At 31.5% G+C, this 72089-nt stretch overlaps 2 protein-coding genes and 1 long non-coding RNA gene across 3 annotated transcripts; 1 reads left to right on the forward strand and 2 right to left on the reverse strand.

The window, feature by feature from the left end:
• Positions 1-5718: 5718 nt before the first annotated feature.
• On the reverse strand, positions 5719-12114 carry LOC127732341 (uncharacterized). Its single transcript, XM_052241385.1, has 2 exons — positions 11489-12114; positions 5719-9047 (listed from the first exon to the last, which is right to left on the reverse strand). The coding sequence occupies exon 2, from the start codon at positions 9038-9040 to the stop codon at positions 7727-7729; it is 1314 nt and encodes a 437-aa protein (XP_052097345.1). The 5' UTR covers positions 9041-9047; positions 11489-12114; the 3' UTR covers positions 5719-7726.
• Positions 11552-24039, forward strand: LOC127732278 (uncharacterized). The gene is made up of 5 exons (XM_052241353.1): positions 11552-11606; positions 15449-16006; positions 16689-16807; positions 17408-18601; positions 23860-24039. The coding sequence occupies exons 1-5, from the start codon at positions 11552-11554 to the stop codon at positions 23962-23964; spliced, it is 2031 nt and encodes a 676-aa protein (XP_052097313.1). The 3' UTR covers positions 23965-24039.
• A 42823-nt stretch (positions 24040-66862) lies between these two features.
• LOC127732292 (uncharacterized) lies at positions 66863-69739 on the reverse strand. The gene is made up of 4 exons (XR_007996161.1): positions 69712-69739; positions 69195-69287; positions 67782-67886; positions 66863-67049 (listed from the first exon to the last, which is right to left on the reverse strand). It is a non-coding gene; the product is annotated as an uncharacterized LOC127732292 (long non-coding RNA).
• Positions 69740-72089: the final 2350 nt, after the last annotated feature.

The following is a 72089-nucleotide window of genomic DNA, read 5'->3' on the forward strand; positions in this document are numbered from 1 at the left end:
ATAATAGTTCGATACATAATAATATAGTGCATTACCTTACATAACATTAACATTACTATGCAGTACATTTCAATACATTATTACATAACATTGCTTTTACAATACATTAACATTTACGTAACATTACAGTACCATACGTTACACTACATTAATATATTTCATTAAATAATATTACATTAAAAAAAAAACATTGCATTGCATTACAAATTAAATGAATTAAACGTTTTCGTAAAAATAACGTTATACACAGTAGTTTACTTTTCAACAAAAGTCTGTTCTATTCAAAGACAAAAAAAAAGCTCGACAAATTTTGTTATTTCCCACAGTAGAATCATTATTAAAACTTGAAATTAACTTAAAATATTTCTCTGGCAACGTTTGAATCCTTTACAAAAATGTAGGATTATTTAAAGTAAACAAGACTAAGATATATATTATTTTCCTGCAATATGCGATTTAATTTTTGTTTATAGACATGACTTCGATACCTTATAGAACATTTTTTATATGTTTGCAAAACTTATGTTCCGCTTTAATTTTGAAATGTTTACCAACATTTGATATTGATCCAAAATTATTTTCCTGCCATAAATGTTTATTAAATATTCGACGGAAAAATATGTTTTTCTACACTTTAAATTTTTTTCACAGATTAATGTAACTTGTCAAAAGTTAAGATTGGTTTTCATAATTATTTGCTATTTAAGGTATTTTTCAAGAGCAATAGCAGATAACCAGTAAGTAGTATTATTTTTTTTCTTAAGTAAATGACTTGTTTCTTGGCGTAAATACAATAGTTAAATTTTGATTATTTAATATAACGCAAAATAAATGATTTACAATATAGTCTTGATTTGCTCGCGATTTGAGTTTTTACACTGAATTTTATTTCGAAAAATTACAGGAATGTTTTACCAACTATATTCCATTAACATTATTTCAAAGTACAGTACATTACATGACATTATTAATTTATATTGCTTTAAAATGACATTGCATTACATAGCATTTAATTTACATTACATTAGAGTGCAATACAGTACGGAACATTACACTACATTATAATACCTAAAACAACATTACATTACATTTACATACATTGCATTAATTTGCATTTAAATACATTTATAATAACATTACAAAAGATGACATAAAATTTACATTTTCATTACATTACATTACGCCACATGAACAACATGTATTCATATACACAAACAAGCGTAAATGCTTTCTTACAGACATACAATATGCTTTCTTACGGACATACAATTCATGCATACAAAGAACGGTGTTTGCAAATTAACATAAATGCATACTTGCATGCAAAATAACATTACATTACATTTATATTACCTTACATTTACATAACACTTACATTTCTATTACATATACATTTACATAACATTTACAATACATATATATTACATTACATTATAATTACATATACATTACATGACATTACATTCATATACGTTACATTACATGACAAATACATTACATTTCATAACATATACATGACATAACATAACACATACGTTACTTTACATTACGTATACATTGACATACATTACACAACATAACATTACATATATATGCATTTGATTACATTTACCTTTCATCACACTAAATTTACATCGTATTACATTAAATTACATAAACATTACATTTACATTAAATAACATTACATTTTCATTATGTAACATTACATTTCCATTATGTTACATGACATTTACAATACATTAAATTACATTTACATTACATAACATTATATTTCAATTACATGACATTAAATTACATGCATTACATTACATTACACAAACTGGCATTTATTTACATTTACATTAACATTCAAACGACATTACATTACATTGCATTTTATATCATTACATTTGGATAATATCACATTTCATAACATAATATGCCATTACATAACATTACAATCAATTGCATTACATTACATAACAGTACCATACATAATAAAACTGCAATACATAATATCATGATATATTTACATTATATAAAATTAACATAACAGTACAGTACACTGCATTATATTTCATTAACAAGATGGATGCATATATATATATACAAGCTTCAATGCTTTCTAAAGACTTATACCAATGCATGCAATACATACAATCGATGTGCAAACTAACATAAATTTATACATGCATGCAAAAATACATAACATAACATAACATTACATAAGATTTACATTACATAAAATTTGCAGAGCATTTACATTACAAACAGATATATAACCATACAGACATATATATTACATAACATATACATTACATATACATTGCTTTTCATTACATATACATGGCATTACATTACATACACTTTACTTAGACTTTACATTACATTACATGTATATTACATTACATTAAATTATATTATATTACTTATACATTACATAACACGACATAACATATAAATTGCATAACATAACGTTACATATACATAACATAACATAACATATTCATTACATTACATAGTTTATATATTACATTACATAACGTCACATATGTGCTTCCTTACAGACATACACAAATTCATGCATATATAAAACGGTGTACATAAATGCAAACTTACATGCAAAATAACATTGCATTACATTTATATTATATTACATATACATAACATTAACATTTTTATGACGTATACATTTACATTCAATTTACATTACATAACATCATATTACATGCATTAATTAAATTACAGTAAATGATGTTTATATACATTTATAAGACAGTTTTTTACATTAAAATTTATAACAACATTACATTACATTTACATAATATGACATTTCATTACATTACATAACATTACAATTCATTGCATTGCATTATATTAAATAACATTACAATTAATAATGAAAATGTGCATTACATTACATACATTATATTTCCAAAATATAACGTAAATATTACTTTACAATACATTTCAATACATTATTATTAAATATTTCTTTTATTCTTGATCAACAATGCATTAACGTAACATTTAAGTACATTATATTACAGTACAGTTCATAACTTTACATTATATTTCATTAACAACATGCGTACATATACATATACAAGCTAAAATGCTTCCTTACAGACACACTACAATTCATGCTTATAATTTTTATTAACTATGTATTTGCATTCAGGTATCACAGATCAAATTCATTCGTTCATTGTGTGTTAATTTGCGTTTTTTGATTGAGTTAAGCCTTCCAATTGATATTTTTTAGTATGTCTTTCTATGTTGTGAGTTTATACTATTGTTTCAGAAAAGGGAGAAGGTTTGGAACCATTAAAACGTTTAATCCCGCTGCAATTTTTTGCATCTGTCCTAAGTCAGAAATCTGATGTACAGTAGTTGTCGTCTGTTTATGTAGTTTATACGTGTTTCTCGTTTCTCGATTTTATATAGATTAGACCGCTGGTTTTCCCGTTTAAATGGTTTTACACTTGTAATTTTTGGGGCCCTTTATAGCTTGCTGTTCGGTGAGCCAAGGCTTCGTGTTGAAGGCCGTACCTTGACCTATAATGGTTTACTTTTATAAATTGTTACTTGGATGGAGAGTTGTCTCATTGGCACTCATACCACATCTTCCTATATCTATATACATAGAAAGGGATATGCAAACTGAATAAATGTATACTTGCATGCAAAAACACTTTACATATCATTACATAAAATTTGCATAGCATTTACCTTACTAACATGTACATTACATTACATATACATTACATAAACATTGCATTACATTACATATACATTGCATTACATTACATATACATTGCATTACATTACATATATATTGCATTACATTAAAATAAAATTGAGAATGGAAATGGGGAATGTGTCAAAGAGACAACAACCCGACCATAGAACAGACAACAGCAGAAGGTCACCAACAGGTCTTCAATGCAGCGAGAAATTCCCGCACCCGGAGGCGTCCTTCAGCTGGCCCCTAAACAAATATATATATACTAGTTCAGTGATAATGAACGCCATACTAAACTCCAAATTGTACACAAGAAACTAAAATTAAAAATAATACAAGACTGACAAAGGCTAGAGGCTCCTGACTTGGGACAGGCGCAAAAATGCGGCGGGGTTAAACATGTTTATGAGATCTCAACCCTCCCCCTATACCTCTAGCCAATGTAGAAAAGTAAACGCATAACAATACGCACATTAAAATTCAGTTCAAGAGAAGTCCGAGTCTGATGTCAGAAGATGTAACCAAAGAAAATAAACAAAATGACAATAATACATAAATAACAACAGACTACTAGCAGTTAACTGACATGCCAGCTCCAGACTTCAATTAAACTGATTGAAAGATTATGTCTTCATCATATGAATATCAGGCACAATCCTTCCCGTTAGGGGTTTAGTATCATACCATCATAACATATATGAGAAGAACATAACCCGTGTCATGCCAACAACTGGTTTTTAAATAAATGTGTTTAGTGCCGATGCAAAGACCCTATAAGTGAATCAATATTAACGCCAAAATATGCAATCTTTAATGACCTGACAACAGTATCGTAACTATATCCCTTCTTAATAAGTCTATTTAAAGGTTTTGTTAGCTTCAGAGGTGAATACTGACATTTTTGTGCTTTATAAAGAATATTTCCATAAAAAATTGGATGTGAAATACCTGAACGTATAAGAAGTCTGCATGTTGAGCTATATTTACGAATGATGTCCTTATACCGATGATAAAATTTAGTAAATGTTTTGACTAGTTTGTGATATCGAAAACCCTGGTGTAATAATTTTTCAGTAATACATAAATTTCTCTCATTAAAATCTAAAACATTGTTACATACACGAGCGAATCGTACAAGTTGAGATATATAAACACCGTAAGATGGTGACAAGGGAACGTCACCATCTAAAAATGGATAATTTACGATAGGAAATGAAAAATCATCTCTTTTATCATATATTTTAGTATTAAGCTTTCCGTTAATGATATAGATATCAAGATCGAGGAAAGGGCAGTGGTCATTGTTAGTATTAGCTTTATTTAAAGTAAGTTCAACAGGATAAATTTCTTTAGTATACACACTGAAGTCGTCATTATTGAGAGCCAAAATATCATCCAAATATCTAAAAGTATTATTAAAGGAGAAGGTATGATAAGGGGCGTTTTTGGCCCCCTCTCAAAAGAAGCCTTAATTCATACCATTGTTAGCCTTAGTATAGAAACTTAAAAAAAAAAGATTTTTTTATGTTCCGGTTAAAAGAAGTGAGTAATCCTTATCTTTTTTTACTAGGTTTATATTATATAATAGAATAAGCACATAAGAATTGCTGTATCTGTACAAATAACCATATTTCCAGATAAGATGGTTGGTTTGAGAATAACTTGAAGTTACAAATGAATAGTCACTTTAATTTGAGTTTACAAGATCCTTTGTAACAACCTAACAACAGAAATATTCCCTAGCAACGGTTATTTAAAGGTGATTTTTGTCCTCTTGAGTATAAATCTAGCAATGTTTGTGTTCATATAATGGTGTTACATTATAATACAATTTGTGAGTAATCCTTATCTTTTTTTACTAGGTTTATATTGAGCATAGCAACACAATTGTTGCTTAGCAACAGCATAAAATATCAAATTAAAGCTTACTGCAAATGAAGTAGTCATTTTATTGTACTAATAAAAATAAATGCAAAAACAGAATGCATGTTCGAGAATAACAATTGGTAAGAATTGAAAATATCAGTATAATTTTAGCTCTATTATATAAATGCTTGACAACAACGAAGCAACAGAAATAGCGCATATAGCAACGGTTAACATTTTATAAGATACTAGTATGTTACAGGTGTTTTTAGTCACTTTCTTTACATAACTGCATAATAGTTCATTATAAATCTTTTCATAGAGCATTTTTTTCTCACATGAACAGTTGGTTGCCTAGTAACGGATTTTACTAATTAAAATACCATAACATATCATTTTTTTGTGCAATTTCTCTTTGAAATGGCTTTGAAATATTTAAAATGCAGTAAGTGGTGTCAAATGCTTAAAATTATCAAGATGAATATTTAGTATGCATTGCGTTACAGTAATAGCTTCAATCTAGTAATGACCATGGTCCCTAGAAACCACTGAGGACTTTATTAGGCAATATGAAAATCTTAAGTAACGGCTTGAGTTTGCTTTTTGTAGTTCTAGTTATCAACATCATGTTTATATTTACCAGTATTTCCTTAGCAACAACAGCAAGTCAGATAGGGAAGTGTTTGAACAAACATATTAAGATACTTTTCATGAGTATTATTATTTTAATTTGTACCATCTTATATTCTAAACTTAACTTTTCAAAATCAACAGAAATAATTTTCTATTGGTCCAAAAAGGTAATGTTTTCGACTTATACTAGACTTATGAATTCAGTGGGTATCATGGAAACACAAAATAGATTTAATACTTGACTATTATATAATAGCGTTCGACTTTTTTTTGTGTTATTACATTTAAAAAGCAGTCTTTTCTTATACAAAATACAACAATCTCATGTAAGTTAAATGTATACGAACAGCATTTTGTTTCATAGCCTGTTTACTCCTTATCGTCTGAGAATTCGATATACCAATTTTAAGTACACCGAAAATTATATAAAAATCTTGTTTAATAACATTTGCATTGACAATAGAATTCAATAACATGAATAAGTTATGACCATTTCATTTTAGAAAAGTTATTTAACTACAATATAATGACCAAATCAGCATGATTCGGTAAATAATGAGAACAAGGCATTAGCTGTTTGTAAATGCTCATAAAAATATGTGAATTAATGAATTATTTGGACATTTTCTTAGCAAACAGAATTTTAATTAAGTTTATGCTCTAAAATATAAGTGAAGAGTAGCTGTCAAATACACACAGTTTGTATTATATTTATTTTACTCCTCTGGCAAAGAATCACAGTCACTTTCATCAGAACTAGGTATGTGAGATGCATCTAAGACGGATGTTTTAAAGTCTCCCCTTGAAACAGACTGCTGTTCAAGTCTTTGATACCCTAGATTCCACAGCACACTTGCAACGTGTGCACAACAACCAACTATTCGTGCTCCCGCTTTGCATGTACAATACCATCCTTCTATACCTCCTTCGTCACTGTAACTTATAAAGACAGTATGGGAAAGTTTGTTACTGTGTCTTGATTGTATTTTAATTTTGAGCAGGTTTTCTTTAATTTTGCACACATACATTTCAAATTTTCCATCTTCACCCTCATGTTCTCTGACATAATTAGGGGCCTGTTTAAGCTGATATACCCCCATGGTTATTTCTCGTAATTTCTCCATACTGAGAACGGGAAAATCAGTTATTTCATCTAGAACATTTGATGCATCAACTAATTTGTAAATGGTACGTTTTGTTAATAAACCTTCTTCCGTCACCATCTTTTGGATTTCATTTCCACTTTTACATTTTTCAAGCATGGCTTCAGCAATACTTTTATCATCAGGGTGTGTAGTAGCAAGTGGTGGGCGAAACTTATTACAAACAGCACATACAATGCGTAATAGATCACCAATGATTGGAATAAAATGGTTTGATACTACTTTGTCAAAAAATCTCCATTGCTTGACACGAGCATTTACACTTTCAACCACCCATCTAACTTTGGTGACTAGTCTACTAGCGTTAGCTTCTTCTACCGGGTGCTGTTTGGACCCTTTTTTAAGGTAAACGGGCATTTCTAAATTCTAGCCTTGCTCCCTTAAAAAAGTCTACCACGTCTCGGAATCCCCGGTCTACAACACAAACATCACTAGTCTGTAGCCATTCATTCATTCCTTCTGCATTGACAGAAATCATATGCTTCGTGATTGCTGCATCATTATTTTTTCCGTTTGCAAAATATGGACCCAGAACTGACAGGATATATCCATCAGTTCCAACAACAACCATTGGTTTGACTAGAGGTCTGTTTTTATGAAGGCTGTATGACAACCTCTGGAATTCATAATCAGAGCTTTTTTGAAGGTAGATATAAGTACCGTCCATGACAATAATTGCAGCATCTTCGGAATCATTGGCAAACAGAGTTTTAGCTATTGGAGTGGTGTGATTCCGAACAAAATCTTCGTGGCTTATATGTTGAAACCCAATAAAATGTGGTACAAAATCCTGCATAAGAGAAACTCTGGCACTATGAATGCATCTTTGCACCTGGCTTTTGGTTAACGAAAATATTGTTCCAAGTATATGGTTTGGAAGTCCTGTCCTTAGTTTTGTTAACAAGACAGCTATACATGTGCGTACAGACCTAACATTGGTTTGACGTGCTGAAACAATATATGAGGAGAGTTCATTGAATTGCTGCTTTGATAATCCAGTTAGATTGTAATAGTCACCATCAGATAATGATAATGGGTTGTCAAAATTCAGGATATGAGAGTTTGCCAAAGTTTGTCTTACATTTTCTAATAATGAAGTTATATCAGAACGATTCATATATGTTGTAGTGTATTTTGCAGTTAATGCTTGAAGTGACGTGTTGTCGAAAAGTTGTTCAGATAAATGGTGTTTGCAACAGCGTGTATTCCCATCTATAAAAACGGCATTTTTTATAAAGGCTTGGGTTCTTGCCTGTAAAGGAACTTTGCATAACTTGTTTCTACTGCTACCTTCCTTCTTGCATACAATGCAGAATCTATGTGATGTGTGAGTGGAAGAAATGTTCAATTCAATTTGTTTCGGACTTAATATTTTCGTAGATACGGCTTCTTCTATATTTATAACAAACTCAGAGTCACTGTCATCTGAAATACACTCGAAAAGACAGTTTGAAACTTTCTGTTCATTGTTTACACTTTTTAGTGTTTTCCTGTATATTGCTCTACACTTCTCACATACATGTATCACATCATTTTCTTGAATGTTTCGCTCAATTCTTTTCTTTACAAACTGTTTCAGTGCTTTAGTGGTGATTTTACGCCTGGATTTTAGATGACATCTCCCACAAACAACACACTTGTAGTCTTTAGCCATCAGTCACCTGGAAAAATGTAAAAAAATATTATTGATTAATTTAAAACGTAAAAATATATCAGCATATAAGATAAGATAAATTTTATTTCCCATAGAGGACCTTTTAAGGGCATAATCAGTATAATGAGTTTTATATTAAAAAATTACAATATAGATAGTACACACAATAAACCTCATAACATGAAATATAAATGAGTTAATAATATATGTAGCCATATAACCAATAATGTTTAGTGTTTCTTGACCATGCACCAGAAGCAGCATTACATCCATTACAAAAATAGCTTTTATTAATGTTCTAACACTTTTTATCACAACATACATAAATAAAAATCAGAAAGGGTTATTATATAGTCCTCCTCGAAGATATATATAGTGCTCATGAACAAGGTTTTTATGCAGAAGTCACCTAGGGTAGGTCCTTAAAGGATATACATTGTAGTTACATGTTTTGTAAAGTTTTTGTGCAATGAGAATATTTGGATTTAGATGCAGCCTCTAGCGCAACTTGTCGCAATGCTCACTCTGATAAAAAAAAATACAAAAAATTAAATAGAAAACACAAACAATTGTTTAATCAGAAATAACAATGTTAAAATGAAAAATAGACAATATAAGCTTAGTTTTTAAAGGAGTTTACTTCATTAAAAAAAAAATATATAGCATTCAGAAAATTAGTTTTTACAGAATAACAAACAAACTTGCCACAAAATTCTACAAACAATTTACCAAAGAAAAGAAGAAAAAAATCCAAAATTTTATTTATCATTAATACAATGTCATTTCAAAATCTATAAAACTTATCAGTAACAAGAAATAATTGTAACAGAATGCTGTTACGAAGTCTCCAAAACAAAGCTCCAATAATTCGTCATTCCCATTGTCGATTGACATTGGGCAATGTCCAGTACAAATTGGTTTATGATATGCATAAGTGACGCCTATGGATATACCCTGTATGTCATTCAAATCTTCTTGAAATTACGAACAGGAATTTATATGGTTAAAGGGGGGGGGGGGGGGGATCCCCAGGGGACTCTCCCTTTATTTCATATGATTTGTTTTTTTGTCCCTAGCAAGAATATATATGGTTTAGGGGTGGGGATCTCGACCGTTTACAAGTTTTTAAAGAGGAGGGGGTGGGGGTGACCCCAGGGGACTCATCTATATTTCTTTTGATTTGTTTTATGGTCCCATACAAGAATATATATGGTTCCGGCGTGGGTATCTTGACAGTTTACAAGTTTTCAAAAAGAAGGGGGGTGGGGGTTACCCCAGGGGATTTCCCCTTAATTTCATTTGATTTGTTTTATAGTTCCATTCAAGAATATATATGGTTTAGGGGTGGGGATCTAGACCATTTACAAGTTTTCAAAAAGAAGGGGGGTCGGGGTGACCCCAATGGACTTCCCCTATATTTCATTTGATTTGTTTTATTATCCCATACAAGAATATATATGGTTTAGGGGTTGGGATCTCGACCGTTTTCAAGTTCTCAAACAGGAGGCGATGGGGGTGACCACAGGGGACTCGCCTTTTATTTCATTTGATTTGTTTTGTTGTTACATACAAGAATATATATGGTTTCAGGGTTGGGATCTTGCCCGTTTACAAGTTTTCAAAAAGTAGGGGGTGGGGTGAACCCGGGGACTCCCCAAATATTTCATTTGATTTGTTTTATTGTCCCATACAAGAATATATATGGTTTAGGGGTGGGGATCCAAACTGTTTACAAGATAAAAGCACATTCTCAAATTGAAACCATATATATTAAAAATGGCGATAACTCACAAAGGAGATATACTAATATCTTGAAAATTGAACTAGACCTTCATTAAGTCCGAGGAAAGAACATATTTAAATTTGAAAAAAAATTGTTAAAGCGTTTTCATGTTATTCTGCTGACAAGCTATTTGGCAGCCGCCCGTAGATCCGCCCAGCCGCCAGCCGTATGTCACCATTTTAATAACCGATATTTCCTTTGAAAATCCGGTTAAAAATAATGCTTGTTTTAGGTCACTTTTTGGCCCCTACTTCCTGAACGTTTGGGGCTATTACCCCCAAACTCAATCCCAACCTTCCTTTTGTGGTATTGAACCCTCTGGTAAAATTTTATAGCGATTCATTCACTTAAACTTAAGTAATTGTCTGGAAACCAAATGTGTCTTCGGACAACGACATGATAGCAATATACGAACTCAAATAAAAATTTGCGGTCGTATAAAAAGTCTTAAACAAACAGTTTGCAATGCATGGACTCGATAATATGTATCTGTGTTTCGTGTGTATTTTATATAAATTTTGCGGTCGTATAAAAAGTCTTAAACAGTTTACAATGCATGGACTCGATAATATGTATCTGTATTTCGTGTGTATTTTATTTTATTACATATATCGTACCTAATGCCCCTTTCAAGTATTATCAATTATAATAATTTTGCAACTTACATTTAAGTTTAATACATATATTCTCTACCATCTCCTTCTTTTAATATTAAGGACAATCCATGCATGAAGAAACCAAGCCATGGCCCTGGGCATGGGGATTGCTGTGATGTACAGCAACGTATCTTAAATCTAAAAAAGAAAAAAAAATTATGTTGATTACAAATGTATCTGAGATTTTCGCTGTGGTTTAAACTCTTTGTATTGCAACAGCACCGACAAGGACACAAGAACAGCAATGTTAACTAATTTTTCTATTCTTATAGTTTAAAGATAATCATATATTTGGTTATAATACTTTAAGGTTGACACCTCATGGAGATTATCCTTACGTACTATAGTAATCAAAAATTTTCCAGCCGCCTTCCTGTAACAGTGCAAGGCCGTTCTATTTCATATTAAAAGTTTAGGTAATTCGAACCGGGCATATTGAAAACTAAGTCGGATTAGTCCTATAAAAATAAAAATATGTGGTATAATTGCCAATTAGAGAACTCTCCATAAGACACCAAATGATACAGAAATTACCAACAGGGGCGGATCCAGCCATTTTTAAAAGGGAGTTTCTAATCCAGGATAAAAAGGGGGGTCCAATTATATGTCCCCCTTTAAATGCATCAGTGATCGTAAAGAAGGGGGTTCCAACCTCAATACCCCCCCCTCTGGATCCGCCACTGACCAACTACAAAATGATGAACGAAATACAAATATGATATACAGCGACAAACGGCAACCACTGACATACATGCTCCTGACAGACACATACAGAATGTGGAGGGGTTTTTGTTAGCAACAACCTGCCCCTGAGCTGGGACAGTTGTTGTGTAACAGTAAAACATAAGAATGAACTATAAAAATCAGTTGAAAAAGGATTTACTCAGCAGATGAATACAAAGCTGAAATATTTCTTAAAAAATCCACAGAGTTGGCGTGACAGGGAAACATAGCCTTTTTGTTTGCTTGTTGATATTTTAATCATGTTAATGATTCCTTTGGAATGTAAACATTATCTTTTAATCATAATTTTGTCAAGATCTTCAACATAACTGGATTCAAGTTCCAGTAAAGAAACGGGTATGAATTTTACAGCTGAGAAGTAACTTTCCATCATTGAAAATCATGAAAAGAAATAACAGTAATAATCATTATCATTCTACAATTCCATATAGTGAACATCTTTATGCCTTATAAGTGTTTGTTATTTCGTCCAAGAACAAATTATTAATAATATTCAGATAATACTATTTACGTAATTTTATATATAAAAAAAAAAAAAAAAAACAGAATCTGAGGTTCGAACTTTACCCGTCTAGGATGGGAAGCAGCGATGTGTACCATTGCGCCACGGCGGCAGATCACTTGTATATCGTAATTTTGATGTACTTAAATTTTCTGTCAAAATCAAGTGACGAGTATATTTTTCTTAATTCAGTTGATAAACCAAATAAATTTATCGGGGTTGGTTACTTTTTACAAATATCGAAGTTGAAACAAAAAATACGTGTATTTTACCGCATAGTATTTTCTACAGAAATATTTTTTACCATTGTTCTGATCATGATCGTCTGCCGCTTCCCTATCATCACAATGAAACTCTCAAGTTTATCGGCGATTTGTTGCTCTGTTTACAAAATGTTTTTTAACAGATTTCTGATAAAATTATCTTTCAATTTATATAAAAAATATTGTGAAGTACATACCTTTGTTTTTCGGCTCTCCAGGTTGCTAATGTAATCTATCGTGTCAGTTCCTTCCGATAGAAACAGAGTCACAAAATAAGTCTTACAACCCGGCAGTTCGAAATGAACTATTGATTGGTCATTAAATAAAATTCGTAGTTGATATCCATGTATTTCTATCACTGGAAAAGTCCACATAAGTCTTTTAACTTAATCTACGTGTATGAAAATGAGCTTGGAAAAATGTACGTAAATTCGGGAAAAAAAACCGAGTTCATTCCGTCAACCGGTAAAAAGTAAGTTATGGGGCAAAATTCCGGCAGTTTTTTTTAAATTTCAGTATGAGCGGACGATCGCCCCAAAAAGTCCTTTTGCAAGATGATACAAACTTACATTTTTGACAATATCTGAAAATATCTTCTTGGGGCGAGCGTCCGCTCCTATTTAATTCATTCGATATTACAGTTAAGTACTTACGATTTTGTTGTTTTTGCGTTACTAGGCAAAGAAAAACGTGTCGTTTTGATTGTTAACAGTTTGAAATATTCGGACTTCAATGGTGTTTATGTTAGTTCGATATTTATGGAAGTTAAAAAACATATATTTCATAAAAACAATTGTCTTTAATTTTTCACTAAAATAGGGGGCCGATCACGTAGCTTATCATACCTTCTCCTTTGTGTATCAGATGTTGTTTCGATGGGTCTTTGCTGATTTTTGTCATAAATTGTAACTCATAGCAATACAAAAAAAGGTCCGCAATAAGTGGTGCACATATTTATTGCATTGCATTACATATACATTGCATAACATTACATATACATTGCATTACATAACATAACATAACATAACATAACATAACATAACATAACATAACATAACATAACATTACATTACATTACATTACATTACATTACATATACATAACATATACATATCATAGCATATACATTACATATACATTGCTTTACATTACATATACATGGTATTACATTACATATACTTTACAATACATAACATATATTACACTACATTACATTATATTATATTACTTATAAATTGCATTACATTACGTTAAATATACATAACATATAACATATTCATTACATTACATAACTTATATATTACTTTACATAACGTCACATATGTGCTTCCTTACAGACATACACACATTCATGAATACATAAAACAGTGTACATAAATGCAAACTTGCATGCAAAATATCATTGCATTACATTTATATTACATTACATTTACATAACATTAACATTTTAATGACGTTTAATCACCTTTTGTGAGCTTCAACTATATTGTAAACACAAATATAGTTTTGTCCAATCAAGTCTGTCGTGGCATCATAACTAATTTTAAACATTTCATGTTACATATAAACATTGACTATGTTTGGTACATTATATTTGATTGTATTTTACATTGAAGATACATTGTTCTTATTTATCTTTCAAACCCAAACTCCTGAATTGTAGCATACACTGTTGAACATTATCTGCCAATTGCGAATAGTTTATTCAACAGACATTCGGCTTAAGGTTGCGGACACCTTGATCAAATTTGTAATAAACTAAATTAACATTAACAATTAACAATTAGGATGTTTTAAAGTTAATTGTAAGATCAAACAAGCATTTGGCTTAAGATTGCAGACACCTTGATCAGATGTATAATAAGATAACATAATCATTTACAATTTTTCTAAAGTTCTTAACTTACAAATGACAACGATCTTGGAAGCATGGTTTGAGGACCGCGATTATTTCATGTTATATGCTGAAATTTCATTTATCTTCCTGAGGAAACTGCGTGTTTACCTACACAAAAATACAATAATTTCTTTGATTTTTATAATTAAAATAACAATCATTTTGCTCGATTATTATACCTCTTGTTTTGCGAAAATAAGACGAAAATAAATGAAAGTAAAAGTATGCATTCTTAACAGAAAACCAGTCTCATTGAAGTATTAAGCCCCCGTTAAGGGTTGGAGTTAATTCTAAGGTATCCAAAAGAGGGACGAACGATACCAGAGGGACAGTCAAACTCATAGATCGAAAACAAACTGACAACGCCATGGCCAAAAATAAAAAGACAAACAGACAAATAATAGTACAGATGACACAACATAGAAAACCAAAGACTAAGACTAAGACTAAGTTGTACTTGAAAGTTGAAACACTTACACATGTAAGTTATTACATTAACTATGTGTGGCTTGTCAAATAGTAATAAAATAATAAAGATAACATCATTCATGTTTGTCTTCTAGATATTGATGATGATAAAGAAGACCGAATAAAGAGAGCACTTACTCCAAATGATAATTCAAAAATTACAACAGAGGATTATAGAGAGAAGGATTTGGCTGAATTAGAAAAAATACAAAAAACTGGTAGCAATGCACTAGATAAAATGTCAAAAATCGAAAATAAATTATCCCCGGTAGACATTACACATGATGTATCTGGTCATAAGAAAGACATTACGGAAATGTGCGTAGATGCGACAAAGGGAGACACTATAACGCATCATGAGGAACTATCTGACAAAGAAAATATTGACGAAAATATAGATGATAATGGGCCTTCGTTATTGGTTATGCCTGAGGATTTGATGTCTCATGTGCTAACTTACTCAGCTACAAATACTTCATCGAACCTTTATGCATTATGTGAATTATGGGACTTTGCAGGACAAAAGGAATTTTATGCTACACATCAAGCATTTTTGACAAGTAATGCGGTATACCTTGTTGTTGCAGATATGAATAGCGATATCAGCAAACAAAGCACTAGTCAGTGTTTTGCTAATTTTCAGGATGTTGGAGGTAGTGTGCTTAGAATTATCAAAGGGCGGGTATGCAGAACACTTTAATACAACGGATGTTTACGATATCATTTATCAAGGGGGGATACCTGATTGATAACGGATGCAGATGTCATCCTTTTTCGGATTTTCAGTTTTTTTTTTGTATTAATCAGTGTATACATTAATATCACCATACGACCATCCATGTTATTGTTACTTCAGATAACATTGACTTCTGACAAAAATGCGAAATCTAATTAATGTGATTGCAAGCTTTAATGAAGGAGTTAAACTCATCATCTACGCAAGACGCCGATTGGGCTACAAAAGACTCATAAGTGACGCTCGAATCATAAAAAATGAAAAAGTAACATAAAATAGCTGACGAGCAGTGAGGATTCAAAATTCTAAAAGATTTGCCATATACAGCTAAGATAATATAATTATGGGGTAGAAAATCCGAAGTGTTTCGAAAAGTTCAAGGTGAATTATTTTTTAAATTATGAAGTTGAGTTGGCAAATTTGCTACCATAGCTACCATAGTTGCAAATGTTTGAAAGAAATTATGTTCTAGACCGGTGGTTTTAGACATTTTTTAGTGTACGTTTAAATGAAAAAAAATATATCATAATTACTATTCTTATAAGTTAAATTCTTTACACTTCCTTTTCAACAACATGAACAATGTTGATCTGTTTCAGGGTATGTTGATTTTTGGTTTGATTCTATCCATTGTCATCGAACGGTCGACAATCCAGTGACTGAGCACTTTGAACCTCCTATTCTATTAGTTTTTACTGGAAAGGATAAATGTGACAAGGTAATGAAATTTTAAAAATGTGTTTCTCAGTTTTACGTGATATATATATAAAAGACTTGAATTATTAATATCTGTGCATGATCAGAGCGCCATTACAAAATTAAGATGTGGTATGTTTACCAGTTATATAGCTCCGTATAAAAACGAAATGACAATGATGTAAGGATATTTAGTTAACAAACGCATACAATAACATAAGTTGTAAAAGGCTCTCGGATATTAATATTCGAAATACGTGTACTTTAAAAGAGTTAATCAAAGGCTTGAACATCGATTAACTACTGTCGCTATAATCAATTTTCTTTCATTATGAAAATAAGAAAATGTGGTATGATTGCAAATGAGACTTCTTTCGTAGAGACCAGCTGACATTAATGTGTAGAATAACAGATCACCGTACGGCCTTCAACAATGTGCAGAACGTGTACCGTTTAAGATGCTATAAATATGGTTTGTTTTATAGTTTTCTGGAGATCAATTGATATATTGGAATAAGAATAAATGTCGTACACTGTTAAGAGTTATAAAGTTGAAAACTCTTCATTTTCTGTTAAAGTATTAACCAAGATCATCTTAGATTCCTTTGTTTTTTGCATGTAGGCACAGTTTACAAAAAGAAAAGAGGAGCTTGATAAACAAATAGATGAAGTTTTGGGACACAGAAGCAAATATCATCACTTGCACGAAAAGTTTTATTTGTCAAATACAGAAGATTCTGAGGAAGAATTCTTAACGTTACAAAACGCAATCTTCAAGACTGCCAGAAAAATGGATATTTGGGGTAAAGCTTTTCCGTTAAAATGGATTCTTTTAGAGCAATTGATTGAATTAAATAAAGACAATGGGAAAAATTTTATCACTTTTACTGACATGGTCAATATGGGTAAACATCCTGATATCAATATACTAAAAAAAAAAGATTTGTTGATGTTTCTTAGATTTCAACATAATGTAGGGAATGTTATTTTCTTTGAAAATATTCCGGATTTAATCATACTGAAACCTCAATGGTTGGCTGATGCTTTCCGATGTTTTGTCTCAGATAGAGTTGATAACAGTAGATTGCACCACCTTGACGACTGGATATTGTTCAAGCAATATGGCAAAATAAGTGAATCTTTAATAACAAAACTCTTCAAATCAAAACAAGGAAGTCAGTTTTCAGGACAAAAGGTGAATTTGCATAAAATTATGGAAAAGCTTGACATATTGGTCAGAATTGAAAACTCTCGCTTTTATATGATGCCAAGCAAGATGCCTGCTTCTGCTTTTGAAGATGTATGCAAAAGTGTTAACATTCGAACAGAAGGATGTAAAAGGACTTCGTGGCTGTGTTTAAAATTTGATTTTCTTCCACCTTCTTTCTTCAACCATCTTTCTGCCTGGTTTATCAGACACTACTATCCTAGCAAAGTGGACAGTGCTAGTGGATCATTTGCTTTATACCGCGGAATTTGTATGTTTGACATTGATAGATCTGGTTGTGAAAAGATTCTGGTTACAATGTCGACTGATATAATTGCTCTGCAGGTTGTTTCTTTTTCCAAACAACAAAGAGAAGTCGGAGATACGTGTAGTAATATCTACAATAAAGTGAAAGGGGTAGTTGAAGAAATAAAAGAGAGTTATAGGGTAAAATTATCATTTGGACTCAATTTCAAATGCAGTGATGGCGATTTTTATAAAGATACTTTTGACTATGACACTTTGACAAATAACCAGGAGTGTTTCTGTCCACAGCATAAAACAGTACATTTATCTGAAAAGTTATACGCGCCTTGGATGAAGACTGAGGTATGTTTTTAAAACGGGATATTTGAGAAATGGTTGGATAACCATTTGTATACATCAATCTTCCTATAGAAAAAACAAAAATTAAGATTGATTGGCTTAAAAGGTATTAACCCTATTTGAATAAATTAAAAACAGGTTTGAAAAAAATAAATGCAGTTTAATATATTGTAAAATATTTTAAATCAAATAAATTATACTAATTCAAGACCTGCTTAATCCCCGTTTAACTAAATAACCACGCCCCTGTTAATCACTTTCATCCTTTTGGTATGACTTGTTTAACTGTCCACGTCGTTGTGTTCATATTCAGATCTCTGAACAGATTTGAAAATATTATCGATTTTCAGTTCAGTAATATTCGTTTAACAAAAATAATGATTAAGTACAAACAACATTACTTGTAGACAAAATCAATTGTATACAAATAACATAGACATAATGCTAAAAGTTAATTTATAATATTCACAATGTTGTCAGCTTTTAATCAAAGGTTTAAATAAGCAATGCCTTGGACAAGTTCGAAAATCAGTGCTGATTAAATATTTAATTATATCCCTTTGGAAATATTAACTATATTGCTCTTAACCCTTCACTTCTATAAGATATTTATAAAATGTTTTAAAGAACAAAGTTTTTTTTTCAGTTATTGCTCTTGGGTACATAAAAAATGTGCAACACGGGGACATTGGAGCTATGTTCTTTTATAAAATTTAATTTAACAAATTTATTTACTCTAAAATATCCTCAAAATTTCCACTACTAGTATAGAAGAAAGATATCAATGAAAATGACCGAAATCGGGTGGACAAATACACGACTTAAGAAAAAAAAATGTAAATGTTAACTCTTAAAGTTGTTCGATATACAAAAGATATTTGTCCCTCTGGTATCTTTCGTCCCTCTTTTTGCAATTGGACATAATTTAGCAAACAACTATCATTCAATTTTAAGGAAGCGCGATACTTATAGACAAAACCGGACTATCAAGTTAAATAAGATGAACATTTATACGACAATTCTTACTCAAACACTTAGGTTTATATACACTGTAAACATTACTATTTGGTGATCAATCTATATGAGTATTGAAGACAATATTCAGATAGATAAGGCTGTTCGTGAGTACATTAAAAATCAAGAAAAATTTGTATAGTGAAATATATTGTATTGTCCGAAACTAAATAAAATTGTTACTTTGTATATATGTATTTTATTTTATATTCATGTTCTTAGACCCCAACCGGCTGAAAAATAGATCAACTTGCAACATAAATAGCTATCAAAGGTACCAGACTTATAATTGAATACGCCAGACGCGCGTTTCGTCTACATAAGACTCATCAGTGACGCTCAGAATAAAATAAAAGAGAAAATAAATGACAATAATTGACATTTAAAAGCAAACAAAACTAATAAATGCACCTCTATTTTCTATATCATTCAAACCTCTTTTTTTTTTAATTTTGTGTTTACATTCTAAATTCTTTCTTGTATTATTTATGTTTTTTAAAGTAATAATATGGTTATTTACTCACTGTCGTTATTCTTCAGGTGCAATAAATTAGTTAAAATAAGTACATGACATCAAACATGTTGTTTTGGAAAAATGAGTTATTATAATAATAATATTGAGCAGCTGACTGGAGACATTTTAATTTAATGTAAGGCCTCTTAATCGATATTAGAATTTATTAATATTATTAGAATATTACTTATTTTTTTCTGAGTTGAATTACTTGAAACACACTTCCAGTCAGCTATGAGGTAGTTTGGAAAAATAATTAATGAGTTGTCATTATGTTTGTGTATATGTTGTTTTTTGTGAATGTAATATATTGTACCTTGTTTTATGGCTTACATATACTTTGCCTGTTGCCAAATCCAATTCAGTTTATTTGAATAAAATACCTTTAAAGCCTTAAAGACTTATCGAAAACGGCTCTATGATTTTGGCTATACTTTTTTGTCATTTTTGCTTTATAAGCTCGTCATTTTTTTCAATAACCTTTGGATTGTAAAATATTTTGGCCAAGACCATCACTTATTGTCGAAATGCGCATCTGGTGAAGAAATATTGGTACTGTTACACTTAATACACATAAAAAATGAGTACAATACACAGCTTGTTATTTCTAAAAACAAATTACAATGCTCATAGAAAACTGAACTGATATATATAAAAAAAAAAATTATAATCCTCTGTATGTGTTTCACTCCAAGAGTCCAAGACATTCCTTAATTCAAGATAGTACAATTCAACTAAATCTTTAAAACCATAACACAACTTATTGTCATTGAATGTTAGGAAAGTTATTGCTTTATTAAATCCAACCCCTTACCTTCAAATACGCTGTTTATGTGTTAATGCCACATGTATAGCTCTCTTCTCTCACTCCGTTCTAGCCAATATTTAAATGAAGTTTGCGAAATATATACCGATCTCAAGATAAACCAAATACAAAAAATTAAAACGTGTTTGGTTAAGCACCAATCAAAATCAGTTCACAACATCATGTACAAAAACGTATCTTTATAGTCCTATGTAATACAAGTGAATTAATTGTGTGACATTGCTTCCGTAACGCAACTCGCTGTCTTTTAATGTTAGAAATCTGTTATTCCAACATTCAATCCTATTCATTATTCCTTGTGAAACTTGCCCACCCTCTTAGTCCCATATACCATTGTTTGTCTTTTCTGCCATTGCAGTTTGTTTTCGACTTATGAGTTTGAATATCCCTTGGGTATCTTTCACATATCTTTTATCGGTTTAAACAAAATGCTCTCTTCTTTTACCTTTTTCTAGCCGTACTTATGTAAAGTTTGTAAAATATATGCCCATCTTAATGATAATCGCAAGGCATAAAATATGTATGAAATTGTAAGTTAAGCACCAAGTCAAGAACATTTCACATTATACACCAATATATATATATATATACAATATAGTCACAAAAAATATTTTTTTCAAAAATGTAACTAGTTTACTTATACTGGTCCACTAGTTAAGGTCCCACAGCCTTGCATACAAAACACTACAACAGCATCAGACAAATGTTTCCTTTTTCTTGTTTGATTCGATTTATTAAGATAAGGAAATGTCAAAGTTTTTGTTACCTCACCAGGAGAAAGTGGTTTTCATCTTTAATGGTTTTACAAGTTAGACGTGTTAGTTGATGTTGAGGCAAACTAAGGTATCTGGTCTTTTCTATACATAAATTATGGTTACTGATTCTTACTTTTGTTTGATTTATATCTTAGATAAAATCCTTGGTCGATTTTAATGATAGAAAGTGTGTTTTCATTTCATTTAATCTGATTTTATATTTAAGTAATTCTGATTTAAAGTTGCTTGAGATTGTCTTGGTCTCTATTTTTTTTTTTAAACTTTTTTCATATTTTTAACAGCAAACTTTTTTCATAAAAGTGGACCATGTATAAATTCCTTGTGAGGTTCTTACTTATTGTATAACTTTTTTTTTAGCAATAAGTTTGTTTTTAGTTAATCTAATCAAATAAGATGTAATTAGTTTTGTATTGAAAACAACGTAAACAATTTTGCAATCAATCATTGAAGTGTTTCTACATGATATGTTTCTTCATAAAATTTGAATAATATAAAAATCTAGATCCGTAAACTCTTGTTTGTATTCTTTAGGAAAATAATCAACTACTGGTATTTGCAATCAGTCATTTCAGTGCCTCTGCATCAATTGGTTTTCATGAAATGAAATGTGAATAATAGAAGAGTACATATACTGCAACTTTTGTTTGCTTTGAACAAACGTCCAAATTTTTTTCTTATTAATAATTTTATCGTTAATCATTAACCGTGATTGGATATTTGTATTTTTTGTACTTTATGACGTTTTCTTTTCGTAATATATGATGCATATATGTGGAAATATACTAATTATTTTGTTCGCATTATTTCAAACTACCAATATTTTATTTTTTTATTCAAAATCATGGATCGTTCTTTGAAATCAGTCATTTCAAGGCCTCTTTTTTATAAAATGTAAAAAAAAGATACTTACACTCTTGTTTGTGTTGAATAAGACTTCCAAGTATTCATTTATATGAATTGAAATCGTTTGTAATGTGTAGATATGAGTAAATTGTGTCATATACTGTGAAGAAATTTAAGATTATAAATACTTCATTTTCTGTTTTTGTTGATTAAGAGTCTAATAGTTTATTCTTAACTTTAATATAGAAATGTCTGTACCAAGGAATATAAGAGCTGTTTCCCATCCGTTTGATGTGTTTGGGCGTTTGATTTTGACATTTGTTGAGGGACTTTCCGTTTTGAATTTGAAAGCATTAGATATAAGAATTTTTGGAACCTGATAATGAGTTGTTTTTCATTAAGTGCCGGTTCTGTAATTTTTGTCTACATTGATGAAGAGCGGCATTTTTGGGTTTTTTTTTTTACTTTTTGTTAGAACTAAGTAATGTTTGTTACTCAGTAATGATGAACCAAAATGGAAGATAGCTTAGTAATAGTAAGTTTAACCTTTGACCAATTCATTTTTTTACATTGTTTGATTTTATTTTTCTTATACTTTGGTACCTTTTTTCATGAGATTTTCGCGATCGCGATATCGTTTTATATCAAAAGAATTCCTTTTTTATTTAAGATATTTCAAATCATTTAACAAGAGGAAAAATTTAGTAATATTTGCAAATTTCACCAACTTTTTTTCGGCATGTGACTGAATGTTTTCACGCGGGCAGCCATCTTAAATGAAAGAAAAGAAAAGAGGATTCTGTAATATCAAAGCCATTTACAGTTCCCATGGTTTGCAACTAATCGTTACCGCTGTCAACACCCCATTTCTAGCATTGCCAAACAAAATCAATGAAGACTGTATGGGAAGCTGACCTTCACAATCACTCGGAACATCTAGACCATTTTGCTACTATTTGTCGAGGGGCAAAAATATTCTGAATAGATAGATTAAACATCATTATATATATTTTCTGGTTATTATTTTTGACAACTACCGATTCGTCCTACCAGTCAATGATCCTCATCAAGTTTGACGGATTGATGACTGCTGACTTATTGCTTAAACATTAATTCATAAGGTTGTAAGTTGTAATTATGAAAAAAGTGTATATGTTGATATTTGAAACACTATCTTACAAGTTATATTTTGTTTACCCTCCTTATTGGCTTCGTACTTCATACGTGTTATATGTTCAGTAGAACATAATTTAGTTCAGCTACATTATAATTGTGTTTTTGTTTATAGGTTAAAAGAATTCCTGACAGAGCGAAACCAATCACAAAGCAGGATGACCTTAATCCAAGTAATATCATTTTTTGCATATTTTCCTATCATATCTTTATCCTTTAACCGAGTTCATTTTTCTAGAACATATAGTTTTTTTTCGATATAACTCGTAAGTTCGAAATTAATAATAATAGGTCACCGTAAGGCCTTCAGTAATGAGTAAAACCCATACCACATAGTCAGCTATGAAATGTCCCGAAATGACAAATGTAAAACAATTCAAACAAGAAAACTAACGGCCTGATTTATGTACAAAATGATGAACGAAAACAAAATATGATATACAGCAACAAACGACAACCACTGATTTGGGATAGGCACATACAGAGTGTGCCTGGATAAAACTCGTTTTGATGCGCGCCACCCCACCCCTTAAACCTGGGACAGTGGTGTAACAGTACAACATAAACAGCATAAGCCTTAATTTAACAGATGACTTTAACAGTTAACAAATTAATGTTTTATTCATAAATATAGCTTTCTTTTAACATGCATGTTACTTCTCAGTTTAAAGGTTGATCATGACGTTAAGTAAGTAGAAAATTCACGAAGGAGTAATCAATGCATAAAGGAGTTTCAATTACATTTTGTACATAGTTTTTCGTCAATATATATTTATATTGATGAACAACAGCTTTACTAAAACGTAAAATCACAAACATACCGAACTCCAAGGAAAATTCAAAACGGAAAGTCCCTAATCAAATGGCAAAATCAAAAGCTAAAACACATCAAACGAATGGATAACAACTGTCATATTCGTGTCTTGGTACAGGCATTTTCATATGTAGAAAATGGTGGATTAAACCTGGTTGTATAGCTAGCTAAACCTCTCACGTGTACGACAGTCGCATACAATTCCATTATATTGACAACGATGTATGAACAAAACAAACAGACATAAAAGGTAAAAATGTCAAAATAGGGGTACAACAGTCAACATTGTGTTCTAATCTTAATCACTATAAAAACATACAATTATGCAACAAAGAAACACAAAAAGTCATATTGACAAAGCACATAAACAAAAAGAAAAGAAAAGAATACAAAATTTTGCATAACACAATGACGGGATATTCAAGTACCGAGCCACGTCAAATGGATATCACCAACACTAGAATAAACAGTAAAAGTAATATTCAAAAAGACAAATAAAAGAATACTATAAAACGTTATTAAGATGATAAACAACATCAGTGTCCAGAATCTATACTCCAAGACCAACGTGTATTATTTGTGAAGTTGATGAGGAATATTTATCAACAAGGTCTTGGTACCTTCCGATGAACGTTTTTTTAGAAAAAGGACGAGACGTTCTTTGACGTACCCCTGGTTCATCAACTTTCTGCTCAGACAGTGGTGACGTTTTACAAAGTCTGAGTAGCAGCTACAAGCTCTTGAATACCGATTAAGTTGGGAAATGTATATCCCAAATGCAGGTGAAGTTGGTATATTGCTACTAAGGTGGGGGAAAATTGATAATTTCAAAATTAAAATCGTCTCGTTTGTCATAGATTCTGGCACTGAGATGACCGTGTATGTCAAATTCGAGGTACGAGTCTAAAAATGAGGCGGAGAAAGCCGAGTCTGTTTTATACAAACATAACATCTTTGAAAAATAATATAAGAAGAAACATGTCGTTCAGATGTTTATCACATCAATATATTAACGACAAGATCAAGAATAAGGTACTTTTTTAAAGTTTTTCACCACTTGGAAAAAACTTTTAGACACATAATGCCAATATAGAAGACACCTTTTCCAAAACAAGTACTGATGTCCAATGAACAACTAAAGATTGTTATAAGTAGAAATTGAAGGTGGAAAAGTGGCCTTATCATACAATATCATCCCCAAGTTGACAGGGGAATAGAAATATGGCCACTGCAGGTCTCCTCCCGACTGGCAGTAAAACCCTTGCCAAAATAGGGCGTCCGTTTAACTGTGCGGGATGTAAAAGTACGCAGCCACGTCACCTTAAATCTGATGCCTCGTGTAAAGAGAGTGCCACGATCTGTACACGCTACGAACCCTTGTTACGACTCTGAGGAGTCTGTAGGTGGACTTTTACAAGGCAAAATTTCTATCCAAAGCCAATTACCCTCATTTTCCAGTGGCAGTCTACATTTCCCCGACCTTCATTCCGGACGGCCTCTATTACAGGACCTACCTATTGCACTAATGGTTATTTTTTTCTCTCGTCCTGAACATTTATGAAATATTTGCCACTGGACGTTAAGCAACCACCAATCGATCAATCGTAACATTCTCCGTTATGTTAAAGAACAGTGATCCGGTTGAAATAATACAGATGTGAATTTAGGGATATATATGTATAAACGTTTCTAATTTCATGACTTATGATAAATTACGAAATTACTTACAAAATAAAGGTTCCCACAATCTCAAGCAAAGATGAATTTGGCTATTCTTTGTATGGTCTTTTGGTGATAAATCAAACGTTTTAACATATCTTTACATCCCAGGATAACTGTAACATTTATACAAAACGTTGAAGGGTTGATAAAACGAAGAGGAATCAAAGTTAAAGCCAAAATTAAACTCAATGATGAATAAAAATCAAGAAAAACATAAGAAATTTGTGAAGTGTTATTTTCATTTACTTGCACTGGATTGATACCAGTGCTGCAGTGTGATCTGTTTAATCCCTGAGCACAGAGCAATGATTGATACCAGTGCTGCAGGGTGATCTGTTTAATCCCTGAGCTCAAAGCAATGATTGATACCAGTGCTGCAGGGTGATATGTTTAATCTCCGATCTCTGTCGGCAATGCTTCAATTCCACCTTGATCAATTACGCAATTTCTAAGAAAAAAAGGTTCCAACTCACTTGAGCAAAGCCTAATTCGATTGATTGTTTATTAGCTGTTTAACGTTCAGTGGCAAATATTTTGTATCGTCAGGACGAGAACAATTTATCAATGAATACAATAGCAAGGTCCTGTAATAAAAGACGTCCGGGATGAAGGTCGGGGAGAAATTTAGACTGCCATTGTGCAATGAGGGTTTATTACACAGGGACACAAAATTTGCCTTGCAACAGGACCCCTTAAAGAGTTATTGCAAGGGTTCTACACGTGAAGAGAGCTAGGCAGTCTCTACACAGGAAACGTTCCTATTCTGACTGGATGTGGCTGTGTACTTGTACATCCTGTACAGCTAAACTGACGCTTTAATTAAACTGATCTTTCATACATGTTTCTTTGATGTCGTATGGCTTTTATCCCCTGTTGAAGGCAGAACGGTGACAGGTAGCTGTTTATTTCTACATCATTTGGTTTCTAAAAGAGAGTTGTCTCATTTGCAATCAAACGAAATTTTTATTATTTTTCTCTAAATTCAGAATAGAGATAAACACGTGTATAGTTTTCGCAAAATGACGATTTACTTACATAACCCTTGGAATGTCTTGGTGGGTCAAATATATGATCCATTGGTCGCTGATTACCGGAATCAAAAAATAAAAAAAAACCAAAACGGCATGTATGGTAGGTAAAGGTATTTTAATATTGATTGATTGCTCGAGTTTAAATTGCTTAACGTTCAGAGGCAAATATTTCATACATATTCAGTAAGATACACTATCAACAATTAATGCAATATGTAGGTTCTGTCAGTAAGGCCTCCCGAGTCGAAGAAATTTGGACTGTCAATGGAAATGAGGGTATGTTGGATAGAGGGTCGACATTTAACCTTGCAACATGCCAACTCTCGATCCCCCAATGAGGTGTTCCAATGGTTCTTTAACGAGCAGAGAACATGACATTGGACGGGATTGCGTAGTTAAACATCCCTAACAACCAAACAGACGCCCCACTTTGATAAAGATGTTACTGCCGTTCGGGATACCAGGGACAATATTTATATGAATCCATTCATCCCTGTGGTTTAGGTATATCAGTGATATTACATTTAAGTCTTCGACTGGTATGAAAATTAGAGTATTCTGGATCTTGACAGCCTCATATAGGGTCAACAATTTTGCTTCGAAAAGGCAACTCTAAAAATGTTGTAATTGGAAGCTGCAGAAAGCGTGTCATTACCATACATAATATTCAACGTCTCAATTCTGATCTGACGTGAATGCGTATGTTTACATCCCACAGAAATACGCGAAGCCTCTTGAGGCGAAACCTTGCTCCTTAAACGAAGAGATTTGTGCGGTTAGTAGGTGGCTTCCTTGCAAAACTTGCTACATACCAGATATTTGTCTAACCGAAATACATCATGTACTAAGATGTACATAAATATAATATTCATTTTCCTCCTATTATAAAACTAGAGGCTCACCTGTATTTACTGATGCTTTGGAAGTCATGTAATTATGGTTAAAATCAAAATTAATAGTATTAGATATTAGATATTATAATGATATCTAAGATAATAACAAAAAACTACAAAATTTTTGTAAAATTACTCAGGGGCAGAAACCCAACAACGGGTTGTCGGATGCGTCTGAAAATTTCAGGGCAGATAAATGTAAATCTGATGAACATTTTTGCCTCCTGTCAGATTTGCTCTAAATGCTTTAGTTTCAGAGATACAAACCAAAAACTGCATTTTACCCCTATGTTCTATTTTTAACCAAGTCGGCCATGATGGTTGGAAGGCGGGGTCATCGGACAAATTTTTTAAACTAGACACCCTAATAATGATTATGGCCAAGTATGGTTAAATTTGTCTCAGTAGTTTCAGAGAAGAAGATTTTTGTAAAAGATTACAAAAATTTACGAAAACTTGTTAAAAATTGACTATTAAGGGCAATAACTCCTAAAGGGGTCGACTGACAATTTTGGTCATGACAACATAATTGTAGATCTTACTTTGCTGAACATTATTGCTGTTTACAGTTTATTTCTATCTATAATAATATTCAAGATAATAACCAAAAACTGCAAAATTTCCTTAAGATTACTAATTCAGGTGCAGCAACCCAACAACAGGTTGTCAGATTTGTCTGAAAATTTTAGGGCAGATAGATCTTGACCTGATAATCAGTTTTACCTTGTTAGATTTACTCTAAATGCTTTGGTTTCAAAGATATAAGCCAAAATCTATATTTTACCCATGGCGGCCATCTTGGTTGGTTGGCGGGGTCATCGGACACATTTTTGAAACTAGATATCCTAATGATGATTGTGGCTAAGTTTGGTTAAATTTGGACCAGTGGTTTCAGAGGAGAAGATTTTTGTAAAAAGCTAACGACGACGGACGACAAGTGATGAGAAAAGCTCACTTGGCCCTTCAGGCCAGGTGAGCTAAAAAAAAAAAAAAAAACAAAAACATAGTTTTATTCATGAAGAATATTTTTTTAAATATTTTTCAATGAAACTAAACATCGGCCACCACAATCCGCAGAGACACATGTTTTCTGAATTGTAAGCTCATTAAAGATCGATTAACTGTTGTTTGCTTTACCTTCATTGGCAAATATTTCGTTCATGTTCAAGACGAGAACAAATTAAGAAAACCTTTAAAATGCAAGTACTGTAAAGTGAGACAATTAAAACCCGCTCTATTAGCCAACATCTCCGATGTTTTTCTACTTTATTCATTTTGACCGATTAAATTCGGATGTTTGTTTTCTTTACAACTCACAACCCCCTTCCCCAAAAAGGGTGATTGGGGAATATAAATATGGTCACCATTGGTCTTCCTCCGACCAGAAGTTTGCAGTCACGTCCGGTCAGAATGGGGACGTTAAATGTCTCGTGTAAAGAGATTGCCACGCTCTTTAAACGTTGAGAACCTTTGCAACACCGATTTGCGGGGTCAGTATATGACCTGTTGCAAGGCAAAATGTCTGTCCCTATCCAAGATATCCTCATTTTCCTGTGGCAGTCCAAATCAACCAGGATGACCGCTGTTACAGGACCTACATTTTGTATGTATTGTTAATTCTCGTCAATAACATGCATGAATATTCGCCACTGGACGTTAAGTAACCAAAAATCATTCATATAGCGTGTCCATATGTCATTTTGGTTTTCTTTGTTTCATTAATTTGTACGTCATCACGACCCTTGAACATATTTCATGACAAACTTATAACCCGTTCATATATTTTATATAATTATTAGTACATTCATCTGAATTTGATTTAAAAACAGAAAAAAAAAATGCATACAGATATTCAATCGAAAGATAAAAATAACCGACTCATTTACATTTTACCTTGGTAGAATTGCAACCCACTGATATATTCGACATATCAAAAAGACACCTATTCCAGCGAAACGTCTGTGTAAAACTTTCATATAGAAAGACCACCACCTTTTTTTTTTCTCCTCGTGATTAGGACAAAGGAAGCATATACATATATTTGTGTTAAAATACACACAGATTTAAAATTCTTGGGTCAAACAAATATCTTCTCTCACTGCATTGGTATATCCAGTACATGCCTATGCTCTACACATATCTGTTTTTCTATCTCTGTCATTTTTACATTTTTTTCCGATTTTCTTTGGATTATATGCTGTTCTCGATTATGCTGAGCTCGAATAAGAGCTTTAACGAGCTTTCAAACTTGAAAGTAAATATAACACTTATAGAAATAAATAACATCCGAGAGTGAAAAATTCAATACCGCATATAGAGTGTGCAAGACAAAAGAATCTCTAAATCCTTTTAGCGGTAAACTGCATTTAAGATTAAGCAATAAATTGTTGAAATAACCAACTCGATACTTGATTATTTATTTCAGAAAATGAACCAAAGAAAGAAATCGCTCATGATCAATCATCTGTCAAAACCAACCTTCCTGTTTTTGTCACTTTACGTCAACAGTTTAATGTCAAAAAGTCTGAGAATGAAAATCTGATCATTCATAGCTGTATCAAAACAGGCAATACATTAGTGTTCATGGACTATTGGAATAGACGACTTATTATTTGTAATTCAGACGGTACTGATATCCATCACATTCCACTGTCCTATCGACCATATTATATGACAGTGGTAAATATTAATACTGTGGCAGTATCATGTGGTTATTACAGAATCATACTGATAATAAATATATCTACAGGTTCTGTCACCAGTACAATCAACACCAGTGGTAACTGCCACGGAATATCATATAATGATAATAACCTGTACGTTGTTATTGATAGGAGCATAATAGATGTGATGGACCTGACAGGTAAAGTAATACGTACTATACCTTTACCTTCAGACCTTATCCACAACATTACAGTAGACAGAGACAGGTTGTTCTGTATAGACAGAACATCAATATACTGCTGCTCGTTAGATGGAAAATTAATGTGGGAGTTTAAAAAGGATAAATTTCAAGATTTACGTCGTATGACAACAGATGATGAGGGGAATGTTTATGTGACTGATGGGAGGACACACACTGTAGTAGTTGTATCATATGATGTTCAACATCACAGAAAAATTCTTACTGCATCAGATGGATTGAATAGGCCGACTGGAATTGATTTTGACAAAAAAGCAAATATTCTGCTTGTTTGTAATGTTCGTGACGGAAAGGCTTTTCTTTTCGACGTAAAAAAGAAACTCGCATAAATGAACAAGAATTCGGATTTGTTTTTGCATTCAGTCATTCAAAATGGATTTTATTTGTTTGTCTGTGATCAACTGAATACAAATTTAACTCAACATATTGGGATTTATTTTACAGAATTACTACAATGCTTTTTTATTCGAGTTCAATAAACGATATTCCGTATTCCGATTTGAACTAAATGCATTTTGTATGTGTATGTATTTTATGATCGCCGTTTTAAAAAAATGTACTATATTGAAACAACTGTAAATGAAATTTTCGTGAAATTTTGCTAAGGTCATAGTGGTTTACTTCCACTGGATGGTTGGTGAAAAAAAAAACTCAAAATATATTTCAAAACATCTCTTTAAAACCCACAAAAAATGTGTATGTATATATTATTAAATTGGCTCCTTTAGAACTTTTTTCATGTGATTTATGTTTCTTACGTACATGTTTCCATTTTAACCCGTCAGTTGAAATAAGGATTATAATTTAAATTTTACTCCTATGCATATTCTTAATAATAATGTTTCCCGAAATAAATAGAATCTATACGGATGTTTAATACAATAGAACAAAATTTAAAATTTAATGTGTCACTTCTTTTGTTCGTCAGTTCATACCGCCCAAACCTCCTCTAGACTTAAATGTAAGTATAACATCAATTATTTATTCGTCTCGTCCTTAATATGAAGGAGATATTTGCCACTGCACAATTTTTTTTTCACTGAACGGTAAGCAGCCAACAACCAATCAATCTTCATAAATCTCTCAAACAACAAATGAAAGGTCAGTACAATGATAAAAAAGTTATGTCCTTTAGAATTTCACGTCCTAACCAAAACAAAGGCTAACGAAAAAAAAAGCCGAAGACGTCAATGACACCATTCTCCAACGACACAAATAATTTAAAAAAATGTGGCAAATAACATAAAGCCACAGAACCCTAACGGCACAAATAATTAAAAAAATGTGGCATATACGTAAATGAGACAGAAACTTGCGGCACAAATAATTTTTAAAATGTGGCATATACGTCAATAAGACAGAATCCTAACGGCACAAATATGAAAACAAAACATGTGACATATGTGCAATGAGACAGAACCCTAACGGCACAAATATGAAAAAAAAATGTGACATATACGTCAATGAGACAGAACTCTAACGGCACAAATATGGAAAAAAAATGTGACATATACGTCAATGAAGCAGTGTTCAAAGGACACAAAACATGAAAAAAGATGTGTTATATACTTCATTGACATAGTACTCCAACATGTCCAACGACACATATTTAAAAAACGATGTGGAATTTACGTCAAAAACACAGTACCATAACGACTCGAATAATATTAATAAAAAAAGATATGTCAGTGAGAATAATAATAAAAGAACATCATCTGTATAAAGTCAGCCTCATATGAATAAAGGAACAAGTCGGCAAGAAGAAGGGCACTGTAAGTTCCCATGGGAATGCCGATTGGTTGTTGAAAAACACGTCCTTCAAAGGTAACAAATATGTTGTCAATCAAGCATCTTGATAATGTCAGTTTTTTTTTTTTGAATTTTTTGTTTGAATTAGAAAGTATTTCAAAATTTGATTTGCAAATAAGTAAATAGCCTAAATCATCCATTGCCCCTTATAGGAGTTGGTGCCCTTGAAAGATGGTTTATTTAACAATAGTTGCATATTTTTGCAGAAACATTAATACATGAAGAAATAGAGGAAAATTTAATAGCAAAAATATTCAGCACAGTATTAATAAGATGTACAAATAAGTTTACCTCTTTTTCAAATTGTCAACGGATTCCTCAGACGAGTTATTTCTTTCGGGTGATGTTTTTGACCCATGTTTTGCTTTTTTTTGTCCAAAAATATAGTAAAAAGAGAGATACTTGAAAAGAGCAAAAAAAAAAAAAATGATCTGCAAAGTAAGTCAACGTGGCCAAATTGTCAAAAAGGGGACGGCTTTGAGCGTTCCTGATAAAGTGGTTTTCATCTTTTACTTGTAGGACGAAATATCTTTACTGTGAGCGATTCAGGTTCTTGGCAAGCTCTTTTTTGTCAAATGATGTACGGAACATCTGACGGAGATTAGATAAATTCAGACACACAATAAGTAGAATCAAGCTAGCGATAAGTAAGAAAAACGCACCAAATTGATGAGGACTGAAAACCAAAGACTTGATAAAATATGACACGTCATTCAAAAAGTCATGACAATTCAAAGATTTTCGTCAAAACTATGAATTTACTGATTTATTTAAATTGTTGTTTATTCATTTAAGCAAGCGCAAATATTTTTGACAGCCGAGCAGTTTTAATTTTCACCGGCTTTCATATTTCTTGGTTAGAAACTGTTGTCCATTTTTATATTGCCCTTAGGGTGACCGGAAAATAGATATATGGTGATTCTTGGCCATCTTCCGACCGGCAGTAAAACCATTGCAATAGAAAGCGTCCATTTGGTCGTGAAGGAGGTACAAGTACCTATCCACGTTCGGTCCGAATGAGGACGTTTAGTGAGAGTGCCACGATCTATGCAGGTTAAGAATAAAATTGAGAATGAAAATGGGAAATGTGTCAAAGAGACAACAACCCGACCAAAGAGCATAAAACAGCCCAAAGCCTCAATGGGTCTTCAACACAGCGAGAAAATCCCGCACCCGGAGGCGGGATTCAGCTGGCCCCTAAACTAAAATGCGTACTAGTTCAGTGAAAATCGAAGTCACACTAAACTCAGAAACATATAAATGATAAATGAACTAAAATTTAAAAAAAAAATACAAGACTAACAAAGGCCAGAGGCTCCTGGCTTGGAACAGGCGCCAACATGCGGCTGGGTCAAACATTTTTTGTGAGATCTCAACCCTCCTCAATACCTCTAGCAAATATGGAATAAACAAACACACAGCAAAACGCACAGTAAAACTCAGTTTAAAAGAAGTACGAGTCCGATGTCAGAATAGGTAACAGAAGAAACTTAGCAAAATGACAATGCTACATATATTAACAAAGGACTAGCTACTAGCAGTTATTGACATGCCAGCTCCAGACCTCAATTAAACTGATCGAAATATTTTGTCTTCATCATATGAAAATGAAGCACACTCCCTCCCATTAGGAGTTTAGTATCATACCATCATAAATTATATGAGAAAAATATAACCCGTATCATGCCAACAACTGGTTTTAGAATAAATGTGATTATTTTCGATGCAAAGACCTTATGAGTGAATCAATTTTAATTCCAAAATATGCCATCTTCAATGACAAGACAACAGTATCATAACTATATCACTTCTGAATAATTCTGTTAAAAGGTTTGATTAGCTTTTGAAGTGAATGACGACATTTTGTATTTGTATAGAATATTACCGTAAAATATTGGATGAGAAATACCTGAACGTAAAAGATGTCTGCATGTAAGAAACCTTGTAAACTTTTATAGGGGTTCGTTGCAAATTGACTCATCAGTGACGCTGAATAAAAAAGGTTAAAAATGGCAAAGAAAGTGTAAAGTTGAAGAGCATTGAGAAAGGCAATCTTTCTGTCCCTATTCAATTAGCCCCCATTGTCCAAATTTCCCCGACCATCATCCCGGTGGCCTCTATTACAGGAACTAATTATTGTACTGTTTTTTAATTTGTTCTCTTCCTGAACATGCATGTTATATTTGCCAACGGACGTTAAGGAACTGACAAGCAATCTATATTTATAATGACATAAGTAATAAAACGGATCTGAATTTACCACTGTAGATGTAGAATGCGATGTTTACATTTGTATGCTCTGGAAAATATTGATTTTGATACGGTTAGATAGGAATGTTCCAGCAGTAAATAAACTTATCATAGATACCAGATTAAAATGAAAGACAAAACAAAAGTAAAATAAGTGAAAGCTATAAACTGCCAGAATGTAAACGTACTCATTTTCCTTTTTGTTATAATTTATCGCTATTGGGTGAAACAAGTATCAAGATTATATGTAGAGTATTTTAATTATACAGATTAAAATTGATTGATTGTTGGTTACTTAACATCCAGTTACAGATATGCCAGGACGAGAACGATTTATGACTATTTACAGGTGCTGTGAAAGAGGCCGGGATAAAGGTCGTGCAAATTTGGACTGCCACTGAAAAATATTGGTTTGGAATAGAAATTTTAATATGCAACAAGCCTGAAAAATGAGGGTATATTTGTTTGAGATAGACATTTTGCCTTGCAACAGGCCACCTACGAACCCATCAGAGTTGTTTCAAAGAGCGTTGCACTCTTTAAACACGAGGCATCGGATACTAATCGGAGATGGCTGCGAACGTATACATCCTTGTTAAGAGCATTCAAAAGTGTTAGGGTTTTATTGCCGGTTGGAAGAAGACCAAAGTGACTATATTTTTATTCCTCAGTCACCCCTTTGAGGGTTTAAGGTTAAATGCCTCAGACTTAGTGTTTTTGTTTGTTTTTGTAATCCCAGCCTTTTCTTTATAATTCAATTCATTATAAAAAAATATATACTTTTCTGGTTTGGTCTCCAATGTAAACGACAGAATGGTAAATTAAATAAAAAAAAGGGATAAATGCGCACTTTGGTCTCCAATGTATACGACAGAATGGTAAATTTAATTAAAAAAAGGGATAAATGCGCACTTTTGGATGTAGGCAGTGAAACGCTTTTACACAAAATCCAGAAATTTAACTTGAATATAACAGGCTTGACGTTCCAAAGTCTTTTTTTTAGAGCATGCAAACATGTAACTTTAATTCTAGCTTAACACTTTTTAAGTACTATATATTTTTATTACGTTTTTGATTGTTATAAATACTAGTAAATAACCCTTTAATTAAAGAATATTAAAATTGGGGTGGTGTAACAGAATGAACTATTGTAAATCAGATAAGAGATACATAGATCTCAAAAATTATTATATTGGCTTTTACAGATGAGTTATTCATCAGATTTCTTATATTGCGCGCTAGTTTGATACGGCTTCATGTTTGTAGCTTGAGTTAAAATAAAATCACTATCATAAGGTCCTGAAAAAACGGTTAAAATGAAAAAAAAACAAGATCCTAAGGTTAGAGAAAACGTATGTCGTAATCGAAGGAGGAGAGGTAAGATAAAATATGCCTACTTGTCCTTGAAATTGAAATCTCTCTTACCTTCGTCGTTAACTATAAAAATTCTTAATTTAATGATCAATAAATATGATTTTCTACATCTGTTGTCGGAATGTCGTATGTTATGTCACTAATGTCAAACATTTTGTACATGGCTTCCTTGGGTTCTACAGTTTACGTGTATTGTTTTAAGATAGGAAATAAAGTGGTATGGTTCACTGTATTAGGAAACAGAGCATAAACTCAGTTTATATCTTTCAGTCTCCATATTTATTGAAAAAAGCAGTAATAGCGGCCTTTCAGTTTATTTCAGTCCAAGACAGCCAAACTTTGACAAGGGTGCTCCCGGTGGTCGGCAGGAGTCCTGCTGACCATATGTTAAACCGAAGACCCGCTTGGGTTCATTGCATAACAATTATATTGCATTTTATTAATGAGTACCCAGAAGAACAAAAGTTGTCGACGAAGAGTGATAGCTTTAATTTTTTGCTAAGACCAGTTGCACATTATAAGACAAAATTTCTTTACCTATCCAATATACTCCCATTTTCTAGTGGCGGTCTATATTTCCGCGACCTACATCACGAACGGTCTCTATTACAGGACCTACCTATTGTTATTTATTGTTAGTTTGTTCTCGTCCTTAAATGCATGAAATATTTGCTACTAGACACGGTAAGCAACCATCAATCAAAATGTAACCTACAAATTTGCAAAAAAACATTGTTGTAAGTGTAAATCAATAGAAAGCGTTAACATATTCAACGTCCCAATTTTGATTTGATGTTGATGCATATTTATACATCACACACACAGCCACCTTAACCCCTTGCGGCGAAACCTTATCCTTCAGACGGATATATTTTTACTATATCTATCGTGGTTAATAAGGGATCTCTCTTGCAAAACTAGCTCGCTACTTGATCTTTGTTAAATCGAAAGACATCATGTAGTAAGGAGTGAATAATTAAAATATTCAAATTCCGCTCATTACATAAAAAAAGTAGATTGGACATCACAAACCGCAGTTAAAGTATTTCTGATAGCTAAGCACTTAAATGATCGATTGAATGATTGGTGTTTGCTTTAGTGTAATATATAAAAATCAAGGATGTATTAGAACCAAAACATTTGAAAAGCTTTATGACCAAAGAGGACCTAAAAACATCTGAGGCTAATCACCATTGGTCTTCCTCAGACCGGCAGTAAAACCGTCGCCAAAGTGGGGCGTCCCCATTCTGACCGGACGTGGCTGCAAATTTATACATCCCGCACAGCAAAACGGACGCCCCACTTTGGCAAGGGTTTTACTGCCGGTCGGAGGAAGACCAATGGTGACCATACTTCTATTCCCCAGTCACCCTTGGGGGGACTCGTCTAAAGAGAGTACCACGCTCTTTGCACGCTAAGAACCCCTGCAACAAGTCTTTGAGGGGTCCGTAGTTGACCTGTTGCCTGCTAAATTTCTGTCCTTATCCAATATATCCTCATTTCCCGTGGCAGTCTAAATTTCTCCGACCTTAATCCCGTCCGCCTCTATTTCAGAGCCTACAAATTGTATTTATTGTTAATTTGTTCTGGTCCTGTAAATGCATGAAATATTTGCCACTGGACGTTAAGCAACCAACAATCAATCAATCTCAATGGAGTTGAAACCTTAAAAAAATATAAATTTATAAACTGAAAATTTTAGAAAAGATTGTATAAATTAAACCATTACCAAAGTACTGACTACTTAGCTGATGATATCCCCGGGAACTGGTTCTATGATTGCAGTGCAGAGTTATAAGGGGGTAAAGAAAATGTTTAATTCGTCTTTTTATAAAAAAAGAAAAACTATATACATGTATGATATTTAAAGTTCAGCGCTGTAGGGACAAATGGAAGCCTTTACAGATATAGTTAATATTAGTAAATTTGTCCGTACCTGTAGAAAACATCTTAAAAAGGGTATTTCACATCCTAAATTTTACGGTAATGCGGTGAAATCACTATGTGATCCGTGTAAACTCATCGAACCTTTCAACAAACTTATTAGTAAAGGTTATCTTATTAATGTTGTAATAAGATCTTTGAATATGGTTTACATTGGCACTAACATCGATTTTGTCATCAAAAAATCAAAACATAACCAAATTAATATTCTTTTCGAATGTTTTTTTGGGATGTATAAATACACATCCACGTTTATTTTCTATTTAGAAATTGTTTTATCTATATATAACATCATTCATATCTATTATAGGTTAAAACCTAACTATCCTACTAGCTGTCGTTACTTTTATTTTGGTATTGCACAAGTCATGTCTTCTTTGGCTGTCCATGGCGTTAAAACACTAAATTCCTGCCTTTGATGTGTTTTTAATTGATTTTAGTCTCCATATGATTTTTTATGCTTAATTGTTTTTGGCTTTTAACTAGCTTTCAGTAACTGCAAGTACTATCAAATCGTATTTTCGTATTAATTTGACCTGTTGACACAATTTGTAATGCTTTTCTGTTATCCAATGTTTACTTATTTTGTGTTTTATCTCGTACCACTATACTAAGTATTTAGTATAACGATAAATTTTCACTTCTGTACTCGTACTGTGAACAACAAATTAATTTTTTGTTTAATATGTTTCTGTACTTACTACAAAATTATTATATAAATTTACCTATGACATTGTTACACATCTTTTATATTTATATTTTATTTTTATTGCGTCATAGATCAAACTTATTCGTTCAGTGAATACTTACCTTTTTTTGTTTATATGTCTTTTTAATCGAGTTAAAACGTTTAAACAAGCTGCATTTGCATGCACCTGTCCTAAGTCAGGAGCCTGTTGTTCAGTGGTTGTCGTTTATTGGTGTGGTTCGTAAGTGTTTCTCGTTTTGTATATAAATTAGACCGTTAGTTTTCTTGTTTGAATTGTTCTACACTAGTCATTTTGGGCCCTTTATAGATTGTTGTTCGGTGTAAGCCAAGGCTCGTGTTGAAGGCCTTTCTTTGACCTATGATTGTCTATTTACTATTTACACATTTTGACTTGGATGGATAGTTGTCTGATTGGCACTCTTACCACATCTTCTTATTCATATTATCTTTTTTAGATGAAAAGCGCGGCTGGCGTATAACTTATTTATTCTGGTATCTAGAGTGATGAGTTTATTAATAAACATTGCATGAGAGCACTAACAATACAAATTTCTATAGATTTTATATTTCAAAGGGACATATATGAATTGAAAACAATATTTTGTAAGAAAATTTTTCTCCAGTATTACCAAATGTTGGGGAAATGGAAAATGATTGATAGATTTTTGGTTGCTTAAGGGTATATTGGATAGGGCCAGAAATTTAGCCTTGCAACAGGTCACCTACGGAAGGGTTTTTAAGTGCAAAGAGCGTGGCACTCTCTTTACATGAAGCATTAGACTTAACGTCCCCATTCTGACCGGACGTGGCTGCGTACTTGTACATCCCACACATCCAAACGGACGAACCACTTTGGCAAGGGTTCTACTGCCGGTCAGAGGAAAACCAATGGTGACCATATTTCTCCATATTTCTATTCCCCAGTGATCTTTGTAGGGAATGGTCTCATGTATGTACTTAATAATTTGTCTCGAAATAAATACATCTTTGACTTTTGTTTAATAACATAGAACACATTTTAAAATAGTATTTTACAAAATGTAGTTGGGTTGCTGTCTCTTTGGCGAATACCTCTTACTTGTTTGTTCATCAACTCATGCCCCTTTTATACCTTAAATGTACGTAGTATATCAATTGTTTATTCGTCTCGTCCGGATTATAGATTAGATATTTGCCTTCTGCACAATTAACCAATTAATCCTTCCTTTCATATCCAAATGTTTATTACTGCATTTTTCTCTTTGTTAATCAAGTAAAACACACATGTATGGAATAACATGCAGACTGTTGTGGCAATGAATTTTAGTTTTTGTTTATGCCCCACCTATGGGTATTATGATTTTCGGTCAGTGCGTCCGTTCGTTCATCCGTCTGTCCCGCTTCAGGTTAAAGTTTTTGGTCAAGGTAGTTTTTGATGAAGTTGAAGTCAAATCAACTTGAAACTTAGTACACATGTGCCCTATGATTTGATCTTTCTAATTTAATGCCAAATGAGAGTTTTGACCCCAATTTCACGGTCCATTGAACATAGAAAATGATAGTGCGAGTTGGGCATCCGTGTACTATGGACACATTGTTGTTTCGAAAATTTATTTTCACTACATATGTTCATAAGGATAGTCAAAGAAAAAGTTGTGAACCAAAAATCTACTTTTTCTGAAACAAGAACTAGACGCATTTAGTATTGTCCTATTTTTATGTATACGTCATTCACGGTTCCGAATATATTATACATGAAAACCTTAGCTTTTCAAAAATTAGAAAAGGCAGATTCTAAGGGGCATTCCAAACTAAAGTTTAATAAAAAAAACTGACAACGCCATGACAATAAAAAAAACCATCGACAACAACACTAAATAGCCCAAAATATACTGCATAAAACACTTAGTAACACAAACCCAATTAAACCGGGGTGATCGCATAAGTTATATTCAAGTGAATCAGCTATATTTCTAATCAATAGATTTATGAAAATGTTACAAAATTTCATAAAAATATTTTTTGCATTTATTGACAATCTCATTTCATTAACTCAAGTGTATGCTGAACATAAATCCTATCAATTGATTAGACAAGTCTGTATGCAGAGTTTTTATTATAAGATTCAGGTCTAAAAAGGTTTAACAAGGTACGATTGATTGTACCTATCCTGGTTCCCAGTACTACGTTCCAGGTATTAGCTAATAGCCATACGCTGTCACGAGGTCCCGGTACTGGGTTATTTTTAAATTTCAAAATGGACCGGAAGTCGGCATCTGAGAGTTTGCCTCAGGTAAACAAAAGTTCTAAATTTTGAATTTAGGAGACAGAAAATAAGAAAATGACTGCACATTTCTGCAAAAAAGTATTTTCTTTAATTCAAGGCATTAATGATTCAAATTGGGCCACAGACGAAAAAAATGTGCAAACGAATTAATCCAAGCACATCCAACTTGTCTTACAACGAGCTTACAACAAGGGCTTGTTATGTGGGTCAGACTAGGTTTGACTGTCAACGCTAACCACTATCCTATAAATCATGCCCCTTTAGACTTCATAAATAAGTATTGGACAAGATATAATGCAGAACAAATTCAAATTTGCTTGGCTGAATTATCGTATTAACCCTTTCACTGCCACACCGATTCAATACTTTGCCAGGGAAGATTTTAGTTATTCAATAAACAACTGCACCGCTTATGACGTCCACAATGAGAGAACGTCACGGAGGGGGGCCAAGATGGAGGTGTGCACAGAACAACAAGTATCTTGGGGATTTTAATGTTTTGATTCATAACTTGGCAGAAGAAACGCGAGTCATACGTATTTGAGGGGTTCCGTAGTAAATTGCAAGCGATACATTTATGTTATGAATTGTTTTCAAATTTAACTTATAAAAGTATATCAGTTAAACTTGAAAATTGAAAATCGAACATGTATTTAGTATGTCTTATTGAAATTCAACCTATTTTAAAATGACACGATAAGTTTTATTTACATGTATATACTGAATACACCTTATTGCTATTTACTCCAATCCGGATACGTTTTGAAATTACACAACTTTTTCATCCAGTTGAAGCTATCTGGGGCCCTGTTTAAACTACGTATTATGCATAAAACTTTTCAGAGACATGTTTAAACCATCGTAAACACCTCATACAAAGCATTTTTTTTTAATTTGTGTTTTTAAAAGTGGATCATAATCTATCGTAGTGTCCACTTTCTAAACATATTTCTTCCTCAGCTCGTTACTGGTGACCTTTGTATTTGAGACCCTTGACCCAAACAGGAAGTTGTCTAAATGACTGTTTTTTTTCGGATTGGACCAAATAGCGATAAGGGTATATCTGAAAAGTACATTGATTTTGAACATGTATATGATATATCATAAAACAGAAACAATCTTTGATAAGTATATTGGGGATTCCGGAAATAACATGAACAGTTTCTATTTAGTTGTTATTGGCTTTGAACTAGCTTTCAGTAACGGCGTACGAATACTCTCAAATCTATACTAAGTGTCTTTTGTGTTTTTGTGCTTTGTTTCGATCTGATGAGTAAGATCTTTTCAAGTGATACGGGAGACGGATTTATAAACATGTATTTGATTTTTATGAAATATTGTACTACTGCATTGTTATAATTTTCCAATATAAAACACTGTTTAAACTAAGTGATTTTTATAATTTGTTCTTATGGTGTGCTGTTACACCACTGTCCCAGATTGGAGAGGGTTGGCGCCCACAAACATGTTGAACCCCGCTTCATTCTATATGTGACTGTCCCAATTCAGGAGTCTGTAATTGAGTGGTTGGCGTTTGTTGCTGTTTATACTATTTGTTTTCGTTTATTGTTTTTTACATAAATCAGGTCGTTAGATTTCTCGTTTGAACTGTTTGAATTTGTTATTTCGGGGCCTTTTAGAGCTTGCTTTGCAGTATGGTTTTTGCTCATTGTTGCATGAAGGCCATACAGTGACCTATAGTTCCTGACTTCTTCGTCATTTGGTTTCAGATGGAGAGTTGTCTCATAAGCAATCATACCACATTTTCTAATTTTTATATCATGTGTACCATGTGTACACTTAGAAAGAACGACTATTTCATGCAAATCTGCGATCTCTTAAAAGTTCGGTAAAGTTTCAACAGTTGGTCATCGGATTCACAATATAAACTGTTTGCAAGTTAGATTGACCCGGCAGAAATTGAAGTTAATGTGTTTGAATACACGATATGTACCACATTCATTTAAACTATTGGGGAATGATTCTATTGAACATAGATAATACAGTTAACGTGAATCACAATGATAAACTTGGTTGATGATGGACAGCGATTGCGGATTTTCAGGATTTCTCTCCTCCTGTCAATAAATAACTCGCCAGATATTTAAAGAGCCATTTTTAACATCCTTTGATTAAAAAATACAGGTATCTATGTGTTAGGAGGGTGTTTATTTTTAAGATATAAAATTTAAGGTAGATCGGGTTTTTTCTGCCAGCTGGGATTGTAAAATACTAGAAAACAATCGGTCTAAATCTTTAATGAAATATGCATTTAAAATTAGGAATGCATTCATTTTGTAAGACTTTTCATCTAAAGGAAGATAATTGTGTGTTTTATTGTATTATTCCGATAGTTTTATTAAAAAATCAAAACCTGCAGCTTGGACAAAATCTCCGTGACCTCACTTTGTAGTATAGTTTTGAAAACAACATGAGTCTTCATTTAATCAAAGTATGAAAAAAATTCTTTCGGTTTTTTTTTAATTTAAACCCCTTTACTTTACTTGAATAGACATATGTATTGAAGACTGTGTAGCTGTCCTGTTTATTCTATAACCTTTTCTTGAGACGGCCATTATCTTACGCCTGAGTTTCATTTGATATAGTCCACTCTATATTATGTATATATTAAGTGCGTTTGCAGTCTTCATTAATGAGTTATATGCACATGTAGTCAACGGTACATATTTTATTTTTATATGATCACCAGTTATTTGGATAAGGCTATGTAATTGTTTATGTTGTGATGCTGTACATCACATAAAATCATAAAAAGCCTTACAAGATGTCATTATAATCTATTTGGACTAGACTCACAGTTAACGATAAACCTTTATAGTTGATTAGCCCTTAAACAAAATTAGCAACTACATAAACAAATATATAATTTCATGCTCATGTAGTCATCCATATACTGTACTGTACTGTTAATTCAGAAATTATTGTGATGATTTTATTATCGCCAAAACTGTTACAGGGTTAATGTTGCAATGTGTGATTAGACCAAATAAAAAATATGTGTGTTTCCTATTTCCCTACCTACTTTATATTTTAAGCTTAGAAATAGCCTACCTTAAAGTTTTTTTTTTGGTTATTTTTCAATAAGCACTGTTAAAGTCAGAATTTCTCTCCCATAGACTCAATGTAAAAAAAATTGTGAAATAAAACAAATTCGCTACCTATCTACCTTATTTTTTTTAAAGATGTAATAAGAAACACACATATTATTTTATTTGGCCGTGAAATAATTTCAACTGACATTTTTTTAATGTTGATATGAATGGAGCAGGATATCTGAATATCAAAAAAAATAACATAGCATTTTTGTATGTTGTAAAAAGACAAAATAGCAATAATAAATGCTTATAATAATTCCTAAATTTACAGTATATTAGAAGAAAATGTCAATAGTAATGATAATTCATTAATTGATTTACAGGATTTTCCTCAGAAAAGATTCAGGGACAGTACTACTAACGTACAAGAAGACTCTCATATAACAGTGAAAAAGCAGAAAGTAAATTTACAATATATCATATTTTAATAAATTTTTATGCAACATACTCATAGTTCAAACTCCCTCTAATTATGTGTTACAACATTTAAAGAGAACACAAGTTAAGTACACATGACTACTACTTAATCACTTAAAGTAGGAACAAAAAATCTGATTTGTCCATTGGTCTATGACTCTTATGTACAAAATGTACAATGATGTATAGGTTATTCGTGTTATTAATCAATTATTTAAGAACACAATAGCATTTTGGCAAGCTAAAAAATGTAGTTTCACATCTACTTCAGTATCAATAATTGTAAGCAACATATACATGTCTTGCATGTGCCAGGCTTTATTTATTTGGCATACACCACAAATAAGCTTATCATTAAGTGTACCATACATGTACCTGAACATTGTTGTATATATGTTTAAATATGTTAATGTCTGATTAATGGCCAATCATAAATCCTTCAAGGCGATAAATCATATAAATATGACATTGGACACTACAAAATGCAATATATGCCAGTGTTAAAGGGTGTCCGAAATATTTAAAATTTGCTTTTGCTTTTACTACTTTGTGGTGATGTTGTACTCTTTTAGACTTCCAACGTTTTAATATGTAGATATAAACATATACATGTATATATACAAATTAAACAAACTAGATCTGTTCCTTCAAGGGCACTGAAAAAGTTTGTATGTTGATTAAAATATTTATATATATTATATATGTTTTATGAACATGATGAACATGCATTTGCCATATTTGCATCAATGAGAATATTTTTTTCTATTTCTCTATCCAACAATTAGTATCCGTAAAGGTAAAATGGAGTGAAGATGCATGTCTGAAAGATATTTTGGACAAGCAATACCATAACACAGCACAAGATTGGATGAAAGTATCTTCACTGTTAAGTGACCAGTTTTTAAACCAGAGAGCAGGTACAATATTGTTAATGTGTCATTTGTAAAACCAATCTTTTGTTGGTCATCTTAAATGGTCATATAGTAACATGTTTCACACTGACTAGAAGTCGAAGTAGAAATCCTACATAAGTAAATGCCTTGGAAGTAAGTGAAATCATAATAATACTCTCCTTTTACTTGAAATAAATACATTAAAATCCAAAAATATATACTGTCTGGTCTAGACATTGTTTTCCAGTATTTTAAGGTCAAGTAGATATAAGAAGATGTGGTATGAGTGCCAATGAGACAACTCTGCATCCAAGTCACAATTTGTAAAAGTAAACCATTATAGGTTAAAGTATGGTCTTCAACACGGAGCCTTGGCTCACACCTAATAGCAAGCTATAAAGGGCCCCAAAAATGACTAGTGTAAAACCATTCAAACGGGAAAACCAACGGTTTAATCTATATAAAAAACGAGAAACACGTTTGAACCACAATAACAAATGACAACTACTGCACATCAGGTTCCTGACTTAGGACAGGTGCAAACAAATGCAGCGGGTTTAAACGTTTTAATAGGTACCAGCCGTTACCCTTACCTGAAACAATAGTGTAACATCACAACATAGAAAGACACACTGTAAAATATAAAGGTATGAATTTCTTCATGAAAATAAAAATGGGCATACATTTTTCTACAGATTTGGGAATCAGAACTCCTTAATACCATAGTTCTGCAAAATTATACATTGATATAATTACAAATTTAGAGTAATCCCAGTACAATCATCATACACTGGTCTGTTATGTTTGCAACTTACTCATGAGTCGTCAGAATTTGTTTTTTTTTTCAGCTAAATCATGTCAAACACATGCTGCCAGAATGAAACTTTTTGATGTTCATAATAACCCTGGAAAAATGTGAAGCTGGCTGTCAAACAGATCTGACATTTGGTCCTAAGTATGTTAAAATTGCAATTTTTAAAATGCTTTTAAAACTTATTGTAGAGAAAACAATACTTTTATCATGTTTTATGTGGAATGCATTTTGATGTGTGTTAACTTCTTTTAACAATAGTGACACAGAAAAGACAGAAGAAAAAGAACAGTTTCAGCAGACAAAGATTCGAAAAAAGAAAATGATAAACCTTTTTGCATATATTGTAAGGAAAATAGTTGTTATCCATATTACATGTAACTTTTAAAAAATAAATTCTGAAACAAAGTCTAAACACATTCCAAACGTTATAACTGTATATGATTTTGACGAGAACTTTAATCGCTTTATTTATTATTTGAACTTAAAACTTATGCAAGAAACTGTATTGATGCTTTACATGTATTTCAGACAAAAGGTTTATTTTATGGTAGAAGACTCGTTTCAACCTGATACACTTAATCAAAGTGATTATCTTTGTCAAGCTCTGGTAAGAATAAAATTGCTTTCAGAGTATAATTAAAACCATGTTAAATTCATTTCTTTTACATTATTCATTATACATGAACTTTTATTTTTTTGACAAACAGTGTCTACTGTAAACATAGTTTTTGTGATGTTTGTTCACGATAACTGACTCAAAGCTCAATTAATGCTTCTAAAGTGATTTACAGGAAGGTATGACCTATGTATTAAACTAGTCTTCTTACTGATATAATTTGATACAGTTGAAAGATGACAGTCAACCAACAGAAATACCAGTAATTGATTTCCAGGCTAATGATGAAAATATGAACAATTATGATGTTGATGATAGAACTTTGGGCAATTCTGTGATATGTTACAACTTAATAGTTTATGATTTTATGTATTACATTTATAGAACTTATTAAAAAAATGTAATTCTCCTTGGACATAAGTTTAGAAGATGTGGTATTTTAGAACAATTCAATAGACATCTGCATGTTCCTTGTAAATGCAATTCTTCCAAGACAGTTCAATAGATTTTGATAAAATTTGTATGGAGATTTGACATTTTTTATAGACTACCGTAGATTTGCATGATGCAAGGCAATTCTCGAGTAATTTGTAAAAATTTTTTCTTAAATGATCATGACTTTGAAGATACCAGAGAGTGGGAAACAAATATGTTTCGTGTTGAAATGCCAATGGCTCCTGCTGGAGACAACATAAAACAAGTTACTTTGCTTAAGCCTAAGGTAAAAAAAATAGCTTGAAGAAAATGATGTATACAGTGTAATGTTTCCTTATAGTTTAAAATTATTTCTGAGCTATGTTAGATTAAACCTTTCCATTGGTTTTAATTTGTGTGTGAGTAAATTTTAAAATATTTTCACATTAAGGTACTTGTAAGTGAACTGCATCTTGACAGATAATTAGATAGCTAGTATCAATGATCATTCTCCCCAAGGGTGACTGGGGAATAGAAGTATGGTCACCATTGGTCTTCCTCCGACCGGCGGTAAAACCCTCGTCAAAGTGGGGCGTCCGTTTGGCTGTGCGGGATGTACAAATTTGCAGCCACGTCCGGTCAGAATGGGGACGTTAAATCCGATGCCTCGTGTAAAGAGAGTGCCACGCTCTTTGCACGTTCAAAAACCTTGCAACAACTCTTTGAGGGGTCCATAGGTGACCTGTTGCAAGGCTTAATTTCTGTCCCTATCCAATATACCCTCATTTCCCGTGGCAGTCTAAATTTCTCCGACCTTAATCCAGATCGCCCTTATTACAGAACCTACCTATTGTATTTATTGTGAACTTGTTCTCGTCCTGAATATGCATGAAATATTTGCCACTGGACGTTAAGCAACCAACAATCAATCAATCATCAATGATCATTCGCAGGTTACAGATGACCACAACTACAATAAAGTTGGACAAGACAATACTGCAAAAAAACATAGTCATGTTGGAGTACCAAAAAAAAGATTACAATAGATTCTGCCAATTGTTGAAGGGTTGACTGTAAAACCAACCACTTTGTCTTTTCTGACTCCTAAAGAATGTCTCAACCTTTTGTCAGTAATCAAACTGGTAATGTCAAAAGTATTTAAACCCAGATTTTGTCTGTTTCTACCCTCAGAAAACAAGTCATTTCAGACGTCATTAATCTAGTGGGAAAAAACCCGGATCAAATTAAAAAAAAGGATTTGTGTCAGTACTGATGGAAAAATAATTTAAAGCTCTTGAAACAGTTAAATTTGAAGATGTAATAATAGAATTTCAAGAAAAATTTCCAGAACTACTTGACATGATAGTCGCTATCAAGTGCCCAAGAATGAAACTTCAATTGCTAATGTAGTTACACGACTTGCTATGATTTATGGCATTATAATGCAAACAAGACATCATGAGTTGAGCAGAATGCAGAGAGTGGTATCCATGTGCTTAGCTGACAACATCTGTGATCAAAGTGTTAGCGCTCTTAATATCAATTTTTGTTTAAGTATTCTAATTTTTTGCATGTTGTTAATTAATGTTGATTTTATTTAAGGTGACTCATTGAATGCAGAGGTTATCAGGTTTTCCAAAGGTGACCTATTTTAATTGGTATAACAAATAATTTTTGGTAATTGGTATTATTTTAATACATATTTGAACTTTGACTAAATTAATCGTAGCTATGATTAATTTGGTCTTATTAGTCTGCTACAGAGATATCACATCCTGGTGGTACAAAGTAGTGCACTTAAAACTTTTGAGAGATGTCAGTTCAACTCTGACCTGGGATAAATCAAACCTCAATTATGCAGACAATGATTTAAAATGCTTGCATGTATTCTACTGTTCTTGTTTCAATTTCACTGCACGAAAAACATTGGTTGTTCACTCTCAGTAATTACTGTATAAGAAATATTAGATTACAATTAATGCATATATCTTTTGAAAGATAAACAAAAATCAGTTATGTGACAGCAACTTTCCTATTCCTTTCAATTTAAATAAAATGTTTAAATTGTATCAATAAATTGTCTTGTGTGATAAATAGTATGAAATTTTTAAAACTTTATCCCAGTTTTTCATAAGAATTATTATGATTCAGGTATATGACCGTCTTAATAGAATTGATGTGTCGACACATACACAGTAGCTTTAAGCACTATCAATCAGTTGGGTAAGAGCTACCCTGACCTACTTATAGATGCTATGAAAGAAGGGAAATACATAAGACTTGTTGGCGATAATTTCAACTTCTCTGTTGGTACAAGCCATGAAACCAAGACAACCCACACACATATAGTACATGTGTTTACTTCTACCGTACTGATTTCTGATCACCACTTCTAATCAAAGCCAAAGGAACCGGAAATTGATCTGAATCAATTGGGATTTCAGTATATCTTGTTACAACCAGATGAATACATAACAATAAGAAATGATGTAGTCAATATTGTCATAGATCTGGTTGTAAAATTCCTGCCTCAACTATCATTCTTAATAGAAATCCAATTAGAAAAAAAAACATCAACACCATGCATAAAAACAGTAGTTGTGCCATTACCAAGCCTTCCTTATAATGAGCAATACCTTCAGGATGATGTAAAAATTCTCACTTGGTACCAGAATCTTTTTCAGCAAATAATTACTGGTTCCAATGCTGATCCAAATATTAAATTTCAAATAGGAGGTGACCAGTTGACAAGAGAACGACTTACACAGGTAATGTTACTGACATATGGCAATATCAACCCCAATGATGAATTTAGAAATGTAGAGCGATGTGTGGCAGAGTTTTTCCACTTAGGAATGAACCTTTCAGAAAAGGTAAATGAGTTAATTACATACTTCTTCAAAGTGAGAAGAGTAAAACTAAACAGGAAATCAGGAAATTAATTCACTGAAGACTATAATTTACTGTTACTGTAAATAGTAACCAGCTATTTGATTTTTTTTATTAAGTTTGGTTTTTTATTGTAAACCTCCTTAAAAGAAAATCTTAATTTTTACATTTTTGATAAACATGTTTAACCAGGAAAATTCATTCACAAAGTGATAAACTTCTACAGCATTTTTAGGATGACTTGGTCCAATTTCGTTTGATGTGTTTTGTCATTTGAGTTTGCCATGTGATAAGGGACTTTCCGATTGAATTTTCCTCGGAGTTCAGTATTTTTGTGATTTTACATTTTTATACATAATCACAATTACAGTATACTAGTATATAGAATATTTTGGTCAATGTTAAGTTTTTGTTTGTTTTTTAAGTACTATAAGCAATAGGTCAGCTATATTTGGTGTATGGAATAAATGAAAGGTGCACATGTCTATCTGGCAGGTATAATCTGACCTTGATCTCAGTTTAATGATTCATTGTTCTATGTTAAGTTTTTGTGTTTTGTTCTGTTATTCAATTACTATACACAATAGGTCAAATATACTTGGTGTATATGTATGTCTGACAAGGTTTATCTGACCTAGTCCTATGTGTCATAGATTTTCTAAAATGTTAAGTTTCTGTATCGCTTTTAATAAAATCCTTATCTTTTGACACTTTCAACATAAAATCAATGGACAGTTAATCAGGCGATACATTTCATTGTATGCACTCTTGTATTTGTGTTAAATGCATATCAGGTAATTTTTGGTGAACTGTGGAACAAGTCAAGCATAGTTGAGGCTGGAACCTTAAGAGGAGAGTGTGAAATAATAAGCAGAAATGGAGTAGATGCGAATGTAATGAATGCCTATGAAGAGGATAAAAAGTTTGTCAGCAGTTATGTAACATCCAACTTGGTAGTTGCTGTAATGCACTTTTTTGCAATGGAAACCGAGAATGACAACCCCTCCAGAAATTGTCAATCAGCCCAGAGCAAAGAACCATCCCATGACCTAATGGGTAAATTTGTTGACAAATACATCTTTCCAATATGGAATGGAGAAAGTAATCAGTGCACAGATTTACAAGGTACTTTACATGAATTTTGTAATAATAAAATAAGAGGATGTGATATGAGTGCCAGTGAGACAACTCTCCATATAAGATACAATATAGTAAAATAAGCAATTATAGATTACATTACTGCCTTCAACTCATAGCATTGGCTTACACCAAACAGTAAGCAATAAATAGCTGTCGAAAAATTAGCAGTGTAAAACAATTCAAACAGGAAAAAGAATGGTCTGAATTTATACATAAAAAAAGAAACAAAAAACCCTTAAGAACTGCACCAACAAACGACAACAACTGAACAAAAGGCTTCTTACTAAAATAATGGGTTGTCAACAAGACATACACGACAGACAATATTTACAGAATTCAAAGTTAACAAACATTCATATTATAATAATATGTTAAGAACATTATAGATTTACAAAAGAATTTTATTCTTTAAAGATTGTTAAACATGTTATAAAATATTACAATACAGATACATATGTTATAAAATACTCACAAATATAATTTTAGTTTTTCTTATCAGCTAGATTATTTCTTAGTACATTTAACAATAGCTTTATTTATGTCAAATAAGCTAAAAATAAACATAAATTTTAATTTTCCTCTTCCGACATTTCGTTAAAAGATTGAACTATACTAAAATTACTTAAATTAAAATTATTTGTTATATATCTAGTAAAACCAAAATGGAAGACCTAATTTAATTCTTCAAATAGAAATTTTAAAAGTGAGGTTTTATTGTTTGACTATAATAATGTCACATTTTCAATACACAAATTGTGAAAAGTTAAGATTTTAATAATATAACTGAAAATAAGATTCACACTAAAGTGTTCCTTTTATATTACAGAAGATGTTTGTGATGATCAGAATGACATTGATTCATGCCAAGTAGTTAAAGTCACCTTGGCAAATGGTATTGAATTGGATATTCCTATGACCACATCTACACTTAGTAAGAATAAGGAAAATAAACCTGACAAAATTAAAGATTATGCCCATTACAGTTTAGAGGTTGGGATGACATTTAATTTTCGCAAAATGTGAAAAAAAATTCTCCCATTATTAAAACATGTAAACATGATGATGCTTCAACTTCGGGGTCACAGCATGAATGCTAAGTACCCAAAAGAAATACTTAGAATTCTTGTGCAGCAGTATTCTGTCATGGGTCTTCAAGAGGCTTGTGAGGTTTTTCAAGCCTGTTTCATTAATACGACTGGAAAATCTGATGGAAATGTTCCAGCAGATCTCGTGCAAGAGTGGAACGTAAAAGAGTGCAAAAAACACATTAAGCATATGTACAGCAATAAGCTGGATGCAAATATCTGCAACAGAACATCTGCATTACCATCAATTTACACAATTGCAGACAACTTCGACATGGAAGCTTGCACCATTATCAGATCTAAAAACATATAAGGAAACAAAATGATGAAGATGAGTTACTGCTTATTCAAGACATGAAAAAAATTAGACAATATCATCATACTAGTGGTAGATTTTATAAAAATCATCAATTTCTGAAAAGGTTGATGGACAATTGTTGCTTAAGTGGTTCAATAAGAACAGAAGGACTTTTTTATTAGAAATAGCATCAATTGCTGACATATGTCTCAAAGATGGTACAGCCGTTCCATTTATTTCAACATTGTTTCCTAGGTTGCTATTATGTAGATACAGAAAATAAATAAAACAATGCATGTATTTTCCTAGTTAAGAAAAATGTAAAATTCTACTTTAAGGGCATGCAATACAGTTAAGATCCCACAATTAGATTTTCTTAGAATATTGAGTGAAAGTGAAGTTTAATGCGCACTGTGGAATATGCAAACAAAAATATACCTTCATGATATACTTTTTCGATATATTTCAGATTGAAATTTCAATTTTAAAGTAAAAACACAATTAATATATATGCCCCCTTTGTAAGTTTCTGTTGCTAAGATGAACAACATGTGTGTTTCATCTAGTTTTTTTTCTCACCCATTAGATGACATTAGAGATCTTTCTGTGAATTGTGAATGTTTAGCATTTATAGCAACGTTTCGGAAACAACACATACAATTTGAACTCCTTATGATCTCTCTAATAGTCGTATTGTATGCCCTTAATCATGTCAAGTTCCAAATTTTCATTGTATGTACTTGTTACAAAATCTTTGAAATGTTAAAAGATATGAATCTTTCAACATGGGGAAATCTTCTGACAGTTTTACATAATTAGTTATATATGCAGGTTTAGGTGCCAAAGATGCTGCAAAGATATCAGACAACCCAGTATGTAGATGGGGAAATAGATATTTATCAATTAAGCTGTTCTCAGCATGGAAATATTGCAAAAGCATATGCTTTGCACTGTTTCTTTCTTGATAATTTAATGGGAGTTTCCTCTGAACTTGTGCTTCCATTCAAACACAAATCACATTTACAGAACTTTTTACATATATCACAACATATGTGTTTATCTCTGTTTGTTTGCGCAGAAAACCCAAAATATTCCAACAGTAATTCCCTTCTTCATCTGTCCTCATATTTTACATAGTCCCTTATTTCACTTTTAAGGTGTTCCTTGTTGGCAGCGATGTCCGTATTGTTATAAAACAGCACAGCTGTTGACTGTTGGTCATTCCTGCCACATCTTCCTATTTCTTGGAAATAAGCTGTTAAGTAAAATAGATTCTTATAAGAACAACAAAACTCATGATGAATATATGATTTATGTGAAAATAACTTTAATGAAAATTATGATTTGACATGATATGTATCAGTACTCTTCTTAATCTGATTCAAATTGAGATGAAAAAGAAATTTGCATACAAGAGGAAGTTTATCAAAAATAATTTTTATTAAATTGCAAATGTTATTACTCTCCTAGCTTTTAAGGATGTTCACTGGTCACCACCAAACTGTCATTAAGAATGTTGCCCACTAATCCCCACTTTTCTTTTCATATAGTTTAAAAAGCCATTTTTGATAATCTCATAAAAACCAGGTTATTTTTGAATAGTTCATTTTAAAAATAAGTAGCCAATGTTAAATGTATAAAAAATTTAGATGAAACAGGTTCCTGCGGAATTTTTAATGCATTATATCTCAAATACAAGAACACTGACACTTAAAGGTTTTCTGTTTTTTTATTCTCTATGTAGGTAATACATAATTATAATAGTCTTTTAAAAAGCTTGTGATTTTGAAACTGAGAAGCGAACATCCTGAAGGGTTAATGCCTTTAAATAAATGTATTCTTACTTTCAAAATTATTAGGGGGACCAACATGTATGACCTGTTTTATATCTGGAACATCTATTCCAGTGCCATATGCCTCTGTGGCAAAAACAAGTCTTAGGCTGTTTTATGTCTTATGCATTCTCTGTGTGATGAGAGTCTTCATCTACAAATTAGTTTTTTGGGGTCAGTTATTGAACTTGAGAAAAGCTTTAACATTTTGTTAAATATAAACTATGACAAGTTTTAAAACAGTGTGGTGCATTCAAAGGTCTGATCAGTTAATTCATAATGTTATTTATACACCTCTTAATTGGAAATTAATCATAGTAAATTTCTTTTCCTTCACAAATAAACTGTTCAATAGACATATGAAGATGTGGTATGAGTGCCAATGAGATAACTCTCCATCCAAGTAACAATGTATAAAAGTAAACCATTATGGGTCAAGCTACGGCCTTCAACACGGAGCCATGGCTCAAACCGAACAGCAAGCATGTCCTTCTTTTATTCAAATAATTTAATCATCACCAAAATCAAACAGCTAACTCAGGATGACTCGTAAAACAAAATTATTTGATCTTATTAACCAAAACTGAACTGATATTTGCACTTTATCAAGTAAATCTATATAGTAGCAAAGTAAATCAGTAATATTTTTATGTCAGGATGGACTGTTTAATACAAATGACAGCAATTTATAACCACAATGACTACAAAATTTTGTTCACATCAATTTAGAGTGCCAGCATGTCCTCTTTTTATTCAAAATATTGAATCGTAAATAAATTTCATTGTTTTCATACTTCAGACTAACTCGAATAACAAAATTATTTATCCGCATCAATCAAAACTGACCATATTTACACTTTATAATGTAAATCTATATACTAGCAAAGTTAATCAGTTAGTTTTTTTTGTCAGGATGGACTGTATATTACAAATGACAGCAATTTATGACCACAATGACTACAAAATTTTGTTCACATCAATTTAGAGTGCCAGCATGACCTCTTTTTATTCAAATTATTGAATTGTAATCAAATTTTAGTAGTTTACATGCATCGGACTGACTTGAATAACAAAATTATTCCCCCGCATCAACCAAAACTGACCATGTTTCCACTTTATAATGTAAATCTTAGAGTGGCATAGTGAAAAGGTAATATTTTTATGTCAGGATGGATTGTATTATACAATTGATTGCAATTTTGGAACACAATGATTACAAAATTTTGTTCCCATCAATTACAAAATATAAAAGTGCCAGCATGTCCTCTTTTTATTCAAAATATTGAATCACAAACAAATTTCAGTGTTTTCATACCTCAGAATGACGAGAAAAACAAATTATTTGTCTGCATCAACCAAAATTGACCATATTTACATTTATAATGTAAATCTTAAATGTCTCATATTAAATTAGTTATATTTTTATGTCAGGATGGACTGTATAATACAAATGTCAGCAATATATGACCACAGTGACTACAAAATTTTGTTTGCATCAATTTAGAGTGCCAGCATGTCCTCTTTTTATTCAAAATATTGAATCCTAAACAAATTTCAGTAGTTTTCATAACTCAGGATGACTCTTAAAACCAAATTATTTGATCTCATTAACCAAAACTGAACTGATATTTGCACTTTATCAAGTAAATCTATATAGTAGCAAAGTAAATCAGTCATATTTTTATGTCAGGATGGACTGTATAATACAAATGTCAGCAATATATGACCACAATGACTACATTATTTTGTTAGCATCAATGTAGAGTGCCAGCATGTCCTCTTTTTATTCAAAATATTGAATCCTAAACAAATTTCAGTAGTTTTCATAACTCTGGATGACTCGTAAAACAAAATTATTTGATCTCATTAACCAAAAATGAACTGATATTTGCAGTTTATCAAGTAAATCTATATAGTAGCAAAGTAAATCAGTCATATTTTTATGTCAGGATGGACTGTTTAATACAAATGACAGCAATTTATGACCACAATGACTACAAAACTTTGTTCACATCAATTTAGAGTGCCAGCATGTCCTCTTTTTATTCAAAATATTGCATCGTAAATAAATTTCAGTGTTTTCATACCTCAAACTAACTCGAATAACAAAATTATTTATCCGCATCAATCAAAACTTACCATATTTACACTTTATAATGTAAATCTATATAGTAGCAAAGTTAATCAGTTAGATTTTTTATGTCAGGTTGGACTGTATAATACAAATGACAGCAATTTATGACCACAATGACTACAAAATTTTGTCCGCATCAATTTAGAGTGCCAGCATGACCTCTTTTTATTCAAAATATTGAATTGTAAACAAATAGCAGTAGTTTTCATGCATCAGACCGTCTAATATGACAAAATTATTTCTCCGCATCAACCAAAACTGACCATATTTCCACTTTATAATGTAAATCTTAGAGTCGCATAGTGAAAAGGTAATATTTTTATGTCAGGATGTATTGTATTATACAATTGATGGCAATTTTGGAACACAATGATTACAAAATTTTGTTCCCATCAATTAAGAGTGCCAGCATGTCCTCTTTTTATTCAAAATATTGAATCACAAACAAATTTCAGTGTTATCATACCTCAGACTGACTAGAATAACAAAATTATTTGTCTGCATCAACCAAAACTGACCATATTTACATTTATAATGTAAATCTTAATGTCTCATATTAAATAAGTTATATTTTTATGTCAAGATCGACTGTATAATACAAATGTCAGCAATATATGACCACAATGACTACATAATTTTGTTAGCATCAATGTAGAGTGCCAGCATGTCCTCTTTTTATTCAAAATATTGAATTGTAAACAAATTTCAGTAGTTTTCATGCCTCAGACTAACTGGTGTAACAAAACCATTTGTGTACATCAACCAAAACTGACCATATTTACACTTTATAATGTAAATCTTAAATATGTAGTCCCATATTAAATCAGTTATATTTTTTATTTCAGGATGGACTGTATAATACAAATGACAGCAATATACGACCACACTGACTACAAAATTTTGTTTGCATCAATTTAGAGTGCCAGCATGTCCTCTTTTTATTCAAAATATTGAATCTTATACAAATTTCAGTGTTTTCATACCTCAGACTGACTAAATAACAAAATTATTTGTCTGCATCAACCAAAACTGACCATATTTACACTTTTTAATGTAAATCTTATAGTCCCATTGTGTCTGCATCAACCAAAACTGACCATATTTACACTTTTTAATGTAAATCTTATAGTCTCATTGTAAATCAGTTATATTTTTATGTCAGAATGGACTGTATAATACAAATGACAGCAATATATAACCACAATCACTACAAAATTTTGTTTGCATCAATTAAGAGTGCCAGCATGTCCTCTTTTTATTCAAAATACATGTATTGAATCGTTAACACATTTCAGTAGTTTTCATGCCTCAGACTGACTCGTATAACAAAATTATTTGTCTGCATCAACCAAAACTGACAATTTTTGCCCTTTATTATGTAAATCTTATAGTCGCATAGTAAAAAAGTATTTTTGTTTATGTCAGGATGGACTGTTTAATACAAATGACAGCAATTTATGACCACAATGACTACAAAATTTTGTTCACATCAATTAGAGTGCCAGCATGTCCTCTTTTATTCAAAATATTGAATTGTAAACAAATTTCAGTAGTTTACATGCCTTGGACTGACTCATTTAACAAAATTATTTCTCTGCATCAACCAAAACTGACCACATTTACACTTTATAATGTAAATCTTATAGTCCCATTGTAAATCAGTTATATTTTTATGTCAGAATGGACTGTTTAATACAAATGACAGCAATATATAACCATAATGACTACAAAATTTTGTTTGCATCAATAAAAGAGTGCCAGCATGTCCTCTTTTTATTCAAATACATGTATTGAATCTTTAACAAATTTCAGTAGTTTTCATGCCTCAGACTGACTCGTATAACAAAATTATTTGTCCGCATCAACCAAAACTGACAATATTTGCCCTTTATTATGTAAATCTTATAGTCGCATCGTAAAAAAGTTTTTTTTTATGTCAGGATGGATTGTATTATACAAATGATGGCAATTTTGGATCACAATGACTACAAATTTTTTTCGCATCAATTTAGAGTGCCAGAATGTCCTCTTTTTATTCAAAATATTGAATCACAAACAAATTTCAGTGTTTTCATACCTCAGACTGACTCTAATAACAAAATTATTTGTCTGCATCAACCAAAACTGGCCATATTTACACTTTATAATGTAAATCTATATAGCAGCAAAGTTAATCAGTTATATTTTTGATGTCAGGATGGACTGTATAATACAAATGACAGTAATTTATGACCACAATGACTACAAAATTCTGTTCACATCAATTTAGAGTGCCAGCATGTCCTCTTTTTATTCAAAATATTAAATCTTAAACAAATTTCAGTGTTTTCATACCTCAGACTGACTAGAATAACAAAATTATTTGTCTTCATCAACCAAAACTGACCATATTTGCACTTTCTAATGTAAATCTTATAGTCCCATTGAAAGTCAGTTATACTTTTATGTCAGAATGGACTGTATAATACAAATAACAGCAATATATAACCAAAATGACTACAAAATTTTGTTTGCATCAATAAAGAGTGCCAGCATGTCCTCTTTTTATTCAAAATACATGTATTGAATCGTTAACAAATTTCATTAGTTTTCATGCCTCAGACTGACTCGTATAACAAAATTATTTGTCCGCATCATCCAAAACTGACAATATTTGCCCTTTATTTTGTAAATCTTATAGTCGCATAGTAAAAAAGTTTTTTTTTTATGTCAGGATGGATTGTATTATACAAATGATGGCAATTTTGGATCACAATGACTACAAAATTTTGTTCCCATCAATAAAAAGAGTGCCAGAATGTCCTCTTTTTATTTAAATATGAATCGTAAAAATATTTTGGTGTTTCATACCTCAGACTGATTAATAACAAAACTATTTGTACGCATCAACCGAAACTGACCATATTTACACTTTATAATGTTAATCTTATACATGTAGTCCCATATTGAATCAGTTATATTTTTTTATTTCAGGATGGACTGTATTATACAAATGACAGCAATATATAATGTAAATCCTATAGTTGCATAGTTATTTACTAATATTTTTATGTCAGGATGGATTGTATTTAACAAATGATGCCAATTTTAGAACACAATGACTACAAAATTTTATTCACATCAATTTAGAGTGCCAGAATGTCCTCTTTTTATGCAAAATATTAAATCGTAAACAAATTTCAGTACTTTTCATGCCTCAGACTAACTCGTGTAACAAAATTATTTGTCCACATCAACCAATACTGACCATATTTACACTTTATAATGTAAATCTTATACATGTAGTCCCATACTAAATCCGTTATATTTTTTTTATTTCAGGATGGACTGTATAATACAAATGACAGCAATATATGACCACAATGACTACAAAATTTTGTTTGCATCAATTTTGAGTGCCAGCATGTCCTCTTTTTATTCAAAATATTGAATCGTAAACAAATTTCAGTGTTTTCATACCTCGGACTGACTAGAATAGCAAAATTATTTTTCTGCATCAACCAAAACTGACCACATTTACACTTTATAATGTAAATCTTATAGTCCCATTGTAAATTAGTTATATTTTTATGTCAGAATGGACTGTATAATACAAATGACAGCAATATATAACCACAATGACTACAAAATTTTGTTCGCATCAATTTAGAGTGCCAGCATGTACTCTTTTTATTCAAAATATTGAATCGTAAATAAGTTTCAGTGTTTTCGTACCTCAGACTGACTCAAATAACAAAATTATTTGTCCGCATCAACCAAAACTGAAAATATTTACACTTTATAATGTAAATCTATATAGTAGCAAAGTTAATCAGTTATATTTTTATGTCAGGATGGACAGTATAATACAAATGACAGCAATTTATGACCACAATGACTTCAAAATTTTTTTGCATCAATTTAGAGTGCCAGCATGTCCTCTTTTAATCAAACTATTGAATTGTTAACAAATTTCAGTAGTTTACATGCCTTGGACTGACTCATATAACAAAATCATTTCTCCACATCAACCAAAACCTACCATATTTGCACTTTATAATGTAAATCCTATAGTCGCATAGTACAAAAGTAATATTTTTATGTCAGGATGGATTGTATTATACAAATGATGGCAATTTTTTAACACAATGATTACAAACTTTTGTTCCCATCAATTAAGAGTGCCAGCATGTCCTTTTTTTATTCAAAATATCGAATCGTAAACAAATTTCAGTAGTTATCATGCCTCAGACTAACTCGTACAACAAAATTATTTGTCCACATCAATCAAAACTGGCCATATTTACACTTTATAATGTAGATCTTATACATGTAGTCCCATATTAAATTAGTTATATTTTTTTATTTCAGAATGAACTGTATAATACAAATGACAGCAATATATTATGTAAATCCATAAGTTGCATAGTAAAAAAGTAATATTTTTATATCAGGATGGATTGAATTATACAATTGATGCCAATTTTGGAACACAATGACTGAAAAATTTTATTCGCATCAATTTAGAGTGCCAGCATGTCCTCTTTTTATTCAAAATACTGAGTCATAAACAAATTTCAGTGTTTTCATACCTCGGACTGACTAGAATAACAAAATTATTTGTCTGCATCAAATGACAGCAATTTATGACCACAATGACCACAATATTTTGTTTGCATCAATTTAGAGTGCCAGCATGACCTCTTTTTATTGAAAATATTGAATTGTAAACAAATTTCAGTAGTTTTCATGCATCGGACAGACTCGTATAACAAAATTATTTCTCCGCAACAAACCAAAACTGTTCATATTTCCACTTTATAATGTAAATCTAAGAGTGCCAGCATGTCCTCGTTTTATTCAAAATATTGAATGACAAACAAATTTCAGTGTTTTCATACCTCAGACTGACTCAAATAACAAAATTATTTGTCTGCATCAACGAAAACTGACCATATTTACATTTATTATGTTAATCTTAAAGTCTCATAGTAAATTAGTTATATTTTTATGTCAGGATGGACTGTATAATACAAATGTCAGCAATATATGACCACAATGACTACAAAATTTTGTTAGCATCAATTTAAAATGCCAGCATGTCTTCTTTATATTCAAAATAATGATTCCTTAACAAATTTCAGTAGTTTTCATGCCTCAGACTAACTTGATTAACAAAATTATTTGTCTGCATCAACCAAAACTGACCATATTAAATCAGTTATAATTTTTAATTTGAGGATGGACTGTATAATACAAATAACAGCAATATATGACCACAATGACTACAATGACTACAAAATTTTGTTCGCATCAATTAAGGGTGCCAGCATGTCCTCTTTTTATTCAAAATATTGAACCATAAACAAATTTCAGTGTTTTCATACCTGTGACTGACTCATATAACAAAATTATTTCTCAGCATCAACCAAAACTGACCATATTTGAACTTTATAATGTAAATCTTATAGTCGCATAGTAAAAAAGTAATATTTTTATGAAGGATGGATTGTATTATACAAAGGATGGCAATTTTGGAACACAATGATTACAAAATTTTGTTCCCATCAATTAAGAATGTATCCTTCTGACGTTTCAGTCTCGTTGAAATCTCGTTCTGGAATTATTTCCAAAACATGTGATACAAGTGGAAAATAGCAATGAATTTAATAAATATCATAATCAAACTGAACTCAGTGAAAAAATTGTGTATTTACAATAAGTAGTTTCTGAGTAATAAATTTTTCAAATTTTATTACCAATCAAGTCAGTCTTTTTAGCCAATTTTTTGAGAAAATGGGTGAGGGGTACAAGAAATGTTTTTACCAGAAACAGGTACATCCCATATCACTTTTTTCTTTTCAAATTTCTAAGATATGTATTTTTCAATCATTTATAACAAAGAAGTTGAAATAATGAATCCTTAACAAAAGTATTTTGTTCTTAAAACAGAGAAAAATCATAAATTTACAAAAATTGACAGCATGGTAAATTTGACACGAAAAAGCATCAACATATGATAAAACTTTCTTATATTAACACCTACCTATAGTTTTTTTTAAGTTAAATTTATATAGATTGGTCTTCTTCATCGTTATTGAAAGTATGAAAAAAAGTGTAATTGTAGAACTGTGATTTTTTCACGATAATAGCCCAAAAATGGGCAAAAACTGATGAAAAATGGGAAAATCATCAAAATTGGGTACTTTTAAAGGGCCGTAGCAAAAAAGGAAGTGCACCATCATATCATTTTTTCTTCACCAATTTTTTTTTTCAGTCATATAATCCCAAAAATCAGGTTAAGAACAAAAGTTTAATTCTAGTAATTTTTGGCTCTTCAGAGGTGTACATCCTTAAGAGTGCCAGCATGTCCTCTTTTTATTTAAAATATTGAATTGTAAACAAATTTCGGTGTTTTCATACCTGTGACTGACTCATATAACAAAATTATTTCTCAGCATCAACCAAAACTGATCATATTTGCATTTTATAATGTATATCTTATAGTCGCATAGTAAAAAAGTAATATTTTTATGTCAGGATGGATTGTATTATACAAAGGATGGCAATTTTGGAACACAATGATTACAAAATTTCGTTCGCATCAATTAAGAGTGCCAGCATGTCCTCTTTTTCTTCAAAATACATGTATTGAATTGCAAAAAAATTTCAGTAGTTTTCATGCCTCAGACTGACTAGAATAACAAAATTATTTGTCTGCATCAACCAAAACTGACCATATTTACATTTATAATGTAATTCTTAAAGTCTCATAGTAAATTAGTCATATTTTTATGTCAAGATGGACTGTATAATACAAATGTCAGCAATATATGACCACAATGACTACAAAACTTTGTTAGCATCAATTAAGAGTGCCAGCATGTCTTCTTTTTATTCAAAATATTGAATCGTAAACAAATTTCAGTAGTTTTCATGCTTCAGACTAACTCGTATAACAAAATTATTTGTCCGCATCAACCAAAACTGACCATATTTACACTTTATAATGTAAATCTTATACATGAAGTCCCATATTAAATCAGTTATATTTTTTTAATTTCTGGATGGACTGTATAATACAAATGACAGCAATATATGATCACTATGACTACAAAATTTTGTTCGCATCAATTTAGAGTGCCAGCCTGTCCTCTTTTTATTCAAAATATTGAATTGTAAACAAATTTCAGTAGTTTTCTTGCCTCAAACTGACTCGTATGACAAAATTATTTGTCAGTATCAACCAAAACTGTCTATATTTGAACTTTATAATGTATATCTTACACTGCATGAAAGTATTAATTTAAGGTATCAATAAACTATTTGAAAATCAGTCGTAATTTCCGAGTTTATTTTTTTTCTGGTAGTTTATAGTTCAAGTCAACGCAATGTTTAATAGTAGTTTACAAATAGTTTACTGGACGCAGTAAGTTCATGAATTGACACCTGATTTACTGTCCAGTAATTTTCGAATTTAACAAAGTTTAATATACATACAACATCAAATTTAATGTAGAGAAAATCTGTATAACATGATTTACTACAAATTAAAGTCAATAATATTCCAAACAGTAAGCTGTTTACTGTGGTTTTAAATCTGATTCAACATCGAGTTACAAATTTAATACAACGATAAACTTTCATTTAATGCAAATTGAAATCAAATTCAACTTCAAGTTTAAAGATTTAATGTGTGAAATAACTTGATTTACTTCAAATTTAAACTCATTTTGACTCCATTTACTATTGAAAATCTTTGTAATCTCCGTGTTTGGTGCACCAAATATACGCCAATTGACCTGCAAATTCACGACAGAAAACAGTATATATTTGCAGCTTTCATCCACATATGACCAGTAACAGTTCTTACAATCGAACCCTATTATAATGCAGGATATATTTGTTTATACAAACATACTTCAGTATAACAAACAAAGCCATAATTGTACACCCTAAGTTGCCACAACCCATAATTCGAATTAAACACTCATGATTGCCTCAAAATATAAGATATTACAGTGAGAGGAGCAACTGAAAATTCATAAAAAAAAGCTGCCCGTAATGGAGATCTAGACTATGGCGAAATCCTGAATAAAAAAAAAAGCAATTATCTAGAATCTTAGCTAAATTTATTCATTATTTTGAATTTACAAATACATGACAAATTAAAGTACTAACATTCCGTTCTATAATAATTTAAAAAAAAACACCTACATACATAACAAAATTATAAAACTCTAATTTTGTGCATTTTTGTTTGTTTTTGCTAAAGCTGTTTTTAAGGAACAAAAACATATCAACTTCATGATGTAAAAGGACTGAGTATTTAAATATAATAAGCAGTAACATATTTGCAGAATCCTTTTTCTTGTGGTTGTTTTGATTGTCTTACCTAATTACAACTAACAACTATTTTAATAGAAAGAGTTATTTCCCTTTGAATACAAAGATTCGAGCTGAATAATAAAATCCAACGTAATTTGAAGGGTTTAACAAGCACCCAATTATATACAACCCCTTTCTTATTAAAATAAAAAAAATCAAGATCTTAATACTTATTTTTAATAAGAATGTTAATAATTATAAACGTGTAAACCTTTAAGCTAAAAAACAACAACAAATTTCTTAAATTTTTAAAGATACGAAAAATATTCTTATTTTAACAAGAGTTGTTTCCCTTTCATTGCTTACTGTTTTTAATCAATTGAAGAAAAAAAAGATTCACATATTATAAGATCCCAGTTACATGTCTATATGTTTTATCAGTGCAATTAATTTCAAAATATATATTTGATTATGCTCGCGTGGACATCAATATAATATAAAAAATACACAATGAAGAGCTTCACCACTAAAACAAGGATTTTAAATGTAAAACCAACTGTTGTATACATGCATTGTATGATTGCTTACATCAGGGTACCAGATAAAATTTACTGCTATCTAGCTTTTTCTTGTTTATATTGTATAATTACGCACAAAAGAAATATTTAAAACATTGAAATTTAATATATACCAAGTTTCTTACTATTTCGAAGAGTTACCATGTTGTCTTCTTTTTTTTTTTACTACTATGGCAAATAATACACTGCTTATTTTCTCGGTATCACTTCCATATTAAAAAAAAACAAGATTTTCCATCTAAAAATGAAGATTCTATTAAAAAATATTTTTTTAACATTTATTTTCCGTGATGCTAGGTTACAAATCAAAAGAATTATTATATTTTGTTTTGCCAATGAAATGTACATTGTTCGTGTTATTTTTTAAATAGTTTTGCTCATTACGACAATACTCTTGTTTCAAGAAGCTCTTTTCTTTACTATTTTTTTATTAAAAACGTTCTCCTTCGAACCGCTTGTTGTTGTTGAAGACGGTATGTTGACATCCGACATGAAGATGTATTTTTTCTTTTTCTGTTCGCATCTATTTGATTTCGTGATGACTGAAATATGTTAGTATAAGAATAGAACGATATATCAGATTTTTTGTTTTTTTAGTTTGGGACAAATAATTGTGTAAAAATTATTAACAGTTACATGTAGCATTTACTTTGGTCGGTAAAACTTGCATACTTAAAACGTTAAAACGAATAAAGTTTAATCATTGACATTATTTTTAAACTATTTAAACACCCATTCATGTCCTGGCACGACTTCTGGTTTTATCCTTGAGGAAACTGCCCCAACCTTTCGTTTATGGTGCTGCCGTCTGCTTCTCTTGATTAGTTTGACATTCATGTTTTTGGCCTAGTTTTTTTACTAATTTATCAACATCGTCAGACCTCCAAGGCAGAGGTCTGACGATAAACGATCCTTCGTCTTATGAATCTGTTTGTTCATAAGACATGTTCTGCACCACTGCTTTTCGAGCCCTTTTCTTTTTGTTCCTCTGGTATACTGGACTTTTACTTTTAGGGCCTTTTTCTGTTGTTTAATTTCTAAAAAAAAAGAGAATAAAGCCCAAATCAAAATTCCTTGAATTTCATTTTGAATACATACAAATAGATTCCATATATGCCGTAATAACACTCTTTCAATAAAGATATTATTATCATTATTTTTATTATTATTCTTCTTATTATTATTATTATTATTATTATAACCTCAGTAAAAGGCAGTCTGTAAAAACAATACTAGTGATTACTGTGACAGAAAGCATGCTGTATATTATTTATGAATATAATATAATCCAACAGAACACTCAATTCCTAGCATTTAATTTCTCTCTCTCTCTCTCTTGAAAAGCCCGGCCGGCGAGAGAAGGAGAGAGAAATTCTACCGCTACATCAAGTGAAGGCCTGCCGAGCTTTTTGAGCATTGAAAATTCAATTGTCGAGAGTGGAGAAATATTATATTGCACGAGATTCGGTGTTGGATTCTGTTTCTATTTTGTTTTTTAGACGTTACGTAGACAAACTTTTTCACTGATCTGCAAAATGAGGTATATATATATGTGTGACGTCGTTAGATATGGTCACCTTTTTCCTTTTTTTATTGTAGCGTCACAAAAGGAATTTAGTGAAAAGCAAAAAGAAAATGAAATTAAAAGGGGGTTCCCTGTTTAGAGTGATATAAGTATATAATATTAAATAAAACTCCCGTCTAAATCCGCTTCTAATGTTGACTGTAATATCTGAATTGTTCACCATAATAAAAAAATCAGTTCTTACTCATCTTGCTGTACACAGCCATTTTCTTGTTATGTTCTTCTTGTTTACCAGTTTCGTCTCTTCGTTTCTTTGCTTTGAACGATTCAAAATTTGTCTTTATCCCTTCTACAAAAAAAAATCTACTTAAGGCAATTTAAAAGAAATATTTTTTTAACATACAATTGCTTTTCTCCATTTGAGACTTAACAGTGTCACTTGGTTAGTCCATGGTAGAATGTTTTGATGTGATATGATCGAAATCAAAATAGATCTATTAAAGTTATATGATAGTATGCATTTGCTAGTAAGTGATCCATTAACATAAAACTTATTTGTAATATGGAAATTATATGGCGTTTCAAAATATTACTGAAAGTGTCTGCTTATATGCCCGTGCAAATGCGTAAATAAAGTAATATATAAGGAAAGAAATAATATGTATATTTATTTTTCAAAATCATGAGTAAGAAAAGGAGTCCAAATTTTACGTCGCAGGAGATTCAAAAAGTTTGAATGCAAAATGGAGAAGAATAAATCTAAATATTTTGCAGACTGAGCAACACAACTATTATTTTTATTGTAATGTACATTGTACATGAAATTATATATGAAAAGTAATTAGAATTCTAGTTGATAATCATAAGACCATCATAAGTCATGTCGCGAGCTAGTGTCTTAAGTTTACGACAAAAGTTATGATATATCGTAACTTGGGACACTTACGAAAACATATCTTACGACTAAGACATGTCCTAAGACCATCATAAGACATGTCTTAGTCATAAGATACTTTCGAAAAACAGGCCCCTGGTAATGGGATTACTCATTTCAACACTTGGTCCGAAATCATATGAAGTGAATTCAATGGTAATTTGGAACGTCATGTTTCGAAATAAAAAGAGGTAAGATACAGGTGTGTAGCAACAAGGGATCGACCATGTGATTTCAAAGAAGGGGGGGGGGGGGGGGTATGGTTATTTCCTAAAAAAATAATCTGATACCAGATTTCCCCCATACCTTATAGTGTTAAATTTTGCAAAAAAAAGTGTTCGCGCTTTGGGCGAAAAAAAAATTCTGACTCAGACAAAAAACCATACCCCCTTCCCCCCTTAAAGTTAAATGGTTGCTCCCTAAAACAGCACAACAAAAATACCCTCTTGTAAAAAAAAGCCGACAGTATCAATGTAATGTTAACATAAGCTAGGATTTATTCAGTAACGTAACACTCTTCTCCAAAATAAAAAAAAGTATCAACTGAATTTGACTACTTTTAACTTTTTAGATGTCATTCTTAATATGACAGTTAAAGATGCCTTCTAGGCTAAGCAATTGTATTGCAGAACTGCAATTTCGACTATTTTGTTTTTGGGGTTTGGGGTTGGGGTTTGGGGTATGGGGGGGGGGGGGGGGGGGGGGGGGGCTGGGGCTACAAACCTCTAACAACACCCTCCACTTCATCAGGATATTGGGCCTTTTACAAATTCTATGATGAATCCAGACTTCTCTTTGTTCTCTGCAGAATTATATCTGAAAAAAAGTAATTTGAAATATAATCTTACTGTAAATCAAAGCTTCCTTAAATAAGAGTGTAACAAATGTCGGGAAAATTATCAATTTGTTTGAATCTGAATAGAACCATGATTACCAAATACACATATATATCCTGCAAACTTTTCACTTAAATTGACCCAAAAGCTGTGTACAAAATTAAGATTTATACTCGAATAAGTAGAATTTCATAATTAATGATTCAAAGTAGATATATGATCAAAATTAAATCTGTTTCAATGTCGTAAATCACAAGTAATCGAGCATGTTTCCTAAAACCGTATCGTTTAATGATGAATGTGGACATACATTACATATTAAATTACATTGGTTTGAATAACAAACCATGAGATTTTTTCAATTTCCAAGGAAACTTTTAAATCATTTAATTTCATATACATACTTTAAAATACTGCCAGTTTCGTTCTTTATTATCCAGATGAAATCTTTTTCAGTAATACCCTGCTGATAACCATCCCTTCTTGATTGCTGAAAGGAAAAAGATACGCTCTTAAGCATTTAAATTGCATGCATCAAGAACAACTGAGAACTGAAATAATATAATTATATGTGTAGAAAGTCGCAAACATAAAATATATATACATGTACATTCTTAACTTCACGACTTCATTACGTTCTAATTAAAACACGACAACATGTAATCAAAGTGTGTAAAATTTTGCCATATTTATACAATTAAAACACAAAATGTTTAGTACATAGTCCGAAAAAAAAATTGTAATCCGTGAAAAAAGGAAATAAATGACATTTTGCTAAGTATTGAATTTTTAGGTTCGCAAACTTAATGATTATTGTTATGATACAATACATAAAAATGAAAATTGTATAAACTATCCCCTACTACATGTACATTATGCAATATTTTGAAAAGGTTAATTAAAAGTTGAACAATGAATAATTACTTACTGCAATTTGTGCAGGGACGTTAATCTTTTGGCTTCTTGATTGTAGTATTTGAATCATAATATCCACTTTCTTTTCAACATTAATTTGTTTTTCTTGCACTTTTACCAGTTGCCTTTTCATTTAGATGACTTCTTTGTTAAAGTGTCAATCTAAAAATAACAATTACAACTAAACCATTTAAAATACATGAATTACAAAACTCAATGAAGTTCATCATTTTTAAAAAACCAAAAGACTATTAAATCAATCCGTCATTCAGAATATATATGTACCTAAAAATTTTGGTGAAATTAAAATATCATATAAGATATGCTGATTAGATAGGACATAATAAATAATTTTTCCTTATCCATAATTAATCATTATAGTACTTATTATTCAAAACCTTAAATGCTTTTTTATTTATTCATTAATTGATAGACGCAGTATTTCACCATAATATAAGACAAAGTATATCTATATATATATATATGTCAATTGTCCGACTCAGAGGCGCTTTCATTTTTCTTTAATCTGATAGATTAAACTATTTCTAAGCGTACAGGACAAGTTGTAAAAGAGATTTCGTTTCTTTTTATCTTCGTGGGGAATTATTTTCTGAGCAGATTCAATTACCAGGAATGCTTCATCACATCTTATATCAATGAAGTAGATAAATATATACTTTCATTCACTATATATAATTGATTTGTCAAGATTTCAAATATCAGTATTGTTAATTTGAATTTAGTTGCAAAACGAATTAATGACCATTTTATCCTGTATTTTTGCACACCGTTGGTTTCGAAATCAGGCAGTGGTTGAAACCTATGAAGATATGAAAACTTAGGAAAAAAATATACAGGAACATCGTTAACCAAAAACAAAATGAGTATTAAAGCTATGTATCTTTTGGGTACAAACAATAGATCCAATTTGGTTAATAATGTCTTGCTGTGTGCAATTTCATTTTCAAAACATTCGCCTTTGGTTTTCTTTTGGCCGTTTTATGCAAACAATTCTATTTAAGCAGACGTGCAGACACATCATTTAGCTATTAGCTGAGGTAACTGCCATAAAACTAATATTAGTTACATTTGCAACAATTCTCGCCTTGATATACAAATGTATACGATTACGAAAGTTTTATTTTGATTCGGTTATTTTAGCTTTAATAAACATTTACTAAAGCAATTATGTGACAGTCATTGTATTGATATATACAGCTTTAATGATAAATGCGGCATCACTTTTAAAGAAAACGACGTTATAAATTGCTAGTACTGAAAACAAAAGATACACGAAAGAATATTTGTCCCGGAAATGTGAAAAAAAATGTTTGAACCTTTAAAGGAAAAAGTTTTTTACACACAAAAACATCTTGTTTTTAAATTTTTTTTTCAATGTGTGTTATGATTGTCACTTGTCTAACACTGTTCTAACAAAAACCCTTGGTACTTGGGAACAGGACACTTTTGTTTTAGACCTCCCCCTTTTTTCTGTAATTTGTTATTTTTTTTGGTTTTCTTATAATTTCATTTTTTTTTCTCGCGTTTTTCTATTTTATATGAACATAAATATACTAGAAATAACTTGTATTTGCAATTTTATATCAGTTCTAAAGTAAACTTGGAATTGATAGATAATAGCAAATACAAGTTATTTCTAGTATATTTATGTTCATGTAATACAAAAAAAAATGCGAAAATAATTGAAATGAACAGAAAACAAAAAATAACAAATTTTAGGAAAAAAGGGGGCGGGCTAAAAAAAAGTGTCCTGTCCCCATGTACATTTGACAAAAACGTATCCTTTGTAAGCAGACAGATAGACAAAATTAAATCATAACATATTACATTTAAGAAACACTTAATT

The sequence above is a fragment of the Mytilus californianus genome, unplaced genomic scaffold, assembly GCF_021869535.1.
Source record: "Mytilus californianus isolate M0D057914Y unplaced genomic scaffold, xbMytCali1.0.p SCAF_23, whole genome shotgun sequence".
Classification (NCBI taxonomy): domain Eukaryota; kingdom Metazoa; phylum Mollusca; class Bivalvia; order Mytilida; family Mytilidae; genus Mytilus; species Mytilus californianus.

Excerpts from the sequence above, each read along its gene's own strand:
- LOC127732341 (XM_052241385.1), bottom strand. The coding sequence starts at position 9,040 with ATGGCTAAAGACTACAAGTGTGTTGTTTGTGGGAGATGTCATCTAAAA.
- LOC127732278 (XM_052241353.1), top strand. The coding sequence starts at position 11,552 with ATGAAGAAACCAAGCCATGGCCCTGGGCATGGGGATTGCTGTGATGTA. Across the intron at positions 16,007-16,688 it reads TAATTTTCAGGATGTTGGAG|GGTATGTTGATTTTTGGTTT; the intron begins GTAGTGTGCTTA and ends GATCTGTTTCAG. Across the intron at positions 18,602-23,859 it reads CGCCTTGGATGAAGACTGAG|GTTAAAAGAATTCCTGACAG; the intron begins GTATGTTTTTAA and ends TTTTGTTTATAG.